This window comes from Helianthus annuus, chromosome 12 (genome assembly GCF_002127325.2).
Source record: "Helianthus annuus cultivar XRQ/B chromosome 12, HanXRQr2.0-SUNRISE, whole genome shotgun sequence".
NCBI classification, from domain to species: domain Eukaryota; kingdom Viridiplantae; phylum Streptophyta; class Magnoliopsida; order Asterales; family Asteraceae; genus Helianthus; species Helianthus annuus.
The window spans coordinates 122,976,765-123,048,853 of NC_035444.2; the positions used below are offsets into that span (position 1 = coordinate 122,976,765).

Here is a 72,089-nt window from a genome sequence, read left to right on the forward strand (position 1 = left end):
TAAGAGTAATAGTGCAAAAGCAGAAAGTGGTTGCCGAAATTGCATGAAAGAATGCAAAGTCTACAGCACACATGCGTATTTCACAAACAAAAGAATCCAAGAGCTGGTTGAAAAAGTCGATATGGTTGAAAACAAGTTTCAAATCGAGATAAATTGGTTAAGGCTTCAAATGAAAGAATAAAAGAATTAACCGAAAAGATTGAAAAAGATAAAAATGATGTTGAACATTTTAAGAAAGAAAATGAAAAGTTAACTCTTGAAAACAGAACAATTTCTGAAAATTTTGAGAAGTTGAAAAGAACATAAAAGGATTATGACGAACGAAATGGTAAAACTTACAAAGAAAACATCCATTTGTCTGGAGTTCTTCAGGCAAAAGAAAAACAAATCAATCAGCAATTGGATGAGATCGCAAGTCTTAAGCTTCAGTTCCAGGAAGCTAAGATTGAAAATGAAAGAATCAATCTGAAATTGACCAGTTACAACTCCGCAAGCTTTGTTCTTCAACACATCGTTCCCAAACCAATTGGGAAGAACAAAGCTGGTGAAGATGTCTACTCGAATGGAACGTCGGTGGGTTATCACCAAGTTCCACCACCTATGCTCAACAATTTCTCAAAGAAACAATCCGGGTTGGTTAATGAGTTTGAAACAAGTGAGAAAACAGATGCTGTAAAATTGCCAGAAACAATTGATGTCACATTCACTTCATCATTTGATGAAGATAGTATTCAATCCGAAGTGGTAAAGAATGTGGTTGAAAATGTATTAAAATCAGATAGTGATTCCACTGAAGATGAAGAATGTTTTCTGAACAACTACATTCCGAAACCAAAATCCAAGAACAACTCAAATTACAAACCTACTCTTGTCATGTACAAGATGTGTGGTTCTGATAAGTTGTACTCAGACAATGAGTTTCCAATTGAGAATGTGAATGTCGATAAGTTGAAGCAAGTTTTTAAACTTGTTGAAATTGAGGTTTCTGAGATTGAAGGGTTAAAGAGTTCCAAAAGATTGTTGAACTTTGAACGAGATAAATCTTACTATAAGAAATCTCTTGTACCACCACGTCTTAACAATAACAACCAAAACAGATGGTCGGGTGGTTATCAGGGTGGTAAGAACTATTCAAAAAGGAACTTTCAAAACAAAAAGTTTGTCGAAAAGAACGTGTTTGTTAAGAGCTCAAGCTCAATTTCCGAGCAAGAATCGAAAATCTTTTCGAAAATAAATGAAGAATTTTTTTCAACAGCCTTAGACTGAAGGTAAAAGTCGGGAAGTTGCACCCGCACTTGCTTCAAATGCAACGAAGTTGGACACATTGCACGAAAGTGCACCAACTCAAAACCTAAGTCTGTGGTTGTTGAGAATCCGAGAAAGAAAAATGATGTCAAAGGCAAAGCACCAATGTTTGTTGAGAAGAAGATTTTGAAAAATGAAAACATCAAAGTAAAAAACGAATATGTAAAACAGTCGGTAAAGAAAACTGATCAATTTTACAAACGGATCGCTTCTCCACAACAAACTTGGAAGCCTAAGTCTGAAGCTAAGACATCGAGTGTTCCAAAACAAAAGGTTTCTGATGCTGCAAAACAATCATCTTCAACCAAACCGGTTAAGATGAATGTACCTTTGTATTTTTACGAAAAATTTAAGAAACAAACTTCGACCCCTCCAGGGAAGAAGTATGTTCCAAAGAAGGATCAACCATCTGGTCAACCTCCGAAAAATGAATTCTTTTTGTATAAAGAGGTTGAGGTTGGATCCGAATAGAGTCTTAATCTGACATCTGTGTCTCTTCGACCATCAAACAAATACAAAATCAATGAAATATTGTGTTTCATACTTGGGATTTGTAAAAACATGTGTATCATTTGCACATATCAATTCTTGTTCGATTTCGAGCTTTAAATCGGTTTCTGGAAGGTTATACGCGAACTGATGCGTAAACGTAATCAGTTTAATGCGAAAAAACACTTCAGAATAGTGAAATAGGCTTAACATACCTTAAATAACCTTTACATAACTTAGAAATAAGTTTTGGAGGGTTTGGTGTGTCGAAATCAAGTTTATTCGATCGCAGGGACAATTTACGTCAAACCGTAAAAGTATACCGAATCGAATGATAACGGACATTCCAGAACTTGATCATAAGTTAAATATGCCCTAAATATCCTTTACATAGCTTAAAAATAGGCTTTGAGGTGTTTGGTGCACAAAAATAAACTTTTTGGTCAATAGGGACTAAAAGCGTCAAAAAGTGCATAAGTTTGCATTTTCACGCATATCTTACGTTCTGAATATATCCGGACATCCAAAAATTTATGTAATCATTAAAATATTTTATTTTAGTGATTGGCATGATAAAATTCCATTCATCTCGTAAATTGGATCGTTTTTTACATCCGTTCGTGTTTCGTCGTAATTAACCGAATATCGTGATCGTACGAATAAACGAACCGACATTCGTCATATTTTCAAGCATGTTTCATGTCCCCTATGCTTAGGCATCATTGTAGAGCCTTGATAATGGCTTAACGGGCCTTAAACGCATCGGAAATGGGCTTAAACACTTGTAGGGACCATTTCTGTAAATCTGAAACATTGTTTGCTGATCTGCCATTGGACGCGGGCCGCGTAAGCCAGCCCTGGCTCGTACGCGGGGTGCGATAGACCATCAGGTCTGCAGAAAGTTTTTTCCAGCCATTTCCAGCTACTCCCTTGGTTTGTAAATGGTTTCTATTAGTCCATGGGCTTGTTTTGGGGCACACATGGTATTACATATCAGTGGGTGCACTTGTACGGTCCAGATTGAAGCTCGTTTGTCAAGGAACGATCCTAACGGTTGTGGATTTCCTATAAATACCCAACCCCAATTCACTTGTTCTTCATAATTGATCTGAATTTTCTCTAAGTTGAGGTTCCAGAACTTCATACCTGAGAACATTTAGATCAATATCTTCATTGCTTGGACCCGTTGTAAGTTTCTTTCGTTCTTTTATTTGTTTTTAAGCATGAAAGTCAAACCGAGTTTGACTTTCTGCTTTGACCAGTCTTTGGTCAACACGAAGTTCGTTTGAACTTTGCAACGTGAGCGTAATCACGATGATTATAGTCCCTTGTGACTATACCTACTGATTACCACGTTGATTCGACATAGTGACGAGCCATAGTTTCGGTCAAAATGCGCGTTTATGCGTATTTTGCAACCAAACTATTTTTAGGTATCAAAACCCTTTGTTTTGATATCAACTTGTTTTCTAAACTTCGTTAAACATGTTTTAACATGTTTAACTCGTCACTTTTAGTTTAGTGCTTATATAGGGTCGCAAGATAAGCGGTCTAAACAACCGCTTAGACTTTCGAACCCGACCCGTTTGGTCGATCATTAGGATCCGATCAAGCATATTTTGTGACCATAGTTGTATAGGGAATGACCTTCCGAGGTTATACCTTATGGTCACTTCGTTTAGTTAGTTGTATGATTGGTAATTTATATGCCTTAGGTAAATGACCAAAATGCCCTTTTTATGCATAATTGGATTTTAAGCATATGTAACTTAAACTTTTGTCACTTAACTGATTACGCAACATATTTAAACATGTTAGGGCATATAATACTTGTCATAGGACTAGTTAGGCGTCTCAAACGCGCGTTTACGCGAACGACGCGTTAAAGTAGCGTAAGCTACCTAAACGAGTCGTAATGGGTCGGAAGCACTTAGGTTAGGTTTCGTTTTAGTATGTAGGCTTTATTAAACCATATCGTATGAGTTCCAATACTCAATCTGGTTTACGAAACCTCATACTATCTGATCTTCCGATTTAGGTTTATTAACATAGTTACCTATATTAGGTGTCGATTGATTGCGTGATCTTTCTAGCATTGCTTGGTTGTTATCCAAAGACCATTGAGAAATATCAAGTGAGTACATAGTCCCCTTTTTTACTGTTTTCATCTGTTTTGGGGTGAAACACATGTGCCTACTTGTTACTTTCGTGTGTTTCATGCTTTTATATCATATACTTGCTATGTTCATTAGTACGCATATAGTACATGATTTCATTATGTTTTGCTCTTTATGTTTACTTAGCATGCTAGCACATTGATTTTCATATATTACATTTTGTTGCATATGCTCATCCAACATATGGACATATTATTTTACATTTTGAACTGTTTGAACCGTTTGGAGCTGTTTGATCTATGTGAATTATTTGAACTGTTGGAACCGTTTGGAACTGTTTGATCCTTGTGAACTGTTTGGAACTGTTTGATTTATGTGAACCGTTTAGAATTGTTTAATCCTTGTGAACCGTTTGGAACTGTTTGATTTATGTGAACCGTTTGGAACTGATTGATTGATGTGAACAGTTTGGAATTGTTTGAACCGTCGGGTTAGGGAAGTGATTAGGTAACGGGGCGGGTGTAATGTGTTAAAAGCATGGTGGATACGCCGCTGGTACTTCCTATATATAGGTGCTTTTAACACATTATATATCGTTGCGTTATCTAGATCACTTGGGCAAATGTCTTCAAAACAAAGTTATATTACAAGGTTTGTCTAATAATATAAACCATTCTAGTTTTTAAAAACTGATTTACAAATCTGGGTTTACATAAACAAATGTTTTGAGTTAAGGTTCATGTCATCGAGGTTCTATAAAGCATAACAAATCTGTTTTGACTTGGTTATTTCAATTTACATTATAAACATTTTACAAAACTAGGTTTTCTAATATCAATTAATGAAGTTGTACAAGTTATTTCAAAATGTTAACGAGCCGTGAATCTGACACACACATAAAACCTATGTACTCGCCGGCATTTTTATGCTGACGTATTTTCACATATGTTTCAGGTACCATAGTTTATGATGTTTGATGATGATTTTGGTGCATGCTCACATAGGAATGGACGAGGCCTTAATGACTTAATAACAATGGAAGTTAATAAGTTCATGTTTTGTTTCTAATTTCAATACAATGTAATAAATTTAATTCAATAAAACAGAACTTTTATCCATGTGTTGTGAAACAATGATTTTTGTTACGACACTCCCTGACGTTTTCGTCGCGGTTTGTTGTTTTAACGCGATCGGGGTGTGACAGAAAAGTTGGTATCAGAGCTCATGGTTATAGGGAATTAGGTTATTAGTAATTCTTTGACCTAGTCTATAACCTTCCTAGGACCCTAACGCGAGTTTACTTGCGTTTAGTCATAAAAAAATACCGTCACCTATCTTTAGGCGACTACCACAACAAGAACACAAATTTCGAATCCGCTTTGAAAACTAATCATCTGTTCTAGGATGATTTATTATAAGGTTTTGAACCTTCAAAGTTTACAAAATCTCGTCAACGTTTGGGTCTTATTAATGTGAACACGTGCAATCTGGAAGGGTGGGTTCCTGTATCCTAAGTTTTCTGTCTAAGGCTAGAGTGTTCGTTCAAATCCACATAATCGGACCAGTCACTCTTACCTGGGAACTCTTGGGGTGAGTGTCCACTTATAGGCTAAAGCATGTCTTCACGATACATTATGAGGACCTATTTACTTTGATTCAGCTTTTGTGCATAGTTTGTTTGCATTCGTGGTTTGAACAAATGACCATCATCCATGCTTTTTGGTCGGTAATTGTAACATCCTTACCCAATTTTATTTCATTTGTTTCCTCTCATGATTCCTTTTTTTAGAATGCCTCCTCGACGTGACAATCAGATACCTAATGAAGAACTGGTAGCTATCATTACACAGCAAATGGCTGCTGCACTCCCAAACATCATTGCTCAATGTAACCAAGCCCTCAATAACAGCAATAATGCTCCATGTAACTTCAAGACATTCAACTCTGCCAAGCCATCAAAAATTTCTGGGTCTCAAGGAGCGACTGCACTTCCGCAATGGTTCGAGAGTCTAGAGAGCACCTTTAGACATGTTCAGTGTCCAAACGAGCGAAAGGTTGAATTCACATCTAGTGTCTTTGAGAAACGAGCTTTAACATGGTGGAATGGTGTGATGAGGGATAGGGGTGCCGATGTGGGACTGGCTCAAACATGGGAAGAGCTTCGAGCTCTAATGATGAGCGAATTCTGTCCTCGTCATGAGATTAGGGCATTGGAAAGGGAATTTGACGATCTTAAGCAAGATAGTGGTGAGCATCGAGCTTTCACGGACCATTATGAGGAGTTAAGTCTGTTATGCCCGAACATGGTTACGCCTTTGGATAAGGCAACGAAAAGTACATTGATGGCCTCCCTGACTCAGTACAAGACATTGTTGCTGGAAGCAACCCAACTACAGTTAGACAGGCCATTGAGCTATCCGCTACCTTGACTGAGTCTCAGATCAGGAAAGGTAAACTTTTCCGAAAGGGCGACAAGAAACCGACCGATGAATCGAAACTAAAGGATGAGCAGACCGAATCCTCCAAGAAGCGAAAGGCTTCTCAGAACTTCGCCATGGTTGCTCACAATGATCAAGCTGTCCCCAACCAAGCAGCTCAACCCCCTGCTAGGAAGCCATACAACGGAACTGCACCCTTGTGCAACCAATGTAACCTTCATCATCATGCTAATGTGAAGTGCCGCAAATGCCTAATTGGTGGACTTATAGGTCATACAGCAAGGGTTTGACCAGCTGCAGCTGCACCAAATCAAGCTGACAACAACCCTACTCAAGCTCGTTTTCTACCAGGTTCTTGCTACAACTGTGGCGAGATGGGCCATTTCCGAAAGAATTGCCCAAAACTTGCTAATGCAAATCCAGCGCAGGGATGAGCATCTGACCAACTGGAAGACAACGCTGTTTAGAAATAATCAAGGTTTATGTATTGTTTTCTTTTGTTGTCAAGGTCTATAACACAGTTGTTGTTGTTGTTTATAAATAAATGTTTTATTAACATTGCAATGTACTTATGTGGTTACATGTATAAACAACATATCCCCTACAATACCAACAACCAAGGAACCGTATTCCTTGTAGAATAACCGACTCCCAAAACTCTTCCAGTTTATGATCACTTGCGATCTCCACGAAAATCCTAAGTGACCGTTTCTTCCAAGAAGACAGGGTACAAGACGCAAGTTACCACCCTGGACGAATACCCAAAGTACCACTATAAATCCTTAATAGGGCACCTAAGGGTATTTCCATAAGTATTTAATTGTTGTCTACCTTAATTCGAATATTACGTTTCCTTGTAAACGAAATCGAATTTTTTGAAGATCATCCTATCTTTTCAGATAGATTCTTGAGGACGTTGAAGTCCATCGACTGGGTTCCTTGTGTACCTTGAATACCCATGTTCAAATCGACAACAAGTTAATAACAATTAATAACAAACTGATAACAAATTAATAACCAAGAAAACAATTATGTGCTTATGTGTTTATGTGTTAACCTAATCAAAGTTATCTCGACCTTGTTCAAATTCTATCCCCTTCACATTATAAAACAAACTGTGATTACTATGCAAGGAATTACGTAATTATGGATGCATACATAATTATGAAATTTAGTGCACAGAAACAACAAGTTTTGTCATGTGTCTAGAGTTAACCCTGTTCATTTCCATTTCTAATGAAAGAATATTCGTTGAGGGAAATGAATATCCTTTTTGTTTACCCCATCATTTCTAGAGTTAAACATACCCTAAATATCCTTTACATAGCTTAGAAATAAGCTTTGAGGGGTTCGGTGTGCTAAAATAAACTTTTTGGCCAATTAGGGACTAAAAGCGTCAAAAAGTGCATAAGTTTGCATTTTCGCGCATATCTTACGTTCTGAATATATCCGGACATCCAAAAATTTATGTAATCATTAAAATATTTTATTTTAGTGATTGGCATGCTAAAATTCCATTCGTCGCGTAATTTGGATCGTTGTTCGCGTCCGTTCGTGTTTCATCGTAATTAACCGAACAACGCAATCGTACGGCCAAATGAACCGACATCTGAGATGTTTTTAAGCATGTTCCATATACTTTAACTTCAGTATAGAGCCCTGAAATGAGGTTAACGGGGGCTTAAACGTGTCAAAAATGCATCGAAATCCAAGTTTTTCACATTCAGGGACCAAAGTTGACATTCTGCCATTTTGGTCTCTGGCGGGGCGCGACAGGCCTCCCGCGGGGCGCCAGAGACTGATCCGGGTAGATTGTTTGATTCAACAACTGGATCGAATTTCAGGGGTTATTTATGCAAAATTCTCAATACCATGAGCTGGTTTTGGACACCCATAATATTCCAAATCAGTGGGTACACATGGAGGGCCAAGATTGAAGCTCATTTATCGACGAACGATCCTAACGGTTTTGAGAAATCTATAAATCCCCACCTTGAATTCTTGCAATCCGCACATTTGTTCTCATTCTTTCTTTAAGTTGAAGCTCCCAAGCTTCATACCTGAGCAAATTGAGTTCAAATCTTCAAGCTTGGACCTTTTGTAAGTATTCTTTCATCTTGCGTTTTTAAGCACGAAAGTCAAATAGTGTTTGACTTTCTGCTTTGACCAGTCTTTGGTCAACATGAAGTTCGTTTAAACTTCGCAACGTGAGCGTAATCACGATGGTTATAGTCCCTTGTGACTATACCTACTGATTACCACGTTATTTAGGCATAGTGACGAGTCATAGTTTCGGTCAAAATACGCGTTTATGCGTATTAAGCATGTTTTAACATGTTTAACCTGTCACTTTTAGTTTAGTACTTATATAGGGTCGTTTGATAAGCGGTCTAAACAACCGCTTAGACTTTCGAACCCGACCCGTTTGGTCAATCATTAGGATCCGACCAAACACATTTTGTGACCATAGTTGTATAGGGAATAACCTTCTGAGGTTATATCTTATGGTCACTTCGTTTAAGTAGTTGAATGATAGGTAATTTATATGCCTTAGGAAAATGACCAAAATGCCCTTTTTACGCATAATTTCATTTTAAGCATATGTAACCTAAATTTTGACATCTAAACTGATTAGGCAATATTATTAGACATGTTAAGGCATATAATACTTGTCATAGGATTAGATAGGTGTTCCGAACGTGTTTTACGCGAACGACGCGTTAACGTAGCGTAAGCTACCTAAACGAGTCATAATGGGTCGTAAGCACTTAGGTTAGGTTTCGATTTAGTATGTAGGCTTTGTTAAACCATATCATATGAGTTCCAATACTCATTTAGTTCACTATAACCAATGGCTCTGATACCAATCTGTCACACCCCCAAAATCCACATGCGGAGTGCCACCGCCTGGGGGCGTGACTGACCAGGATCCAACCACCAATTATACTAAGCTATTTAATTAATATCATAAGTGTTATTCACCAACCACAGGGTTAGCAAATATCATAATTAAGTTCAAAAGTTTTAAGTTCCAAATAGTAATCATAAGTACCGGAAGCGTAGACAAAATAGTTTAAAACAAGGTTCTTAGTTCAAGTTTGTTTAGAACCCAACACACGGGTTAGACGACCACTACACATCCACAAGCTGCAAGCTCCTGAGTCACTGGGTACCTGCAAAGCATGCAGTAGGGTATCAACATAATGTTGGCGAGTCCACGAGGTGTCAAGTTTTAGTTTTTGAAAACGTAAGTTGTTTAGATAAAGCATTTATAATCACGTTATGGGGAGCTACCCCATCTGTAAGCTCACTAAACTGTAGATACCGAAACTGTTGACGGAAAGTGGTTGTGCCTCGAGCCAATGTCTATCGTCATTGACCAAGATGCAAGGTCTACTAGTTCACGCCCGATTCCCCCGGTCACGGTGTGAGGTTGTCAAACCTAATAGCACTATCAACTAATAACCCGTTCGCCCCCGGCGATTAATCGGTACTGTAAGCAGGGACTTAATGTGATAGAGTTTCGTTTAGCTTGGCTAGTTGTGATTTATAAATAGTATCCAAACGTATCTCCCCCGAAGATAGCAATTTAAAAAGTACCCATTCGTATTTCCCCTGGAAATAATAGTTCAAAAGTATTTTTCCCAAAGTTGGCAATTTGTCCGTGTCCCTCCCTGGGACGCATGCTTTTAGTGTGTGAACTCACCTTGGGTTGCTCGGCAGATTAGGTTACTTGGTCAAGCACGCTGGTCACCACGTCCTAGCATGGTTACCAGTATAGGTCAGGTTTGGGTGCAGAGATGTCACGTATAATTTTACACATAACTTAACACATAGCATGCATAACATACAATTATCATTTAAGTTATTGGGCCTGTTCCAATCCTTAAACATTCAATCAGCACATAGCACAGTAGCACAGATACAAGCCCAAAACATGTTGTCACATTTGGTGGCCCAATAACTGAGTCAGACAGCCCAAATCGAGACTAAGTGGTTGTTGGTGCAGTTGTCTGTCGACTACATCTTAGTTCGAGTCTTACGGCAGAGCAGATTGTATAGGAATAGGAAAGTGAGAAAGTTTGTATAGAATTAAAGTGGTTGGACCGCTTATTAGACCTATTAGAGATTAGGATCGCTCTTAAGGCATGATGATGGACCGCTTATGTGGTCATCATAGTGGACCGCTTATGTGGTAGTTATATAGATCGCTCATATGGACATGTCCATATGAGCGGCCCATAACTTCTATATATAGTAGATCCTAATGAGCGATCCATATAGTTCCAGATTACGTATGTGTGTGTGAAAAGGCGAAGCTCTGTCCGTTTGTCTCCACATTCTTGTAACTTGTTAGCGGATCAATAAAGGAGACAGTTAAATAGTGAAATCAAGCTTTACGAAGACTAATTCAATGAATTCCGCCTCTGAACTAGTCTAAGTGCTCTTCTGATCGACTCATCGGGTCAGCAAACGATCCTACATGTGGTATCAGAGCTCAGGAGGAAGAGTTCTTGCTGTTTAGCTCGATTTTCACTCGATATTCTCACTTCTACACCTTCTTATCTGATTCGAAGAGATTACACGGTCAAAAATCATTCAAAATCTCAGGGATTGTGCGCAATAGTACTGTGACAAACCCTGGAAAGTTTCAGATCAGAATTCCAAGCCGTTTGGAAGATATCAAGGTTTTTCGGTTCGAAATCGCGAAGGAATCTGGGCTGGTTCGCTGATGTGGATCGCTTTTGGGACAGACCGCTCGAACGGATCGCTTATTTGACACTTGTGAACCGCTCGTTCGGACATATTGGACCGCTTATTCGGACTAGCTCAATAGCCGGATCGCTTATCTGAACAATAGCCGGATCGCTCATCCGAACGGTTGGAACCGCTCGAACGGACAACTTGGAACCGCTCGAACGAATAACTTGGAACCGCTCGAACGAACCGTCTGGACCGCTCATCCGAACAACTTGGACCGCTAATTCAAACAGTTTGGACCGCTTATATGAACGGTTGAATTCGCTTATTTGGACACAACCGGGTCGCTTATCTGGACAGATCAGGCTCGTTCGAATTGACTATCTTGGAACGCTCATTCGGTTCGCTGATTTGAACATCCGGTTCGCTTGTTGATCAGATTGTTTGATTGCTTATTGGACATCCGTTTATCCGAACAGTATTTTTGAAAACATGAAAAGAATTCCGATATTTCCAGATCTCGGAAGTGATGTTGATACGGATGATGAGGAAGAGTATCTCAACAAATGCAGAAAAAGCACTGATCCTAACAGTTTTAATTTTTTCTATGCAGATAAAGTTGAGATGCTGAATCAAAAGAAGATTGCTCGGTTGCAGAGAGAGCTTGATGCAGCAAAGTCACTGGCTGATGAAAAGGTGAAAACTGAAGCTGTAGAAAAAGTAGTGGAGAAAATTGTTGAAGTCGAGAAACTAGTGGAAGTTGAAAAAATAGTTGAAAAAGTAATTGAAGTTGCTAAGCCTTGCGAGAAGTGCTCCGAATCTTGCAAAGAATGTGATGAGAAAGACAAAAGATTTGCTGAGTTAAAGAAAGCTGAAGGACAGAAAACAGAAAAAGAATCTGTGAAGAATGACTCTTCAAGTTCTGCCTCAATGTGTTTCAAATGTGACAACTTGAAGACCGACAATGACAAACTTGTCAAAGATGCGGAAAGTTTGGCACTGGAGATCGAGAAGTTGAGAAATGAGAAACAGACTGATGATAAACAGATTCGTATTCTGAAGGAAAATAGTGAGATGTTGAAAGCTGATAATGACAAACTGTTGGATGGTTTGAACAGTTTGACTTCAGAAAACAAAGTTTTGAAAGATAATATAAATAGTTTTGAAAACAAACAGAAATCATCGGAAAATGAAGATTTCTGGATAAAATTGGAAAACAAAAATCTGAAAACAAATGAATCAAAGCTTCAGGAACAGATAAAAGTTCTGACGAATGAAAAGTCTGTTCTTGAAATTTTGAAAAATGAAAATGAAAATTCAATCAAGTCTCATCTTGAGAGAATATCTAAGCTTGAGGAAGAAGCTAAGAATTCGAGGATCAAGATTGATGAACTTGAAAAGAAGTTGATCGGTTTTGTGAATTCATCTGACAAGCTGAATATTCCTTGTCCAAAACCAATCAACTCAGTTCCAATAAGTGACTGTGTCACAAACTTTGACTCTGTCAAAGTTGAAGATTGTGATGAAACACCTGATGATGAAAATATCAAAAAAGAAAAACAAAAATTGTTTTTAAATTTAAAAGAAAAATTTCAGAAAACTGTTCTACAATCGACTGAAAAAGGTGAATGTTCTAAACAGAAACCTTTGAAGAAGAAAGTGGAACAGAAACAAAAAGATAATAAAAGTTCATCGGGTTGATCATTCAATCAAAAGAAAAAATTACAAAAATTAAAGAATGAAAATTCTAAAATTGTTGGTAATAAGTGGTGCAGGTTGGACCACAGTGCGTCAAAGCCAAATCCAGCAAATTGGAGGAGAGAATATCACCAGGCCAAACAATGTTACGACTTAAATGTTTGGTACAACGATGGTGATAGGTACGATAACAGGGTATGCTACAGCTGCGGCTATCAGGGGCATATTGCTGTTAACTGCCAGTATTGGAGGTATGAGACCAGAAGGTGCTTTAATTGCAATATCAAAGGTCACATTGCCAGAGATTGCCCGAGGAGATCAAGTGAAAGATTGAGGGCTAAGTCTCAGAAATTGGCAAAAATTCCAGTCAAAGTCAAGCCCCAGGAACAGAAGGTTCTGAAACCTAAAGTTCAAGATAAGTCAAAGCAAGAAATGAAAGTCAAGCTTTCACAGGGGCAGAAAGACAGACTGAGGAAGAAAAGGAAGAAGGCGAGAGAGTATCTCGAGAAGATTTTGTCCTCAGGTTCTCGAGACACACAGAATAAAAGTTCTGATGAATCGAATCCCTCAGTTGCAAAGACAAGCAAAAAGAATTCATTAGATACAAATCTGGGGACAAAAGAGGAGAAGAAAAAGAAGAAAGTGAAGTTTTTACTTCCTGGCGATGAATCTGTTTCTTCGGAAACAAAGGAGCCAAATGTCGGCGATGAATCTGACAGGTCAAAGTCAGACAAGCCACACTCAGGCAATGATTCTGGTTCGACAAAACCAGAAGAGCCAGTGGTTGAGGTAAAAACTATCAAACCCAAGGCTGGTCAGGCTTGGGTGGATCTTTTCAAGTGAAAAATCCTGACTTGCCGGAGTTCCCAGGTTGGTAAGAGTGGAACATGAATCGGCATATTTCTTGAGAAATTTCACTCTGGTGATTTTTCGTCTTACATGTGGTAAATCAGGGACATTAAGTTGTACTTGATTTTCTACAAGTGATGTTTGAGATTAAAGGAAAACAATGTGATGAAACCCCGAGTTTATAAAATGTCACACAAAACTAATTTTCCGGAAAAACCATTATGATTAAAACAAACTTAAGTGTTTTGAAATCACAATGGGAAAATAGTTTGTTGTGAGGGGGAGTTCTGATTGTTTATGCCAGGTGGATAGAGAATTGAAGTGATTCTCATCAGGTTGTCAATTTTGTACAGTTTGTTTCAAATTTTCCCAGAAAATCAAAATTGAGACATATTTTGATTTTAGGGGGAGTAAAATTTTAAAAAAAATTAGAAAATTTGAAAATGTCAAAAACATTAAAAAATTGTAAAAATGTGTTTTGTTGCAAAAAAGGAGGAAATGATAGTAAATCAGTTGGACTATCACAGCACGCTAAAGAAATGTAATGCAAAAGGTGATAAACGATCTCACTAAAGATGTGATGATAGGCTCAGCTAGACTAGTAGATTTGCGATAACGATACAAACTTAAAATATAAAAGCCTAGTTCTAGTGGGAAACATGGTTGAAAGCATAGTACTTAGTTTTTGTCCTTCTTGATTGTGTGCCTACTCAGTAATCGCTGAATGCCAAAAAGCATAAAAACTGGTTAAGTTTGTGAATTTTCACTACTTTGCTGAAAAATCACTGTGATTGTGCATTTCATTTTGCAAAGATTTAAACTTGTTTGATTTCTTTATTTTGTTTAAGCATCGGACATCCTCTGCGTATACGGGAGTATCGACCTGGATGTTGTTGCCTAAACGTTCTGCTTTATTTTCTTTGGTGTTTCGTTTAAGCTTTGGACCTCCTCTGCGTATACGGAAGTATCGACCTGGTGGTTAAAGCCTAAACAACTTCAACTTGTTTTATTTTTCTTATTTTGTTTAAACATTGGACTTTCTCTGCGTATACGGAAGTATCGACCTGATTGTTAATGTTTAAACATTCTGCTTTGTTTTCGCACAAATCACAGTTGATGAAAGTTTAAAGGCATTACTTGAGTTAGTGTATTGCATGATGAGGGGATATGCTGAGATCGTGGGGTTCATAAGAATTTAGTGCATAATTAATATACCTTAACGTATCGGTAAGCATTTCGAAAGTTTTTAGATTGAGCTTAAGTGGACAACAATATCGTCAATCAACGTGAATCGTTTAGAACTTAAAACGATTAAAAGCTTAACGGTGCTTGTGTTATGTCTCAAAATCTGATATGATCCTCTTGCACAAACTCACAAAAATATGTTTGTCTTGCATTTAATTTTTTTGTTTTTGCATTTACGTTTCATATTTTGAAAAATCCAAAAAGATTTTCGACAATGATGGTGAAGAGCTGAGTTTCAAAATCTTAAAGGCTAAACTTGATGAACGTACAGGTTGGTTAATACGTTTGAAATGTTTAAAATGATTCATTAGGTTGAATCAGAAATTGAAATATTTCAAAATTGTGAATCAGTGTTTAATTTGAAAAAGCTATCAAATGATTAGTTGATTCATTAAGTTGAATCACAATTATTTTGGTTTGTGAGAAAGTGTTTTGAGTTTTGCAGGCTTCTGATCCTGTTGCTACAGAGAAAGCCAGGAGTTGATTTCAATGGTGATAACGATTTCCAGACAGAGATCCCAGCATGATGATAGGGGGAGTCTGATGAAAGTTAGAGCCAGAGAAAGTTCCAGGCATATGATTTCAGGTAGAAGTTTCTGTAGAAGATTTGATTCCAGGCTGAGTTCCTGAAGAAGACCGAACAAGAGTGAAGAGCTGGAAATGCTTGAAGACTCTCACTGAAGATTCCGTCAACATCCAAGGGGGAGTCTGTTGGTGCAGTTGTCTGTCGACTACATCTTAGTTCGAGTCTTACGGCAGAGCAGATTGTATAGGAATAGGAAAGTGAGAAAGTTTGTATAGAATTAAAGTGGTTGGACCGCTTATTAGACATATTAGAGATTAGGATCGCTCTTAAGGCATGATGATGGACCGCTTATGTGGTCATCATAGTGGACCGCTTATGTGGTAGTTATGTAGATCGCTCATATGGACATGTCCATATGAGCGGCCCATAACTTCTATATATAGTAGATCCTAATGAGCGATCCATATAGTTCCAGATTACGTATGTGTGTGTGAAAAGGCGAAGCTCTGTCCGTTTGTCTCCACATTCTTGTAACTTGTTAGCGGATCAATAAAGGAGACAGTTAAATAGTGAAATCAAGCTTTACGAAGACTAATTCAATGAATTCCGCCTCTGAACTAGTCTAAGTGCTCTTCTGATCGACTCATCGGGTCAGCAAATGATCCTACAGTGGTCTCGACTCGAGAACATGCGGTCTCGAGTCGCAACCAGGAGGTCTCGAGTCGCAACCAGGAGATCTCGAGTCATAGACTTCCGGTCTCGAGTAGTGCAGGCTTAAGTCGCAACCTTAGAGGTCTCGAGTCCAGTCTCGAGTTGTCACTATGTGGTCTCGAGTCGCAATCACCGCGGTCTCGAGTCGCAACTTAATGGTCTCGAGTCGAAACCAGAGGTCTCGACTCGTTTGCCTGCTGATTCTGATACATCTGCGAGACTTGTACTAACCAATAGAATTACAATTTCATGATCCTATGTACTATCCAATGACAATGCACAAACATGTTTCTTTGTCTAACCATTAACCAAATGGATCAAACATCAAGTTTTTCAAATATTCAAAGCACCTTCAACTCATATTCATGTTGTTCATCATATATTCAAACTATTCATCATGCATATTCATTCAAAACCGACCCGAAACATATTATCCTAGATCTATACTTGCAACTTTAAAAGTCTTTTCAGCCAACATTTACCATTACTATTATAAAAATCATGTTTACATCATATAACACCCTAGTCATGTATCAACCCCATTAAACAATCTTAACACATCATTTTACTATCATGCTTCTACCAAACCGCTCACATATCATCATGAAGGAACATTGTTAATCACTTAATTCAAGCAAAACACACTACTCACATCATCAAGTAAACACCTTCATCATGAATAAACAACAACTTTTATGTATTTTGTCAATAAACAACTAAAGGAGACACTAACCGACTAGATGCTCTAAGTGTGAGTGTAAAGAATGGATGAAAAAGCTTCCGAGTTCCAAGAGTCCTTGTGGTAGCCGGCTTGATCCGAGAGGGGAGAGGTTGTGTCTAAGGGTTTTAGGATTTTAGAGAGAGGATGAGGTGAGAGAGAGAGAGAGTAGAGGAGAGTGTGTGAGGGTTTTTGGCTTATATACTAGGTGGTGCACCCTAAGTGGGTTTCCGAGTGGGCTAAGGGAGTTTGCGGCCCAACCGGCCCAGCCATTTACTGTTTACTCGAGACCACTCGGTCTCGAGCTGGGTCCTTGTTTGGTTGGGCTGGGTATGTAGGTTGGCAGCCCATAATGTGTAAGTGAGTGGTCTCGACTCACTAATACATATTTACACATATATATATATATATACTACATATAGATAACTTAGTGCAAAGGTCACATCGAACATCAAGATAAAACACAACTTTCATTTAATAATATATACACACACATTGTCACTACAAGATATATGCTCGGGAAAACCCAGAGTATCACATTATCCCCAAGTTTTAAGAACTTTTGACCCGAAAGTTAAGGCAGCCATTGTCAAGCTAGTATGTGTGAGAGTGTTTCAACGGGGTGTCACATCATCCCCCCGTTAGTTTGGAATTTCGTCCCGAAATTCGGTTGTAGCTTCAGTGTTGGGGGTTTCATTTGGGAACAACTGGGGATACTTGCACTTCATCTGGTCTTCCCGCTCCCAGGTAAACTCTGGGCCACGTCGCGAGTTCCAACGAACTCGCACGAGAGGTATCTGGCTACGTTTGAGGGTTTTTGTGACATCTGTGCTTGTAATCATTGTAAACAGTTCAATTATCAATGAAATAAAGTTATTTGATCCCTGTGTTTGTTTGTTTATGTTTGATGTTTTTCATGTTTTGACTTTTATTCGATTTCAAACTCTATATTGCTTTCTAGAGAATTATACGCAAACTGGTGCGTAAACGCAAGCAGTTTAACACGACAAATACTCCGGAACATCAATTTATGCTTAACATACCTTAAATAACCTTTACATAACTTAGAAATAAGTTTTGAAGGCTTTGGTATGGCAAAATTAAGTCAATTCGCTTACAGGGACTAAAATTGACAAACTGCGAAAGTATGCCGATTTGAACTGTAACGAACGTTCCGGAACATGATCATAAGTTAAACACACCTTAAATATCCTTTACATAGCTTAGAAATAGTCTTTGAGGGGTTCGGTGTGCTAAATAAACTTTTGGGTCATTCAGGGACTAAAAGTGTCAAAAAGTGCATAAGTTTGCATTTTCGCGCATAACTTACGTTCTGAATACATCCGGACATCCAAAAATTTATGCAAGCATTAAAATTTTATGTTTTAGTGATTAGCTTGTCAAAAATCCATTCGTCGCGCAATTTGGACTGTTTTTGCATCCGTTACGACTTCCGTCGTAATTAACCAAACAACGCAATCGTACGGCCAAACGAACCGACATCCGGCATATTTTTGAGCATGTTTCATGTTCCCTATACTTTAACATCCTTGTAGAGCTCAAAAATGGGTTTGACGGGTGTTAGAAGTGCCAAAACACGACTATACGCGCACAGGGACCAAAACTGCCAAAATGCAAAATCTGCTGGTCTGCAGGGTCCTTACGGACCGTATGGGTATGCTTACGGTCCGTAAGCCATGCCCAGATCAGCAGAATTGCATTCCAGCCATTTCCAGCTGTTACCCACCCTTGCACATGGTTTTGTTGAGTCTATGGGCTGGTTTAGGGGCCCCCATGGTTTTCTAAAACTATGGGCTTGATGTGTACGGCTAGGATTGAATCTCGGATTACGAGGAACGATCTTAACGGCTCTACCAAATCTATAAATACCCCCCATGCCTCGCCCATTTCCCTCACACTTGATTCTGAGATTTTCTCTAAGTTGGAGTTATAAACACTTCATACCTGAGAAATACTCGGAAATCAATCTTGCGGGGACCTTCTGTAAGTATTCTTTCGCGTTTTTCGTTCGTTTTAGCGTTTAAGTCAAACTTTGTTTGACTTTCTGCATTGACCAGTTTATGGTCAACGCGAAGTTCATTTGAACTTCATAACGTGAGCGTAATCACGATGGTTATAGTCCCTAGTGACTATACCTACTGATTACCACGTTATCTAGGCTCAGTGACGAGTCGTAGTTTCGGCCAAAATGCGTTTTCTCGCGTATTTTGTAACCAAACTACTCTAGGGTATTAAAACCGTTTGTTTTAATACCAAAACTGTTTTCTAACTTCACTAAACATGTTCTAGCATGTTTAGCTCGTCGCTTCTAGTTTTGTGCTTGTCTAAGGGTCGTAAGGTAAGCGATCTAATCAATCGCTTATGCTTACGAACCCGACCCATTTGGTCAATCATTAGGATCCGACCAAACACTTTAGGTGACCATAGTTGTATAGGGAATAACCTTCCGAGGTTATACCTTATGGTCACATCGTTTAACTAGTTGTATGATAGGTAATGTATGTGCCTTAGGTAAATTACCAAAATACCCTTTTTACGCCAAAATTCATTTTAAGCCTATGTAACATAATTTTTGGTATCTAAACTGATTTAACAACAATATTGAACATGTTAAGGCATATCTTGTTTATCATAGGGCTAGTTAGGCATTCCAAACGCGTTCTACGCGAACGACGCGTTAAAGTAGCATAAGCTACCTAAGCGGGTCGTAACGGGTCAAGAGCACTTAGGATAGGTTTCGTTTTAGTACATAGGCTTGGTTAAACCATATTACATAAGTTCCCATACTTATTTGGTTTACGAACCCTTGTACTACCCGATCCTCCGATAGGTCCGTTTATTAATGTAGATACCTATATAGGTGCCGTTTGATTCCGTGATCTTCTAGCATTGCTTGGTGGTTATCCTACGACTTCTAAGCAATCTCAAGTGAGTACATAGACCCCTATTTTACTGTTTTCTAAACATTTTGGGGTGAAACACATGTGCCTACTTGTTACTTTCATGCTTTCATGTTTTTGCATTATATACTTGCTATGTTCATTAGTACATTGTTTTACATGACATTTTCATGCTATGTATGTTCATCATACTTAGTACACTTGTTTTACATGACATTTTCATGCTATGTATGTTCATCATACTTAGTACACTTGTTTTACATGACATTTTCATGCTATGTATGTTCATCATACTTAGTACACTTGTTTTACATGACATTTTCATGCTATGTATGTTCATCATACTTAGTACATTTGTTTTACATGATATTTCACGCTATGTGTGTACATTTGATTACATACTTAGTGCATTGTTTTCACATGTTTATATTTTGGGTATGACATTTGGTTTGTTTAAGTGGGACAATATACATTCATTAACTTTGATCACGCCGCTCGTTAGTAGGTAGTGGTACCATAGGAATTGACAACTCCCGTTCCTGACATCCTGGGTATGTTTGGATGAAAGGAATGACCGAATTCGATTTAAACATAAAAACCGATAGACCTTTAATTTGTTTAAAGGTTTATCACCACAGTCACAAGGCTTGAATGTATGCATTTTCACAATACCGCATAAATGTTTGTATTCAGTGTAGCATGCATCTCCACAAAACATAACGTTGATTTAAACTGAGTTTTACTTCAATACTTTGTTTTATGCATTTTCACCTATGGTTTAGTTGATACATATTTCACTTACCATACATGACATTTTGTTTACACATGACATGATTGACATTGACATAGACATTTTGACATTGTTACACACATTTCATGATTTACACTTGACGTTAGACATGGTTTTTCGCATAAACATTTTTATATTTGGTTAAACATAAACATGTTTACATTGGTGGTTTGTTTGGGTAAGTGATTTAAGTAACGAGGCGTGTGTAATATGATACAAACATGGTGGATACGCCGCTGGTACTTCCTATATATAAATGTTTGTATGATATTACGCATCGCAGCGTTGTTTAAATCATTTCAGTTTAGCTATATAACATATTTTTCACAATACATTGTTTTACAAACAACTTGTTTTATACAATTTATTTTACTTGTTTATTCATTTAACCATACATTATTCTTTCAAAAATACATATCTACCATCGTTTTTCAAATGACTTACAAACAATACAATCAACAAGGTTCATGACTACATTTCATTAAACATTTTTCTAAAACCTAAGTCATGGATCCTATTTTCACAAAACCTATGTATCTCACAGGCATTTTTATGCTGACGTACCTATTTTCACATGTGTTTCAGGAGCAAATGCATAGGATGATCGTGATACACTAGGATGGACTTGGGCCTTAGTGACGATAAAATGGATCTAGACTAGTTAAAACTTGTTATGTACTTTGTTTCTTTTTATTTTAAGACAATGTAACTTGTGGGTTCTCGTTTAAAAACAATGTATTCCACCCTTGGGTGATGAATAAAATATTATTTAAATTACCTTGGTTGTGGAACAATAATTCTGTTACAACACTCCCCGACGTTTCCGCCACGATTTGATGTTTTACGTGGTCGGGGTGTGACAGTTTTGATCTCTCGATCGGTGATCTCGACCGGTTCCTCAGTAAAGTGTAGCTGTTCGTCAATAGTGAATTCCTTGAAGGGGATTATGAGTGCCTCATCTGACAGACACTTCTTCAGATTAGACACGTGAAAGACGTTGTGTACCGCACTCAGTTCTTCAGGCAGATTCAACCTATAGGCCACCTTTCCAATCCTCTCGGTAATTTCGAATGGTCCGACATATCGCGGATTAAGCTTGCCCCGTTTACCAAAACGAACCACACCCTTCCAGGGTGAGACTTTAAGTAGAACCCGGTCCCCGACCTGGAATTCTAGCGGTTTCCTATGCTTATCAGCGTAACTTTTCTGACGGTCACGAGCTGCCGCCATGCGTTGTCTGATCTGGGCAATCTTCTCCGTTGTGTCCACCACCAGTTCTGGGCCTGTGTTCTGGCGGTCGCCAACTTCCGCCCAACAAAGAGGTGATCGGCATTTACGACCATACAATGCCTCAAAGGGTGCTGCCTGAATGCTAGTGTGGTAGTTGTTATTATACGAGAATTCCACTAGCGGTAGATGCTTCTCCCAATTCTTGCCAAAATCGATCACACATGCCCTAAGCATGTCTTCCAGGGTTTGGATGGTGCGTTCAGACTGCCCATCCGTTTGTGGATGATAAGCGGTGCTCATGTCTAAACGTGAGCCAAAGGATTTGTGCATAGCTTGCCACAACTCAGAAGTAAAACGTGCGTCTCGATCGGAAATAATGGAGGTTGGCACCCCGTGCCTCGAAACCACTTCCTTTAAGTAAACATCTGCCAAGGTAGAAAACTTGTCTGTTTCTTTAATAGCCAAAAAGTGTGCAGATTTAGTTAATCGGTCTACTATCACCCAGATAGTGTCGTTTCCGCGTTGGGATCTTGGTAGGCCCGTGACGAAATCCAAGGAAATTTGCTCCCATTTCCATTTCGGGATTTCTGGTTGTTGGAGTAGGCCCGCTGGTTTCTGGTACTCTGTCTTGACTCTTGCGCAAGTCAAACATTTGCTGACATATGTTGCTATGTGGGCTTTCATGCCAGGCCACTAATACGTAGTCCTTAAGTCGTGGTACATCTTATCCAAACCAGGATGTACTGAGTAACGGGACTTATGGGCTTCGTGCATCACAAGTTCACGTAGATCTCCATAGAGTGGAACCCAAATGCGCCCTGTCACATAGTAAGCGCCATCTTCTTTTTGTTCTAATCGCTGCCTCGATCCTCGCAGGGACTCAGTCCTGATGTTCTCTGGTTTCAGAGCTTCAACCTGAGCATTTCGAATCTGAGTAGGGAGGTTAGACTGGATAGTAAGTTGTAGCGCTCGCACGCGCTTGGGTGCAGTGTCTTTTCGGCTGAGGGCGTCTGCCACGACATTGGCCTTGCCCGAATGGTACTTGATTGCGCATTCGTAATCATTCAAGAGTTCGACCCATCGACATTGTCGCATGTTTAATTCCTTTTGCTTGAAGATATGCTCGAGACTCCTGTGATCGGTGTAAATAGTGCACTTGGTACCGTACAGGTAATGTCTCCATATCTTATGAGCAAAAACCACTGCTCCCAGTTCCAAGTCGTGCGTAGTGTAGTTCCTTTCGTGAGTCTTAAGTTGTCGAGAAGCGTAGGCAATAACCTTCTCGCGTTGCATCAACATGCAACCGAGCCCATGAATAGACGCATCGCAGTAGACCACAAAGTCGTCGGTACCTTCAGGTAACGAGAGAATAGGAGCACTACAGAGGTTATCCTTTAGCTTCTGAAATGTAGACTCCTGAGCTTCATTCCATTTGTAAGCAATACCCTTCTGAGTGAGAGTCGTGAGGGGCTGAGCAATCTTCAAAAATCCCTTGATAAATCTACGATAGTATCCTGCCAATCCCAAGAATTGGCGAACTTCGGTCGGAGTCTTAGGTGTAGGCCAATTCATTACAGAGTCGATCTTAGCTGGGTCGACGTGAATTGTGCTTATTGACCACGTGCCCAAGGAAATGGACTTCTCGAAGCCAGAAGACACATTTAGAGAACTTGGCGTACAGTTGTTCCTTGCGAAGGAGTTCAAGAATAAGACGCAGGTGTTGTTCATGCTCTTCTTGGCTTTTCGAGTAGATCAGGATGTTGTCGATAAACACAATTACGAATTTGTCGAGGTAAGGCTTGCACACTCGGTTCATGAGATCCATGAAAACCCCAGGCGCGTTAGTCATTCCAAAGGGCATTACAAGGAACTCGTAATGTCCATAACGAGTTCAGAACGCAGTTTTGGAGATGTCTTCATTACGGACTCTTAGCTGATGATAGCCTGATCGTAAGTGCACTGGTGCTCCCCAGGGTGACGAACTAGGGCGGATAAATCCTTTATCCAATAGTTCCTGTAGTTGCGTAGAGAGTTCCTCAGTTCTGCGGGGGCTAGTCGATAAGGCGCACGAGCTATAGGTGCTGCTCCGGGAGCTAGCTCGATTTGGAATTCGACCTGACGGTGGGGAGGGAGTCCAGGCAGTTCTTCAGGAAATACCTCGGGGTAGTCGCGTACTACTGGAAAATCTTCAATCCTCTTTTCCTTTTCCTGCGTGTTGGTGACAATTGCTAAGACAGCGGTGTGCCCCTTTCGTAAACACTTCTGGGCTTTTAAGAATGAGATGATGCCTGTGACTTCTCCGCCTTTGTCACCTTGTACGATGAGGGGTTTGCCAGAGCGGCAGGGGATGCGAACCATTTTCTCTTGGCAGAGGATTTCAGCGCGATGCTTGGATAACCAGTCCATACCGATGACGACGTCGAAGCTTCCAAGAACGATAGGGAAAAGATCGACGCTATAGGTCTGACCAGACAATACTAGTTTGCAGTCGTTGATAACATGTGAGGCCTCGATGTTTCTACCATTAGCTAACTCGACGATATGCTTAGAACTTAGTAATGTAGGCGGGTGCTTAAGCTTCTTACTAATACGTAGGGATACATAACTAGCATCGGCTCCAGAATCAAATAATATGGAAACATAACGATCATCGAGTAGGAACTTACCCGCCACGACGTTGGGGTCATTCCTTGCTTCTCCAGCTCCAATCACAAAAGCCCTTCCTCTTGCACCATTCCCAACATTGTTGTTGTTTTGATCGTTGTTCCCAGCTCCCTGATTGTTGTTGCGGTTCTGGTTCAGTTCAGGGCAATTCCTCTTAATGTGTCCTTCAGCTCCACACTGGAAACAACCCTTGACATTTCCATGATGTTGCTGCTGCTGTTGTTGGTTCTGCCCTGCAGGACGTGGACTCCTACAGTCCTTGGCCTCATGCCCCATCTTGTTACATCGTTGACACTGACCTTTTCCACAAGGCCCGCTGTGGTGCCGGTTGCACTTGTTGCACTTGTTGCACTTGGGGTGGTTCCCTCGATAGCCACCCTGTTGTTGAGGGCCCTTGTTGTTTTCAGTTTTCCTTTACTGGGTTGGGGCCTGAGTGGGGTTAGCATCCTTGCTTTGATTTCCTTCCCACTTACGCTTGTTATCACTAGAAGTTCCAGCAGTAGCACTGATCCTTTTGGGCAACTTGCCCTGTTCCACATCCTGATCAGTGAGTTTGTGAGCAAGACGAATGACCGGCTGAATGGTATTGAGGTTGGCTGCGGTCACATGGCTCCGGATTTCTGGGGCCAAACCCTTGATGTACAATTCGATCCTCCGATACATAGGTCGAGACATGTTTAGGCAAAGAGGAGCATGGTCGTTGGACTGTTTAGTGTATGCCTCGATCTCTGATCCAACCATCTTGAGCTCAAAGTACTCGTTTTCGAGCTTGTGGATGTCATCCCTGTGACAATACTCTTCCTTAATCATGTCCTTGAAATCTTCCCACGCGGTAGTATTAGCAGTTTCCAAACCAAACATCTGAATTTGCGCCTTCCACCAGGAAAGCGCGTTTCCTTCAAGCGTACCAGTAGCAAACTTCACCCAATTCGCAGGGGGACATTCACAGACAGCAAAGACGGCTTCGACTTTCTCAATCCAGTGTAGGAGACCTATGGCACCCTCAGTGCCATTGAAAGGGAGAGGCTTGCAATCCATGAAGGTTTTGAAGGTACAAACATGTGGTTGCGCAGGCGCATGCTGACCTAAACATCCTAAAATAACGAGTTTACCTCCAGGGTGAGCTGCGAAAGCTGCAGCCACCTTGTTAAGCAGGTTAGTGAATTGCGCCTGAGTCATGTTAATGTTTCCTCTTCCACGTCCACTCAATATCTTCATAATTAGAAAACATAGTATGAGTGTGATGTCGCAATGTAGCGAGAATGAGATAGAAGAGGGAGGTGTATCTATCTAACTAGGCACACTAGTACGTATAGCAGAACAGAAAGCATAAAGCAAGCAAGCAAGTAAACACTAGTCCGAGCTATGGGGTCTAATGTGTTGAGTCTTGCACTTGGAGTGTAGTGTTGTCACGAGTCACGGGTTATAGTCTGGTTTTTCTCAAAAAGATTTCCCCTTTTTAAAACCAAGTTCACTATAACCAATGGCTCTGATACCAATCTGTCACACCCCCAAAATCCACATGTGGAGTGCCACCGCCTGGGGGCGTGACTGACCAGGATCCAACCACCAATTATACTGAGCTATTTAATATCACAAGTGTTATTCACCGACCACAAGGTTAGCAAATATCATAATTAAGTTCAAAAGTTTTAAGTTCCAAATAATAATCATAAGTAGCGGAAGCATAGACAAAATAGTTTAAAACAAGGTTCTTAGTTCAAGTTTGTTTAGAACCCAACACACGGGTTAGACGACCACTACACATCCACAAGCTGCAAGCTCCTGAGTCACTGGGTACCTGCAAAGCATGCAGTAGGATATCAACATAATGTTGGCGAGTCCATGAGGTGTCAAGTTTTAGTTTTTGAAAACGTAAGTTGTTTAGATAAAGCATTTATAATCACGTTATGGGGAGCTACCCCATCTGTAAGCTCACTAAACTGTAGATACCGAAACTGTTGACGGAAAGTGGTTGTGCCCCGAGTCGATGTCTATCGTCATTGACCAAGATGCAAGGTCTACTAGTTCACGCCCGATCCCCCCGGTCACGGTGTGAGGTTGTCAAACCTAATAGCGCTATCAACTAATAACCCGTTCTCCCCCGGCGATTAATCGGTACTGTAAGCAGGGACTTAATGTGATAGAGTTTCGTTTAGCTTGGCTAGTTATGATTTATAAATAGTATCCAAACGTATCTCCCCCGGAGATAGTAATTTAAAAAGTACCCATTCGTATTTCCCCCGGAAATAATAGTTCAAAAGTATTTTTCCCAAAGTTGGCAGTTTGTCCATGTCCCTCCCTGGGACGCATGCTTTTAGTGTGTGAACTCACCTTGGGTTGCTCGGCAGATTAGGTTACTTCGTCAAGCACGCTGGTCACCACGTCCTAGCATGGTTACCAGTATAGGTCAGGTTTGGGTGCAGAGATGTCACGTATAATTTTACACATAACTTAACACATAGCATGCATAACATACAATTATCATTTAAGTTATTGGGCCTGTTCCAATCCTTAAACATTCAATCAGCACATAGCACAGTAGCACAGATACAAGCCCAAAACACGTTGTCACATTTGGTGGCCCAATAACTGAGTCAGACAGCCCAAATCGAGACTAAGTGGTCTCGACTCGAGAACATGCGGTCTCGAGTCGCAACCAGGAGGTCTCGAGTCGCAACCAGGAGGTCTCGAGTCGCAACCAGGAGGTCTCGAGTCATAGACTTCCGGTCTCGAGTAGTGAAGGCTTAAGTCGCAACCTTAGAGGTCTCGAGTCCAGTCTCGAGTTGTCACTATGTGGTCTCGAGTCGTAATCACCGCGGTCTCGAGTCGCAACTTAATGGTCTCGAGTCGAAACCAGAGGTCTCGACTCGTTTGCCTGCTGATTCTGATACATCTGCGAGACTTGTACTAACCAACAGAATTACAATTTCATGATCCTATGTACTATCCAATGACAATGCACAAACATGTTTCTTTGTCTAACCATTAACCAAATGGATCAAATATCATGTTTTTCAAATATTCAAAGCACCTTCAACTCATATTCATGTTGTTCATCATATATTCAAACTATTCATCATGCATATTCATTCAAAACCGACCCGAAACATATTATCCTAGATCTATACTTGCAACTTTAAAAGTCTTTTCAGCCAACATTTACCATTACTATTACAAAAATCATGTTTACATCATATAACACCCTAGTCATGTATCAAGCCCCATTAAACAATCTTAACACATCATTTTACTATCATGCTTCTACCAAACCGCTCACATATCATCATGAAGGAACATTGTTAATCACTTAATTCAAGCAAAACACACTACTCACATCATCAAGCAAACACTTCATCATGAATAAACAACAACTTTTATGTATTTTGTCAATAAACAACTAAAGGAGACACTAACCGACTAGATGCTCTAAGTGTGAGTGTAAAGAATGGATGAAAAAGCTTCCAAGTTCCAAGAATCCTTGTGGTAGCCGGCTTGATCCGAGAGGGGAGAGGTTGTGTCTAAGGGTTTTAGGATTTTAGAGAGAGGATGAGGTGAGAGAGAGAGAGAGTAGAGGAGAGTGTGTGAGGGTTTTAGGCTTATATACTAGGTGGTGCACCCTAAGTGGGTTTCCGAGTGGGCTAAGGGAGTTTGCGGCCCAACCGGCCCAGCCATTTACTGTTTACTCGAGACCACTCGGTCTCGAGCCGGGTCCTTGTTTGGTTGGGCTGGGTATGTAGGTTCGCAGCCCATAATGTGTAAGTAAGTGGTCTCGACTCACTAATACATATTTACACATATATATATACTACATATATATAACTTAGTGCAAGGGTCACATCGAACATCAAGATAAAACACAACTTTCATTTAATAATATATACACACACATTGTCACTACAAGATATATGCTCGGGAAAACCCAGAGTGTCACAGAGAACTCCGAAGGCTTCTCCAACTGTGACTGCACCTAAAGTGACACCGAAGATTGTTGTTAAGGGTAAAGTTGAAAGGGGGAGTCACAAGAAAAGTTAGAATATTAAATGTTATATTATGCTAATGAATGATCAATGTTTGTTTTGTAGGGACTTCAAAGAAATCTCCACCAAGACTTTTGGATGAACCACTACTTGATCCAGCATATGTTATTCAACAAGGCGTTGGTCTGATGAAGGAGTCACTGGAAAGCTTCTTAAAGAAGAATGAAGAAGCTACAGCTACAAGGCTCAAAGCTCAAGTGTTGAAAAGATTGTTGAATTTGCAAAGAATGTTCAATCAGAAAGTGCTAAAGAAAAGGATGCTGAAGGCGTTGCTCACACAGATTCAAGTGATGCTGATGATGAATCAACTGATACAGAGTCTGAGATTGATAAGTCAAAGATTAGTGTTGGAAAGATTACGTTGAAAAAGAAGCCTCAGAAGAAGAAGAAGAAGAAGAAGAAGAAGGGTTCTGATGAAGAGGATGAGACGTATATTCCTACACCACAAGCAGAGAAAAAGAAAGGTGTTCTGAAACGAAAAGCAAACCCTCAAGGTGTTATTTCTAGGAGGGTTAGAGCAAGAAAGGGATCTGCATCGGTTCCTAAGATTCAAAGTGGCAAAAGTGAGAAGCATGTTAAAACTTCAAAGGGTCCTCAAGCTGACAAAGATCAAAATGTTGAAGCTTCTGAAGTTCAACAAGTTCAAAATACTGCAGAGGTTCAAAGTGTTGAAAAGAATGTTGAAAAGAAAGCTGGTGATGATGATGAAGTTGTTATTACTGGTGAAAGAGTATCTACACCACCACCAGAAAATCCAACCATTCATATTCCAGATGATGCAGAGATGTCAAAACCAAAGAAAACTACTCCTCCTGGCTTATTTGAAGGTTTTCCTAATATTCATGGTGAATTCAAGGATGATATTCTTCCTGATGAAGACTACGACATGTTTCATGATGCAAAGATCAAAGATTTGTCAAAGAAAGTAAGTCTTCTGGAGAAAGAGAAAGCAAAAGCTGAAGCTGAGCATGACGAGTTGAAAAAGCAGCTTGAGAAGACTGTGGAAGTAAATGAAGAAATGAAGTCAGTCGTAAATGATCATGCTGAAAGAATTGATGCATTGACAGAAGATCTGGCTGATAATGCTAAACTCATTGATCAACTCACTACAGATCTTGCTGAAGTGAATGCAGAGTATGAGAACCTGAGAGAAACAAGCCAGACACTGCATCAAATGTTAGATGATCTTCATGAAGTGTCTTCCAATGAAAACAAAGTGTTAAAGCTGAAAATTGAAGCTTTGAGAGCAGACAAAGCTGTGAAAGACGAGCAGCTGAACATGTTATACACAGTAATGGAACATCATCTTGGTATCAATGTTTAAGCTGTATACAATGACTTAGAGATTCAAAGGGTTGAAGAAAGACGAGCTCAGTGGGAAAAAGAGTTGGCTGAGGCAGCAACTCAAAAGAAGAAAGACTTGATTATTGAAACTCAAGAAGCTGGAGGTTCTTCAAGTCAGCCTGCAAGTAATGATGTTGAAATGGTAGATGCCGAAGTAGATCCTCTACAAAGCTTTGTACTGGTTGGTGAAGCTCTCTCACGTCCATACAACTTGAATGATGTGATTCGTATGATAAAAGTTGAACAAAGAAAAGGAAATGTTAGAGCAGTTGATGTAAATCTTTTGTGTTATAAAGAAGATAAGGAGGTTAATGAAGAAGAGGAAGAAGAAAAAGATGAGGAGTTAGAGCGTATTCTTGAAGATATTGATAACTATCCTGAAGGTAATGATGATGATGAAGATCAAGGAGCAACAGGGTTGCTGATGGTAAAGCCTTCAGTCCAACAATCGTTGGATGATTTTCTTAATGATGAAAACAATGAGAGCAGGAGGATTGTAACACCTTGTAAAATCACGTCCAATGATGTGTTGACACGTGTACAATACTCTAATGAAGTCAAACGTTGACTATTAGGGACTAATTTTGCGAAAATCGAAAACTTTAAATGTGAAAGGACTAAAAGTGTTAACATGCTTAAACAAAGCCTCTGAATAACAGTACACGGAATTCATATTCACAAATGAGCCACTTGTTGGTCTAGAGGAGCCGTTTGCATAATTATTTGAAAGGTTGGGCGTCGAAGGGTTAAAAGCATCAACATGTTAATTCTTACCTCTGAGTGACCTTTTAACAAACCAGAAACATCGTGATGTTTGATAATACTCTCGAGAATGCCTAATATGGATAACATACGGCTTTGACGCGATAAAATGATAATGCGCGCAAATCTGCGCGTTAGAGGGACCAAAAGCGTCAACTTTTAAAACTACACCTTTAGGTGACCATTTAAGCGAACGGGAGTGTCGTAATATTTAAGCATACGCTCGAGAATGCCTGAAATGGGCCATGAAAGGCTTTAATATCATTGAACGATATTACGCACAACTTTGTGCGTTAAAATGACTAAATTTGTCAATATGTGAAACTACGCCTTTGAGAGGCCTTTTGAAAGAACCAGAAACTCCGCAATGTTCGTTCATACCATCGAGAGTATTTAATATTGGCCATGTAAGGATTCTATGCCGTTTCGCGATGATGCGCGCGAATTCGCGAATTAAGGGGTTAAAGGCATCAATGCGCGAAACTACACTTTAGGGTGATCTCTTGAACTCCGTGATGCTCGGTCATACTACTGGATGTGCCAAACGGGCCATTAGAAGTTCATTTACCTTATATTAACATATTAGGATGGATAACATAAGTTTTTGTGCCATATATGTCATTTTTGAAAGAATTAAAGCTGAACAAAAAGACAGGGATCAGAACTGTCAACCTGCATTTTTGTTGCCTGGACTGGACTAATTCACTGGCTGCGAGCCCATAGAGCCTGCCCTTCGCGTGCCGTTAGATAACAAACATCAACATCAGTAGATTCCTTGTTAAAACTAGTGTTAGTTTCACTTAAATAAACCATTAAAGCATTTAATTCATGACATGGACCAAAACTGTTAAACTGCCAAATATTTAAGCTGGGCCAGATGCCCTGGCGGACTGCAAAGCCCTCTTGGGCTGCCCTTACGTGGGTTGTGAACATGCAGCAGCAACAACAACATTTTATTATGAAACGAGAAAGTTATAGGCAGTTTATGTCTTTTATAAAAGCTAAGAATGAATAAAAGATAACAGGGGTCAAAGCTGCCAATGTAGCAAAGTTTGAGCTGGGCCGGACCAGAGTCGCAGGTCGCGACCGCCAGGCCTGCTGCCTATGCGGGCCGCCAGAGAACCAAACAGCAGCCAGCATGCTGATTTCTTGGTTTTGATGGTTTTTCTATTCTAGTTTCCCCACAAAACCATTTTTAATCAATCTATGGACATGTTAACTGAATTACAAACCTGGTATTACACCTGTTATGATCTTGTTATCCCTCTCAAACACTTGTCAACATCCTAGCAATCCTCAATCACTATATATAGAAGTGTTCATCCAACATTTTCATTAACACCATTTCTTGATTTCTTTCTATCTCTCTTATTTGAGCTCCTAAACATTAGGAGCACACCTCTGAGTTCTTTTCAGCCCCTAGGACCATTGTAAGTGTTCCTTTCGAGGCTAGTTATTTTATTTGGCTCTTAAAGCTGAGAAGTCAAGCGTTATCATAATAACGCTTTGACTTTTAGATAGACCTTAAACGGTCAAGCCATTGTTCGCAACGAACATGGCTACGTGATCGTAATTAGGTAGGTGTCAATCCCTCAAAAAGGCACCTCCTAATTACCACGGTTGCTTGGTCAATTGACGAGTCAACGTAATATTGTTTTAAAAAGTCAACGGGTCAGTTTTCGAAATAATTACGATATGAGTTTAGAAATGTTCTAAAATATGTTTTATCACTTAAACAACTTGGTAATAATTATTAGAACATTTGTAAACATGTTCGGCTCGTCAATTCCAGTTTTAGGGTCGGTTCGTAACCGAAAGTCGCGAAGTTTGACTTCTGCGTTGACTTTCGATTTTGAACCGAATTAGATTAGTTTGCTACTGATTTAAGGTCCCGTTATGATTGTAATTTAATGTAGCATAACCCTATAAGGTTATATTACACGATCATATTAGAAATCTGAGTTTTTGCACATGTTCCGTTATTATGCTTAACTTTGACTATATTGCCCTTATAATGTAAAAACGAGATTTTTGGATATATGAGTATACCAATAGCTTTGTTACTGATATATAAGCATGTCAAATTAATTTGACGTCATTTTCTGGTCTCAAACTAAAGTTATGCACGATATCGTAAAACTTAACTTTTTTTTAATTAAATTACGCTTTGGTGCATAAGTCATGTTTAAACCCAAATTTTGGCACCAAACTCATTTACCTACTGTCCTGATATAATTTTTAGGGATTTTTGGAATGTTGGGTCAGATTATATACTGACCATAACTATGAGTTCTTGTATAAATTCGATAATTGACGATAATGCCCTTTTTGTTAATAAAATGAGATTTACATATTATTAACATGCCAAACCTTTTCCCAGTTATTTTATATGAAAAATAAAATATTTTAAACATTCAAGGCTGATCAAAATCTCAGAATTTCATAAACATCGCAAATATCGTCAATTGGCGACTTTTACGCTAATTAGGTGCATAGTATGGTTTAAAACCATATTTAGCACCCAAGACTTGTTACCTACTGAATTTATAAATAATTTTTAATACTTTTATAGTAGTTATAAGTCATGAACTCAGACTTCCAATTTTGTCCTTAAAAACATATGTGAAATGACCAAAATGCCCCTACGTTGCATAGTTTGGTCATAAATGGTAAACCATACATATGTATGATATCTTATTATTATAACATCATAAAATAAATATATTTACATAATATTTTAGACTAGAACATCAGTTTACTTTAAAACCTCTTTTATAAATCCTAAAATGACCAAAATGCCCTTACGGGACTTAATTTGGTTTTAAAATCTTTTTGGGCATAATTGTTGATATCGTACTGATATCATAACATATTTAAATCATAATAACTTATGGAACTTGTACATGACTCATGTGACACCTGCGTCACTATGACCGTCAAACAAACACCAAACCAATGAAATTTTGTGTTCCATACTTGGGATTTGTGAAAATATGTGTATCATTTGTACACAACAATTCTTGTTCAATATCGGGCCTTAAATCGCTTTCTGGAAGGTTATACGCGATCCGATGCGTAAATATAACCAGTTTAATGCAACAAACACTCCGGAATAGTGACATAGGCTTAACATACCTTAAATAACCATTACATAACTTAGAAGTAAGTTTTGGATGGTTTGGTATGCCGAAATCAAGTTTATTCGCTTACAGGGACTATTTGCGTCAACTTGCAAAAGTCTGCCGTTTCGTAAGACAATGTATAGTCCGGGACTTGATCATAAGTTAAACATACCATATATAACCTAAACATGGCTTAGAAATAAGCTTTGATAGGTTCGGTGTGCAAAAACATGCTTACATGATCTTACAGGGACTAAAAGTGTCAAAAACGGCGTAAGTTTGCATTTTCGCGCATATCTTACGTTCTGACCACATCTGGACATCCAAAATTTTTGTACACACTAAAATATTTCTATTTTAGTGATCGGCATGCAAAAATTCAATTCGTCGCTTAATTTGGATCGTTTTCGCGTCCGTTTGAGTTTCGTCATAATTTAACGAACAACGCGACCGTACGACCAAACGAGCCGACATCCGAGACTTCTCTGAGCATATTTTGAGTTCTCTAAACTTTATTGACCTTGCAGAGCCTTGAAAATGGCTTAACGGGGGTTAAAAAGGACTGAAATGGACTCGAATGCATGCAGGGACTAAAACTGCCAAATTTGAAACTTTTGCTGATCTGAGGAGCTCAGGCGGGGCGCGTAAGCCCATGCCCATTTCTTACGCGGGGCACCTGAACAGCCCAGCGACCAGAAAGTTGATTTTCAGCATTCTGTTGCAAATTCAGGGGCTGTTTTGGTAATTTCTTGGTGTGATGAGCAAGTTAACACCTCTCCAAAGCTTTGTACCTGCTTATTACACTTGTGTGGCTAGGATTTTATGCTTGGGGACTACACAAACACTTGTTGTGATCCTATGAACTTCCCTCAAGTATAAATAGCCAACACTTTCATTGTTTCATTTGCTCATTCCTGTCTTCTCTTCTTTACATCTGCTTTGGAGCTCTCTCAACTGAGTTTGGGACTTGTCTTCTTTGTAGAAAAGATAGCAAGGACTTGGGTGAGCCTTCTTTCATTCTTTTATTTGCTTTCTAGTCTAAATAGTCAAACAAGTGTTTGACTATCAGTTTGATCAGCCTTTGGTCAACGCAAAGTTCGGTTGAACTTTGCAACGTGATTGTAATCACGTTGGTTATAATCCTTAGTAATTATACCCGCTGATTACCACGTTCGCTAGGTGTAGTGTCGAGTCAAAGTTTCGGTCAAAATGCGTTTTAGCACGCATTTTGCAACGGAACTACTTTAGTGTATCAAAACACTTTGTTTTGATACCAAATCAGTAGGTTAAACATGTTTTGACATGTTTAACTCGACACTATTAGTTTAGTGCTTGTTTAGGGTCGTAAGGTAAGCGGTCTAAACAACTGCTTAGACTTTCGAACCCGACCCGGTTGGTCGATCTTTAGGATCCGACCAAGCTTAGTTAGTGATCATAGTTGCTTAGGGAATAACTACTGAGGTTATACCTTATGATCACATAGGATTGGTTAGTCATTTGCTAGTTAGCTTGTATGCCCATAGGAAATGACCAAAATGCCCTTTTGTAGCTAAAATCAGTATTTTGCCTATGTGAACTTATTTTTGACATATAATCTGATTTAGTAACATGTTTAGGGATAATTGGGCATGTAAGACTTGGCATAGCACATAGTTAACCATCCGAACATAGTTTTACGCTAACGACGCCTTATAGTAGCTTATGTTACCATAATGTGTCGAAACGGGTCAAAATCACTTAGGTAGACTTTCCAATCAGAATGTAAGGTATATTAAATCATACCGTATGAGTTTAATTACTCGTTTGATTTATAGAACCTCATTCTATCCTATCTCCCGATTTAGGTCCGGTTATTTACATAGTTACCTATATAGGGTGCCGTTTCTTTCCCTGATCACTCTAGCTTTGGTTGGTTGTTGTTCAAGACTTCTAAGCACCCTCAGGTGAGTACATAGTCCCCTCTTTTACTGTTTTCAAACTGTTTTGGGGTGGAACACATGTGCCTACTTGATACTTTCATGTTTCCCATGTTTTTATATCATATACTTACTATGTTCAATAGTACACTATTAGTACATGATTTCATTATGTTTTGCTATGTATGTTCACTTAACATGCTAGCATATTGATTTCCGTATATTACATTTTGTCGCATATGCTCATCCAGCATATGGACACATTGTTTTATATTTTGAACCATTGTAACCGTTTAATCCTGTGAACCGTTGTAACCGTTTGATCCTGTGAACCGTTGTAACCGTTTGATCCTGTGAACCGTTTGTGATCACTTGACTATGTGAACCGTTTGTGACTACTTGACTATGTGAACCGTTTGTAACCGTTTGTGACTACTTGACTATGTGAACCGTTCGTAACCGTTGATTGACATGAACCGTTTGAAATCTGTTTGAACCGTTTGGTTAGGGAAGTGATTAAGTAACGGGGCGGGTGTAATGTGTTAAAAGCATGGTGGATACGCCGTTGGTACTTCCTATATATAAGTGCTTTTAACACATTATATATTGTTGCGTTATCTAGATCACTTGGGCAATGGTTAACAAAACAAAGTTATATTACAAGGTATTTTTCCCACGATATATATATGTACTTTTCGAGTTTTTATTCCAAAAACGATTTACAATCTGGACTTAATTAAACAAATGTTTTGAAGTTAAGAATCATGGCTACGGGATTTTATAAACTGTAACCAGTTTGATTTGAGTTGGTTAATTATGTCGCAATACTATACTTTTCAAAACAAGGTTTTTAAATAAGTATTGCAACATGTAAAACGGGCCATGAATCTGAAACTCATACAAAACCTATGTACTCGCTGGCATTTTTATGCTGATGTACCTATTTTCACATGTGTTTCAGGTACAATAGTTGATGATGCTTGATGATGATATTGGTGTATTCTCACATAGGAATGGACAAGGCCTTAGCGACTTTAAAACTTGGAGGATAATAGTTGTATTTATCTAATTTGTATCAAAACATTTAGTTCAATAATTCAATAAAATGAAACTATTTATTCCATGGTTGTGAAACAATGATTCTGTTACAACACTCCCCGACGTTTCCGCCACGTTTTGTTGTTTTACGTGGTCGGGGTGTGACAACTCACCCGGATACTCGTTAGGCATATATGCTTCCGGTACGGTTTATGTAACTAGTTTGCATAAATTAGCCGAAACGGGTCAAACCTTATCATTTTAACTTCAAAATCCAAAATGTATTTAGTTTGCCCTTTTTATACAAGTCTCCTTACTTGTTGGGTCTAAATCACATTACAATCCGGTCATCGCTTAATCTAGCGTTTTCGTACCATAAAACTTTTGTTAAACTAACCGGTCTAAGTTTACGACTTAAATAAAACCAGTTAGTAATCTAATAGGTTAATAAAACCTTCGTTCCAGATTAGGAGCCCCGGCAAAAGTTACTTGCACTAGTTTGAGTAGATTATACGGCTGAGTATACAAAATTTGCATTTTAAGCTCAGGTAAATACTTTTAACTTATTTTCTGTGACAACTCGAAATCTAGAACCTTTCGTTGTGTCGTGATGTGACTTGCTTGTACGTTACGTGATTAGTTAACCAATCGAACTTAATGATATACGTGAACTTTTATGTGTTTTGTATGTGTGCGTTGTATATATATTTATTTATTTATACGTGTTATATGCGAGCCGAGAACCCGACCGAGAACAAGGAACCCGACTCGAGACCATGAGGTCTCGAGTGTCTAGTAATCGGTTTTGGGCCTTGGGCCGAGAACCTTTGGCCGGTTGGGCCTTTGGGCCGTAAACCCACTCGAAACCCACTAAGGGTGCACACACTTGAACTAGCCTATATAAACCACCCTTAGTTATTTGTTACCACTTTGTTGAACATCACAACACACACACACTCTCCTACTTCTCTCTCACTTAAACTCTAGAACACAAATACTTCATCATTTTCGGACCTTTGAAGTTTGGATCGGCTCACACTCGAATCGGCTAGAAGCTTCACACACACCTCACCAAACCGGTTAGTATCCATGGTGTTTTGACTCATATTTGTTGTGTTTGTGCTTGAATGGATGTATGCATGAGATGATGCTTAGTGTTAGGATTTACATGATGATTCTTGATGTGTATGATGTTCTAATGTGTATAATGTTGATAATCGGCTAAAGGGTCTTGACTTCGGACATATATATAGCATGATGGATTTTGGTGTTTTGTGTTTGAATGAGGTTGAACTATTTATGTTGATGAACATGAAACCGAGTTACATATGTCATATATTCGGCCTAGTATAGAACCGAGCCTATAGTGTTATGTTAGAAGAATGAGATTGTTAACCATGATTATGCTTATGATTGATGCAAAATGTGTTAGAATAAGGTTGAATATGTGATGAATGTGTTTGAATATTTGAAGAACACTTTGAATGATAGTTGAAGATTGAAAACCCTTGTGATTTTGATCCATCTTTGACTAATAGCCTGATTAGGAAAACTGTTAGTGGAATGCTATTGGTTATTTCCTGATTTGGGCCTGATTATATTGTACAATTTGGCTGACCATATCTGCATCAACACGTGAACATGAAAACGACTGCTACCGACTCGCAATCACCCGGTTGCGACTCGCAACCACAGCGTGATGACTCGAGACCACGCGGTTGCGACTCGCAACCATAACAGGACAAGCCGAAACCACGGTTGCGAAACCGGTTGCGACTCGCAACCACCTGAGATCAACACACAGCATGACTCGAGACCATGCTTGCGAGTCCGGTTGCGACTCGAGACCACACTTTGGGCCTAAGTTAGTGGGCCGAATTTATGGACTTCTGTGCTACTGTTGATATGTTATTTGGGTCTGTTATCACGAGCCCAACTGTTTGGGCCTTACACTTAGACTTTGGGCTGTGTTTGAATGATAACTGTGAACTGTGTATGTTAAACGTGTTGCCATGATTATTACCCGTGTTTGCCATACGTGTTGCACATTTGTGCACTACTTGGTTCGAATCTGATTATACGTGATATCCGTGTTAGGACGTTATTGACTACTTGCGACTTGATTGACTTTCTGTGATTAACTGCCGAGCAAACCAAGGTGAGTTCACACCCTCTACAAAGCATGGGATTCCCTGGGTTGGGAACGGGGTTAAGGAACGTGGATTCCTCGTCCTCCTTGGGTAGGACGTCAGTGGTTCAGGAATGTGATTCCTCGTCCGGATGGACGGATAAACGTACTAGACTAAAACTCTATCACGAAGTCCCTCCTTTTTGTATCGACTAATCGCCGGGCCAATGGCGAGCGGGTCATTAGTTAGATAGCGCTATTTAGGTCTGACAAGCCTCACACCGTGCCGCAGAGGACGGGCGTGAACTAATGGATCTGGGGCACGTCAATGATGATAGACATTGATGTTTTCAGGGCACGTAAACATGACTACAGTCAGCAGTCGATATGGTAACGAGTCTAGTGTACGCATGGGGTAGCCCCCCACGGCCGAAATGCCTGATAACTAACATGGGGTAGCCCCCACGGCTGGTATGCCGGAGTAATTGGGAACGAACATGTCACGTTTTTAAACTATGGGGTAACCCCCACGGCAGGATGCCAGTTAAAGGAAACTGTTTTCGGAATAACTAAAACAAACGCCCACCCGTGAACTCACTCAACTAGTTGTTGACTCGTTACTACATGCTTTGCAGGACCATAGGTACTCAGCTGGAGCTTGCATGGAGGAGGATCGTTGTGGGACGGGGATTGCTACAAGACTATGTTAAACTTGAAACTTTTGGAACTTATGTTATAACTTTAAACTTATGCTTCCGCTTGCAACTTAACTTGTTTGTTTTGAAACACCAATCGTATTGGTTGAACTTTTATGATCATTATATGCTTGTTCAGTATGATTGGTGGCTGGATCCTGGTCAGTCACGCCTCCAAGCGGTAGTACTCCGCAGGTGGGTTTTTGGGGGTGTGACAGATTGGTATCAGAGCCATTGGTTATAGTGAACTTGGTTTTAATAAAGGAGAAACGTTTTTGTTAAAACCAGACTATAACCGGTTTAGTACTCAACGGTCCACAACGACACTTCGCTCCTCATGCAAGGCTCGACGTTCTAGGTAATATGGTGTATGTATATTGCCTACTTGTTAGTTACATAGTACATTGCTCGTGGTATGCTTGATTAGTATAACTACTGTTGTTTGAACACGTGTGTGCTTACTCTGTCCTACTATCATACTTTCGCGAACCTCTCTCACACGTATTACTCTTATTATGAAGAACCATGTCTGGACGCGTTAACATGACACAAGCCCAGTTGACGGCTTTGATCAACGAGCGAGTTGCCGCAGCGCTTGCAGCTGCACACGCGGGAGGTATATCCTGCAGTCCGAAATTGTTCTAGGATCATTTGGATCCTACTCTCGTGAACCAACCTTTGTGTTAAACTCTGTCCTTTCTTTCACCTACCTTAGGTCAATATGCTCAGGCACCGGTGTGCACATTTAAGACCTTTATGGACTGTCGACCCACAACTTTTAGCGGCACTGAAGGAGCAGTAGGTCTCCTACACTGGTTTGAGAAACTGGAATCTGTGTTCGAAATGTGTGAATGCCCTGAAGCGCGCAGGGTGAAGTATGCTACTGGTACTCTCGAGGGTTTGGCCCTCACGTGGTGGAATGCCCAAGTGCAAATGTTAGGGTTGGTTGCTGCCAACGCCACCCCATGGGAAACTTTCAAGGAAATGATCAGGGAGGAATACTGCAGTCGTGACGACATTCACAAACTGGAAGATGAGTTCTACAATCTCAAAATGTCGGGGTCAGAGATTGAAGCATACACTAAGAGATCGCATGAGCTTGCCTTGTTGTGTCCTACTATGGTGGACCCTCCATATAAGCGAATTGAACTCTATCTCAAGGGCTTGGTGCCAGAGATCCAAAGTCATGTGACTTCAGCGAACTTGACTACTATCCAACAGGTCGTACAGTTGGCTCACCGACTCACTGATCAGGCGGTGGAGCAGAACAAGTTACCGAAGCGAATAGGTGCTGCAACTACTTCTGGTACTTCTAGTGGGGATAAACGGAAATGGGATGGAACTTCAAGCAGGGGTTCAACTTCTGTGCAATCTCAGTCTCAGCAGAGAAAGACGGACGATCACAAGAGCCCCAGTCAGCAGTCGTCTGGTGGTCAAAGTCATGGTGGGTACAAAGGAAATCACCCCAAGTGCAATCGTTGCAACCTACATCACAGTGGGCCATGCACCAGGGGCAACTGTCATCGATGCAACAAGCCTGGCCATGTTGCAAAGGATTGCAGAAGCGCATACCCCGTCAATTAGAATCGTCAGCAACCTCAGCAGAACCAGCGACAGCAGCAGGGTAACAACAAAGGATGCTTTCAGTGTGGAGCTGAAGGTCACTTCAAGAAGGATTGTCCTCAACTGAATCAGAACAACAACAACAATCAGGGGAATGGTAACAATGGGAACAACAACAATGGTGCTAGGGGGCGTGTGTTTGTGATTGGTCAAGGTGAAGCAAGGAATGATCCCAACGTGGTGACGGGTAAGTTCCTTCTCGACGACTTTTATGTTACAGTCTTATTTGATTCGGGTGCCGATACTAGCTATGTGTCACTAGAAGTTAGTAAGATGCTTAAGCGTATACCTACACCCCTGAGCGACAAGCACACCGTAGAGCTAGCTAATGGTAAGAGTTTGGAAGCCTCACACGTAGTCAAGGGTTGCCAGCTTATTCTCGCTAACCAGACCTTCCCTATTGATCTTATTCCTATTGTCTTGGGTAGTTTCGACGTTGTCATTGGGATGGATTGGTTATCCCGACACCGAGCAGAGATTCTTTGCAACGAGAAGATCGTTCGTATTCCTGGATTAGGTAGTGAACCTCTCATGATTCGTGGCGATAAGAGAAGTGCTGTTGAGAACATCATCTCTCTTCTTAAGGCCCAGAAATGCTTACGAAAGGGCCACACTGCGATTTTGGCTCTAGTTACTGATACCACAGAAAAGGAGAAGAAGCTAGAAGATTTTCCCGTTGTACGCGACTATCCTGAGGTATTCCCTGAGGAATTACCTGGTCTTCCGCCCCATCGCCAAGTCGAGTTTCAGATTGATCTAGCTCCTGGAGCTGCGCCTGTAGCCCGTGCACCTTATCGTTTGGCACCATCAGAGTTGGAAGAACTCTCCACGCAACTACAAAGAGCTCTTGGATAAGGGTTTTATTCGTCCTAGCTCATCGCCTTGGGGAGCTCCAGTACTTTTTGTGAAGAAGAAGGATGGTACCTTCAGAATGTGTATCGACTATCGCGAACTCAACAAGGTGACTGTAAAGAATCGTTATCCTCTACCGCGTATTGACGACTTGTTCGACCAGTTGCAGGGGTCGAGCTACTATTCAAAGATTGATCTGAGATCGGGATATCACCAGTTGAGAGTCCGAGAAGAGGATGTCTCTAAGACAGCCTTTAGAACTCGTTATGGGCACTATGAGTTTCTGGTCATGCCGTTTGGGCTGACGAACGCACCGGCAGTTTTTATGGATTTGATGAATCGAGTGTGCAAGCCGTACCTGGATAAGTTTGTTATAGTCTTTATCGACGACATCCTGATCTATTCTAAGAGCAAAGAAGAGCACGAACAGCATCTACGACTTATCCTGGAACTCCTTCGGAAGGAACAACTTTACGCGAAATTCTCGAAATGCGACTTCTGGCTTCGTGAAGTCCATTTCCTAGGGCATGTGGTGAACAAGGATGGGATTCACGTTGATCCATCCAAAGTGGAATCTATTAAGAACTGGCCTGCGCCTCGCACACCAAAGGAAATTCGCCAATTCTTGGGATTGGCAGGTTACTACAGGAGATTCATCAAGGATTTTTCTAAGATCGCGCAGCCTCTCACCTTGCTAACGCAGAAAGGCGTTGTTTATCATTGGGGAAATGCACAAGAGTTGGCTTTTCAGCACCTAAAGGATAGACTTTGTAGTGCACCTATCCTTTCACTGCCAGAGGGCACAGAAGATTTTGTGGTTTACTGTGATGCATCAATTCAAGGTCTTGGTTGTGTATTGATGCAACGAGATAAAGTCATAGCTTACGCCTCACGACAACTCAAAGTTCACGAGAAGAACTACACGACACATGATTTAGAGCTGGGAGCTGTTGTTTTCGCACTTAAACTATGGCGGCATTACCTATACGGAACCAAGTGCGCCATCTACACCGACCACAGAAGTTTAGAACACATATTCAAGCAGAAGGAACTGAATATGCGACAGCGACGATGGGTCGAGTTGCTGAATGATTACGAGTGCTCTATCAGGTATCACCCGGGCAAGGCCAATGTTGTGGCAGACGCCCTCAGTCGGAAGGACACTACGCCTAAGCGCGTAAGAGCTCTACAACTCACGATCCATTCTAGTCTACCTTCGCAAATACGAGCTGCTCAGATAGAAGCACTGAAACCAGAGAACATTAGAGCCGAAGCCCTACGCGGGTCAAGGCAACGCTTAGAACAGAAGGAAGACGGTGCTTATTATGTAACAGGACGCATTTGGGTCCCGCACTATGGCGACTTACGAGAGCTTGTGATGGATGAAGCGCACAAATCTCGCTACTCGGTACACCCTGGTTCGGACAAGATGTACCACGATATTAAAACCACGTATTGGTGGCCTAGCATGAAGGCCCACATAGCAACGTATGTCAGCAAGTGTTTGACTTGTGCGCGAGTCAAGACGGAATATCAGAAACCCTCAGGCCTACTTCAGCAACCAGAGATACCACAATGGAAATGGGAGCAAATTTCCATGGATTTCGTTACTGGCCTACCTAGATCACAGCGCGGAAACGATACTATCTGGGTGATCGTGGATCGACTCACGAAATCCGCACACTTCTTGGCAATCAAAGAAACAGATAAATTCTCCACTCTGGCGGAGATATACCTCAAGGAAGTTGTTTCGAGGCACGGGGTGCCCACCTCTATCATCTCTGATCGAGATGCACGTTTTACTTCGGAACTGTGGCAGGCAATGCACAAGTCTTTTGGCTCACGTCTTGATATGAGCACAGCGTATCACCCACAGACGGACGGGCAGTCCGAGCGTACTATTCAGACCCTAGAAGACATGCTTCGCGCTTGTGTAATCGACTTTGGCAACAGCTGGGAAAGGCATCTGCCACTCGTGGAATTCTCGTATAATAACAGCTACCACACCAGCATTAAAGCTGCTCCGTTTGAGGCATTGTACGGACGTAAATGCCGGTCACCCCTCTGTTGGGCAGAGGTGGGGGATAGTCAAATCACTGGTCCAGAACATGTGGTAGACACTACTGAGCGGATTGCTCAAATACGACAACGCATGGCGGCCGCTCATGACCGTCAGAAAGCCTACGCCGATAAGGGCAGGAAACCACTTGAGCTCCAGGTTGGGGAGCGAGTATTACTCAAAGTTTCACCCTGGAAGGGCGTGGTTCGTTTTGGTAAACGCGGCAAACTCAACCCACGATACGTTGGACCTTTCGAAATCCTTGAGAAAATAGGCAAAGTGGCCTACAGACTGAAATTACCAGCAGAACTCGGTGCAGTTCACAACGTTTTCCATGTGTCAAATCTGAAGAAGTGTCTGTCAGATGAGACGCACGTGGTTCCTCTGAAGGAACTCACGATCGACGAACAGTTGAAATTCGTCGAAGAACCTGTCGAGATCACGGACCGGGATGTTAAGGTCCTCAAGAGCACTAGAATACCTCTTGTTCGAGTTCGTTGGAACTCACGTCGCGGCCCAGAGTTTACCTGGGAGCGCGAAGATCGGATGAAACAAAAGTATCCCCAACTGTTTGAGAACAGTACAAACGCTACTGAGGCTGAAGCTACGGAATTTCGGGACGAAATTCCAGATCAACGGGGGGTGGATGTGACACCACAGGATAACCGGGAAAACCACGCAACTTGACTAGCTTCCTCAGTGAGTGCCATCAAATTTCGGGACGAAATTTCTTTCAACTTGGGGATGATGTGACAACTCGAAATCTAGAACCTTTCGTTGTGTCGTGATGTGACTTGCTTGTACGTTACGTGATTAGTTAACCAATCGAACTTAATGATATACGTGAACTTTTATGTGTTTTGTATGTGTGCGTTGTATATATATTTATTTATACGTGTTATATGCGAGCCGAGAACCCGACCGAGAACAAGGAACCCGACTCGAGACCATGAGGTCTTGAGTGTCTAGTAATCGGTTTTGGGCCTTGGGCCGAGAACCTTTGGCCGGTTGGGCCTTTGGGCCGTAAACCCACTCGAAACCCACTAAGGGTGCACACACTTGAACTAGCCTATATAAACCACCCTTAGTTATTTGTTACCACTTTGTTGAACATCACAACACACACACTCTCCTACTTCTCTCTCACTTAAACTCTAGAACACAAACACTTCATCATTTTCGGACCTTTGAAGTTTGGATCGGCTCACACTCGAATCGGCTAGAAGCTTCACACACACCTCACCAAACCGGTTAGTATCCATGGTGTTTTGACTCATATTTGTTGTGTTTGTGCTTGAATGGATGTATGCATGAGATGATGCTTAGTGTTAGGATTTACATGATGATTCTTGATGTGTATGATGTTCTAATGTGTATAATGTTGATAATCGGCTAAAGGGTCTTGACTTCGGACATATATATAGCATGATGGATTTTGGTGTTTTGTGTTTGAATGAGGTTGAACTATTTATGTTGATGAACATGAAACCGAGTTACATATGTCATATATTCGGCCTAGTATAGAACCGAGCCTATAGTGTTATGTTAGAAGAATGAGATTGTTAACCATGATTATGCTTATGATTGATGCAAAATGTGTTAGAATAAGGTTGAATATGTGATGAATGTCTTTGAATATTTGAAGAACACTTTGAATGATAGTTGAAGATTGAAAACCCTTGTGATTTTGATCCATCTTTGACTAATAGCCTGATTAGGAAAACTGTTAGTGGAATGCTATTGGTTATTTCCTGATTTGGGCCTGATTATATTGTACAATTTGGCTGACCATATCTGCATCAACACGTGAACATGAAAACGACTGCTACCAACTCGCAATCACCCGGTTGCGACTCGCAACCACTGCGTGATGACTCGAGACCACGCGGTTGCGACTCGCAACCATAACAGGACAAGCCGAAACCACGGTTGCGACACCGGTTGCGACTCGCAACCACCTGAGATCAACACACAGCATGACTCGAGACCATGCTTGCGAGTCCGGTTGCGACTCGAGACCACACTTTGGGCCTAAGTTAGTGGGCCGAATTTATGGACTTCTGTGCTACTGTTGATATGTTATTTGGGTCTGTTATCACGAGCCCAACTGTTTGGGCCTTACACTTAGACTTTGGGCTGTGTTTGAATGATAACTGTGAACTGTGTATGTTAAACGTGTTGCCATGATTATTACCCGTGTTTGCCATACGTGTTGCACATTTGTGCACTACTTGGTTCGAATCTGATTATACGTGATATCCGTGTTAGGACGTTATTGACTACTTGCGACTTGATTGACTTTCTGTGATTAACTGCCGAGCAAACCAAGGTGAGTTCACACCCTCTACAAAGCATGGGATTCCCTGGGTTGGGAACGGGGTTAAGGAACGTGGATTCCTCGTCCTCCTTGGGTAGGACGTCAGTGGTTCAGGAATGTGATTCCTCGTCCGGATGGACGGATAAACGTACTAGACTAAAACTCTATCACGAAGTCCCTCCTTTTTGTATCGACTAATCGCCGGGCCAATGGCGAGCGGGTCATTAGTTAGATAGCGCTATTTAGGTCTGACAAGCCTCACACCGTGCCGCAGAGGACGGGCGTGAACTAATGGATCTGGGGCACGTCAATGATGATAGACATTGATGTTTTCAGGGCACGTAAACATGACTACAGTCAGCAGTCGATATGGTAACGAGTCTAGTGTACGCATGGGGTAGCCCCCCACGGCCGAAATGCCTGATAACTAACATGGGGTAGCCCCCACGGCTGGTATGCCGGAGTAATTGGGAACGAACATGTCACGTTTTTAAACTATGGGGTAACCCCCACGGCAGGATGCCAGTTAAAGGAAACTGTTTTCGGAATAACTAAAACAAACGCCCACCCGTGAACTCACTCAACTAGTTGTTGACTCGTTACTACATGCTTTGCAGGACCATAGGTACTCAGCTGGAGCTTGCATGGAGGAGGATCGTTGTGGGACGGGGATTGCTACAAGACTATGTTAAACTTGAAACTTTTGGAACTTATGTTATAACTTTAAACTTATGCTTCCGCTTGCAACTTAACTTGTTTGTTTTGAAACACCAATCGTATTGGTTGAACTTTTATGATCATTATATGCTTGTTCAGTATGATTGGTGGCTGGATCCTGGTCAGTCACGCCTCCAAGCGGTAGTACTCCGCAGGTGGGTTTTTGGGGGTGTGACATTTTCCCTTATACGGGCTTGGGATACGGTAAATTATTACCGCTTGGTCGGGTATTGAATATTTAATCGATTAGAGGTTAAATCATTGAGATAACTCATTTTAATCTGTTTTGTTTGATATATATAAGCATTTGGGGGTTAACGACTGTGTCCTGGATATCCTTGGCTTCATTTAAATGCAAATGGCCACGACCTAAGCACGGGGTGTAGGCATACACCTGACAGTTGCGGTATGGTTTCTTTTCCCCAAAAAGGGAATTAAGATATAAGATATAACCACATGTGAGGATAACTCCTTGTGGGACTATATTAGTGGTGTGTCTATTAATCATGACTCGACTTTTATCCCGGGCCCTGAACGTACGACAAACATGTAAATCTGTATACAAGATTATTTTTATATAATTGTCCCAAGTTATAAGAGAATATTTGTGCCTTGTGCATTTAAAGTTATTTTATAAATGTTTTTCGAATAAGTCGATTAATTGTATTTACCAGTGTAAACTGACGTATCTTCAAAAGACTAAGTGACAAGTACTACTCGTAATTGGCTGGGAGCTGCTTGGTGTCAATAATGGATCTTGCAAATCCTTAGGATGCACTAAAGTCTGCTAAACTTCGTTTTTACATTCTGTAACGATCCGCCTGTGGATTTAATATTGCAAGCTCGTATGTAATTATCTTTTCAGTATTTTCTGACAATTGGGTTTGTAATAATATTTTATATTCCAAGACTTCCGTTGTGCTATTCTGTGTATGTTTGACTATGACGATATCAATCTTACGTCACGATACTCCCCACCGGGCTGAGCTGTAAATATCGGGGTGTGACAGGTTGGTATCAGAGCCAACGTTTGAGTGAATTAAACACTAGCCTTTAGTGTTTAATCTCGAATGACACAGTAGCATATTCCTTAGACCTTCCGAGTCTAGACTTAACAGAAGAATGCTCTCATCCCTATTAAGTAAACATTGTTTTTCGATTTGATATGTTTCGAATATGTCGCTAAACAAAGAAGCCGTTGATGGAAATTCTCCACATCCGAAGCCTAGAAATGCGAAGCTTCGTACCACGGCTAGGATAAGCGTGCAACCAGTTATAGGAAAGACCTTTATGGACCTATTCCCAAAATCAAACCTATTTAAAACTCTTAACTAGACTTCAGAGTCCATACCAGAAGGTCCCTGAGGCTCCCATATTAAAGACATGTGGATGCTATTAGTCCCTATTTCCTATCTCCGAGTTTTGGAATTCCAAACTTGGACTATACCAGTCAAAACCCAATCCGTGAACCATGCCATTTCTTTAACCATTGAATCCTTGGATTCTATTCCTATAATGGATTCTGATTTGAAATGTTTACTTTATTCACTAAGATCTTCAGAGTCGCTACTACGTACGATGAATAAAGAAGAAGAAACAATCAGAATAAAGCAAGGAAGACATTAGAAAACCCTTCTTCCATCATACTTAAATTTTTACCTTTAAGTCCCTGTATGGGCATTTGATTACTAAAGTCCTTTGTGGACATATTATTTCATCATAGTCCTTGTGGACCTACGTCTCCTGATAAGACCCTGTATATATACGTATGTTTTTCATAGTCCCTTCGAGGACATTATATTTCAAAATAGTCCCTTCGTGGACATTATATTACAATAAAATCCCTTAGTGGACGCCATATTTCTATATAGTTCTTTCGTGGACAACATACTTCAAAATAGTCATTCACGGACTTTATACTCCATTATAGTCCTTACATGGACGTGTGATTTCAATAAAATCTTTTTGTAAACATGTTATTTCATTAAAGATCTTTTGTAGACATGTTATGTCATCAAAGTTCCCTGGCAAATATAATAATTCATCATAGTCCTCTCGAGGACATATCGTTTCACTATAGTCCTAGTGTTGACATATCTTATATTCCCTATATGGACTTATATTTTCATTTCAGTTCCCACATGGACTAGTATCGCTTCAAAGTCCCTGTTAGGACCTATCTTTTCTGTATAGTCCTTGAGCGGACGTTGGTTTATTATAATTGCCTAATGAACATATTTTAAATTTAAGTCCCTGTCAGGGCATCTATTCAGCAAAGTCCTTTGTGCGCATGTTGTATCAATATAGTCCTTTTTATGGACACATTATTTCATTAAAATCCCTTTGGGGATATGTTATTTCTAAATAGTCCTTTCGTGGACACGAGATTTCATTATAGTCCCTTAGTGGACATGATATTTCATTATAACCCCTTGTAGACCTGATATTTCATTATAGTCCCTTCATGGGCAAACTGTTTCAATATAGTCCCTATATGGACTTATAATATTTTATAGTCCTTATACAGACTTATATTTTCCTTTTAGTCCTCTATGGACAAATAAAATACTGAAAGTCCTGATAAAGGCACTATTGTAGATTTCTTAATGATTTATGGAAAGTTTTGAAAATTTTATATAGGTATTCATTTCGTCCTTTATCAAGCAATAGTATCAATTTTATTCAAATTTTATTCAAATTTTATCGATCTGCTAAATAATTTCAAAATATCTTCTTAATGGTATAACCTAGCCAATATGTCAATACAGACATGCTATGATGGTAAAACACTCTTAAGACAATTAATCCTTGTTAACATCTAAGAACATGTTAACACTCCTGGCAGTGTGACTTGAGAAACCACACCAGCCGTCAAGGTATTTGGACTATGTCCAAGCCTTAAAGCTTATATGATCGAGTTAGATCATGGCAAGTATCATCAATGTGATGATCATAATATAAACATCCGTTAAGTGATGAAGTGCCTACGGGCTAAACTTGTTTTTCAAAAAGACAACGACAGTTGTGGTCTACGACCCCCTGTCTAAAAATGTTGGACTATATCCAAGCCTCGTAGTCTAAAAGATCACTATGATCATGAAAAATATCATCTAATACGATGATCACATTATTTAACATCCCTTAGTGATGTTTCGCCTACGGGCTATATAGCATATTGTCCAATAGTGACATTGACAAATGTAACCGTTATGGTTTACCGTCCAAGGTGATGGGCGATGCCTAAGCCTTACAGTCTATAAGATCGATAAGATCATGACTAATATCCTAAATATGATAATTATATAAATATATATGTATAAACATCCATTAGTGATGTCCATTGGATTGGCCTATGTGGCAAAATAATTTGTCTTTCAAGCAATGATAGAGGTAGTCTATGACTCTCTGCCCAAAGGTAAAGAACTATGTTCAAACCTTAAAATCCCTGACCAAATAAGATTTGCGGCTTATATATTAATGTCCTTTGTGACAAGCCTATGTACTACATTTATATGTCCTTCATGACGACATTATGTTTCATATTTTAAAAGTCCTTGTGGCGAGCCGCAGAGCTATACAAGATTGTCAATAGGACAAGTACAGTTTAAACATTGATCCTTGTCAAAAAGGTAATGGACTCAGTCAAAACCCTAAATGCCACTAATGGTCCTTTTGTGGCCTAGGCTAAATTTGATTGATATACATTCAAATAACAATCATTGAAATGTTTATACCCTATTAGCCTATATGGTTTAATGATACCATGATTAATGTATGTTAGGTCGTCAGGATGATGACTAGCTGTTGGAATGCAACTAAGTAATTGTTTAATTTGGTGTTTAGGACCAAGTCTCGAGTATGGTAAACTCGGATAAGATAACCAACAGTCGCGATATTGATGATGCGACACATGCTAATGATGCTACAATTGTGAACCTCAATATTAACAGAGATGATCTCCAAGCTTTGATTGACGCAGCTGTTGGAAAAGCTATGAGACAGGTCATGAAAAAGTTCAAGGAGCCCAATGCTACTTGCTCCAAATCCCATTTAAAACGATACTCCTTGCTCATGAGAAGAATTTTGTTCATGCCTCGAATGCGAAGGATGGACTGAAAAGGGAAGGGGATAACACCCAGAAATCTAGGAAAGAAAGGAAAGTCTGTACTCGATACGGATCAACAAAAGTCCAATAAAAAGCCTGTATGCAAGACATGCTATAAAAGACACTGGGGACAGTGTCGATTGGAACAAAGGCTTAAGTGGTGTGGCGTCTGTAAGAGAACTGGTCATAAGTCCCACGAATGTATGGACATAAAGAATGCAGTCTGTTTCGGCTGTAGCGAGAAGGGCCACATCAGGACTAGATGCCCTAAGACTGTCAAGGGAGGTATAGCTAAGTATAGAGAGACTAAGAATGGAGACGCCTAAACCCTCCTAGTGAATGCGAGAGGCAGTTCATATCAATAATGACACCAGGTACATCCTTTATTGTGAATCAATGATATCATTGCCAAGAATTATCTTTTGATTCAGGTGCTACTAAGTCTTTCATATATCATAAGCTTAGCAAACTTTTAGAATTTCTCCCATAAGAACTCTGGATATTAAGTATAAGGTAAAGCTTACCGACAAAAATCATAGGAACCATTTCTTCTATTCTTGTCAGAAATCTTCATTCGTAAAATCTAGAGTACTCTCTCTCCAGATGGAGTACGACAATATATGTTATTTTATTTTATTATCTCATTGATTTCTATCAACTGTGAATACCAGACTGTATGATAAAAGTGCCATATGAGGATTGGTGTATCTTAATGTGTTCCATAGATTGCTTCCATGCCTGATCAGTATGGAGGTTTAATGCATGGAATCCCTGAGATATCCCAATGGTCATATTGTACTAAAGTCAGCTATGTGACAACCCAGATTTCAAGGTCTTGTTGTTATTGTGTAGTGTTTAGATGTAGCATAGCATCACACTTGATTCACGAAAACCCAAGTTGACAAAGGATAGGAGTTCGTCGACATCATTCCTTGACGAAGGTTAGGAGTTCGTCAAGTAGATAGTTCGCCAAAAAGGGTCCTTCGTCTCAGGCACAAGTCGACGAACCACCAAGGTTCGTCGCCCACCAAGGTTCGTCGCCGGCCCAGTTATTCCTCGAAGCCCAAATCAAGGCCCAGTCATCTCTAGTTAACATCGCAATGATACATGAGGGTTTCCAGAATTCCAAAACACACATGCGGCCTCTAACCCTAACATCCCCCTCCTGATGATCGACGGCAGGTTACCCCCCCCCCTCGAAGCACACCTTCCCTCTCGGATTAGTCTCTCTTGTCTAGCAACACTAGATCTCTTGGCTAGTGTAATCACTCTTGATCTAACTTCTTGTGATTGTTTTCGGCTATGTATAACATGTTGTAGAATTGTAATGTTGAGCATGAATTCTTATGAAGGATGCTAAATAACTAGGGTCGCATAATAGTATAGGACTTGATGAATTGCTTGTGATAGTTAGACTTCTAATATAAATCTGAAACCATCCATGATGTTAGGCAACGGTTCAATATGTTATGCGTGCTAGTATGTTAGTTAGATCATAATAATGTGCAAGTCTGTATTGATAGTAAAGATTGTATGATGATATACAAGCCAAACCAGTAGATCAGGGAATGAATAATCCGTGGGAATGTTGAATAAAATTCCTAAACCTTGTTGATGTTCATACAGAATAAACTGTGAGTGCATGTTCATGATAACAAATATTTTATGAATTTTTTATCTAAGAAGTTATGTCCATGATTGTGAATTATGGAAGTTGTTGTGAGTGTGGTAATTGAGGAATTGATTAAGTGCACATGGAGATGTAACTGTCAACTGATGATTAGGGTTTGCAGAAATCATGAAACTGAATGTGATGCGACGAAGATTCTTCTCCCCCATGAAGTGTCCATGTCGACGAAGAACTGATTCTTCATCGACAAGCCCATGACGAACATTTAGAATGCTTCATCACAATTACTCTTGACGAAGTTTGATTCTTCGTCAAGAGGGATTCTTCGCCATTATGAATCTTCACCCTGAAAGCATCCCACGAAGAATTGATTCTTCGTGGAGATGCTGTTAGTGAACAAGCAGAACTGTGACTTATGATGTGTATGTTGATGAATGCGTATGTTGGATAAATCCCTTCTGATGCATGTTAATAATACTAAATAAGAATAAGAAACCTGATTTGGCTCTTGTAAGTAGCAAACTCACCTGTTAATTGTTGATACGTGACATGCATATGAGATATGGACTTGTATGAGATTTGAGTAATTGCTATGTGATATGCGGTCATCCTTGCGGCTAGTACACTCTGTGAAAATACGTGAGTCATGTGTATACGAAACTGATTTGTCATTGGTAACTACATTAGGATTTGGTTGATTAAGTTGGAACAAGTAACGTTACATACCGAGCAATCAAAGGTGAGTTCACTTCTCTCAAAACAAGCATGCGTCCGATGGGGACAAACAAACAAACAAACAAATAAATGGGTTTTCGTAAACCCACATCCTTGTAGGGGATGTGAGGCGGATTTCACAAACCGATATCCTTGCAGGGGATATGAATAAGTTTTCAGTAAATGTTGATGTTGGATAATACACTCACTTTCTATCACTTAAGTCCCATCATACTACCGGGTTAGTTGCTTGTAGGTCAACGGGGTTATTAGTTGATAGCGCTATTAGGTTTGGCTCCCTCACGACGTCCCTGGATTGGACGGGCGTGAACTAATAACTTTAAAGTCATGACCAATGTTTGATAGAGCATTGGAGAAGGGCAAAAAAGAGTCGTCTGCGGTATCGAGTTATTATCAACATAACATAAATCAGTAATTGGTAACGAACAGTTTAACAAATTAGTGAACTCACCAGCATTGTCTGATACACTTTTCTGCATGCCTGCAGGTCTATAGGTATATATCATTGAAACTTGCTGTCTGGGAGGCTGGAGTGGTCATGGGTCGACATACATGGAATCGCGAGACAAGTCTAATGGTTTTTGTACATATGGTTTATGAAACACTTAACTAACGATTTATGCTTCCGCTGAATACCATGATTTACATTTAATGTTTGTAACACTCTATGTTAATGAATGAAAGTTTTTATTTGAAATCTTGTTATGAGTTCAATGTGATTGGTGGCTAGATCCTAGTACGTCACACGCCTCGCGGGTGTTTCCGCATGTGGTATTTTGGGGGTGTGACAGATTGGTATCAGAGCCACTGGTTATAGTGAACTTGGTTTTAAAAATGTTTTCATAAAACCAGACTATTACCGAAAAGTGCTGAATACGTGAATGCGACCATGACACTCAGCTCCAGATTGCAAGGTTCGTTTTTTTTCACCTGCTGCAGACATTACATGACTAGTACACATTTGTTTATGATGTAGCGTACGAACACACACTCATCACTATAGCATGATTACATGAATTGCTTTCTTACATTATGATGTGTTGATTGTATGTCATAGTCTTTGGATTTCTGTGAGCTTATCATTTTGACATCTGAGTTTGAGGAATCATTTGACATGAGTTAGGAGGAGCTAAGATGAGCATGCAAATCACAATATTATTATGGGTACACACATTATAATAATGTGGGCTGCATGTGAGCCCCAGTGAGGCTTAACAAGTGAAAAAGGAGTCCTGTTATGTTATTCGATCAATGAGAAACATAACAAATCTATAGGAGTCATAGCAGTGATTGTCTCCTACTTGAACGTGATCTTTTCACTCCAGTTTGAATCCTTACGAATCTCGATGCTATCGAGTATTACCTGAACACTCATCTGAATGTCTAGCGAACTGTGTAGAATATTAGGTGCTTGCATGAACGTCCCTGAGTTGGATGTCGCAGCGTCGAATGATTGGGCTATACCTTTCTCGCTTCTCTTCGTTTGCTGGAACTTAACATATTGACGCCTTAGATCCCGAAGTGCGATCACTTCTGCAATACTCTCGCAACATACCATGTATTACTCAATCAACTTGCAAGATCGATGGACAAAAGGATGAGCGTAGTACCTTACCGACCTCAGTATTAGGACGACCCTGATTACCGGCAACGAACACCAGCAAATTGACTTCAATCGAATCCTTAACCCTAGTTAGCGACTCATGGGAGTCAACTCTTACGAATCAATCAGGGCATAAACGATGACAATTGACTATAGGATGGAATGTGTAACTGCCCACACAAGGAGTGGTGCCTTAGGACGTGACACGACCATGAAAAGATGGACCCTGTTGGTGAAAGATCGCTGGGCTCCGTTACAAGCAATAACATTAGAGGCAACAGTCACGACGACATCAAGGTCCTCGTAATCGTAGCCTACAATGTGGAAACGAAGGTAACTTCAACAAGGATTGACTGCTGTTAAGTCAAGATGTCAACAACCAAGGGAACAATGACAGTATCGGGGATCCTCGTGACCGTAACAACAAAACTGGTAGTGGTGCTCGTGGAAGGGCATTTAAGATTGGCGTAGGCGACGCCAGGCATAATAGCAACATGGTAGCTTGTATGGGTAGATAATCAATTCGTTTCAGTTCTGTTTAACCCTGATGTTTCTTGAAACTTAACCTGTTGTGGAATCGGCTGATGGCAAGTCAATTGAAATCTCATATGTTCGTTGGGATGCAAACTCGACCTTCTGTTATCCTTGATAGTTTCGATGCAGTAGTTAGTGTGGATTGGTTATCAAGATATTGCGCATATATACCCTGTGAGGAGAAAATTTTGCGTATCCCTCTCCCTAGTGGAGAATCGTCGTCTGTCCTAAAGTGTCAGAGTGGTGTAAAGGTTAGCATCATTTCAGCAAGGTAAATCCAGAAGTGTCTACGGAGGGATTACCCCGCTATGTTGGCCACCGTTACTAATGTTAAGGCTAAGGAAAAGGGGATCGAGGATCCACCAATTGTTCGTGATTCCTCTCAGTGTGCTACCCGATGAACTTTCAGGTTTACTTCCACAACTGATTAGGTAGAATCTCAGTTTGATCTCACGTCAGAGACAACCTTGATTACTCGTACTCCTTACCGTCTTGGACCAGGAGGGTTGCCAGAACTATCCAATAAACTTCAGGAACTACCAGATGGGAGTTTTATCGATCTAGCTTCTTGTCCTGGGAAGCTCTATTGTGGAAATGAAGGACGAATCCTTTCGTGCGTGTACAGACTACCCCAAGGTGGTGATGCGCGTGTGGTGTTATAAGTTTTTTTATGTATATTTTTAGCCCTTTTTAACCACTTTAGTCAAGTTTTAAATTTATAAAACATGATATTTACTAACACTAAACACACATATGGGCAAGTGCACCCATCGTGAGCGTAGTATAGTGTTGGTAAGATACCGAGGTCATCCAAGGACACAAGAGCTTTTAATACCGGTTTATCCTCAACGTCTAATCAAATCAAAAATTTAGGAAAAAGGTTTTAACTAGAAAATAAAAACTAAAATGCTGAAAATAAAAATAAAAATAAAAACAGATAGACAAGATGAATCACTTGGATCTGACCTTTGATTATTTCCGCACTTTTGCACTTTTTAAGAGATTATCTTAGTTATTGTAGTAGGCCCCTCTTTTGAAGGTGACGTTACCCTCAACCCAGTAGTTTGAGTCAGCAAGGATACAATCCTAAAGGGTCGGATTATTGAAAGATAATTAATTAAGTTATTAATGCATATTGTGGTAGGCCCCTCTTTTGAAGGTGACGTTACCCTCGGCTAAGTAGTCTGAGTCAGTAGGGATACAGTCCTAAGTAGCCGGGTTAAAGTTTTAATAGTAGTTTATGTTAGTGCATACATCTGTCGACTTCGTCTTGTATCGAGTCTTAGACTTAGAATGTTAGATCAGGGCATGTTGTACGAGAAATTACGTGGGTTTAGGTTGTTAAAGTTCTGATTTCGCTCCTAGAGCTGATTCCGCCTGAAAGTAACATGTGCACTTTGGAGCGAAATCAGATCATAGTGATTTCGCTCCTAATGTCTTGTGACCTCTCGAGCGAAATCCCGACCCTATATATAGGTCCCTTCGAGCGAAATCAAACACGACACTCTTGTTTCCGGTACCGAACTGCTGCCGAAGTGTCGCTTGACTGCAATCAGTGTGAAATCATCAATACAAGGCAGAATTAAGTATATCAAGCTGTTTTTCAAGTCCGTTTCTTATTTTCCGCATCTGGAAGGATTAGAGCTCTTCCGATAGACTCATTTGGGTCCGCACGCGATCCTACAAGTGGTATCAGAGCTCAGGACGAGGAGTTCTTGCCAAAACATCCTCATTTTCTGTATTCTACACCTTCTTTTTAAATCTGAACAAGATTTCACGGTTAAAATCAGACCAAATTTTCACAAACTGTGTAAAATTACATAATAACAAACCCTTGAAAGAACCAGAACAAAATTCAGACTTAAAAATGGGAAAAATAGACTCGAGAAGTGATTTCGCTCGAGAATACAGATCCTGATTTCGCTCGAGATAATTGTCTGATTTCGCTCCAGATTGCTTGATTTCGCCTGAAATTTTTTATTTCGCTCCAAAGTTCTGGTTAATTTCGCTCCAAACTGCAAATCTGAGGTTGATTTCTGATTCCGCTCCAAATTTTATGGTGATTTCGCTCCAAAAGGCTATCTGATTCCGCTCCTAGATACAATCTGATTTCGCTCCAGACATAATTCTGATTTCGCTCCAGGCAAACAAAACCAGATTTCGCACGTAACAGTAGTTGAGATTTCGCTCCAAGTTAAATCTGTGATTTCGCTCATAGCTAATATCTGATTTCGCTCCTAGAAACTTGTTATTTCGCTCGAAATAGTCTGTTTGCGAAAAACATTTTACCGAATCTTGGCTGAAGAGTTTTACAGTGCATTCACGACACCCGTTGCACCTGTGACTGCTGCTGAAACATTATATAGTGAGAATGAGACAGGAACTCATCAGAAACCACCGAAACTCATGTACATTGAAGATTTTCAGGGTTGGAAAAATCGATTTGAGAAATGGGTTCAAGCATACAAATTTGATGCATGGTGTTCGTTGTTGAAATGAGAATCCTAAGAATGAACGGGGTATTGAAAAGGCTTTTAGTGATTATACAGAGAGTGACAAATTGCAGTTTACAAGTGAAAAAATGATGATAAGTATTCTTCAACAAGCGATTAAACAAGATATCTTTATTTTGCTTCAACATAATGGGACCGCTAGATCAATTTGGGAGGCTTTGATTCAGAAATTCAGAGGGAGTGCTGATATGATCAAAAACAAAAAGGCGTTATTGAAGAAATCATTCGATATGTTTACAGCTTTCGATCATGAAACTACAAAACAGACCATTGATAGATATTGTCATCTGGTATTGGAAATGGGTAGGTTGGACATCAAGAAAGAGGACGATGAATGGGTCGATAAACTAGCAGAGGCGTTACCACAACATAAGTGGGGAACATATTTGACGGTTGTGAAACTCATGAGGAAGTCCGAGAGTATGAATTTGGCCCAATTCATCCAGAAGATTGAAGAACAGGAGCTGGATATTCAAAAGACAGCTATCATGACAAATCCAAATGCAAAACAGGATGTCAGTTTGTACTATCGAGGGAACAAGTTTGAGGCCACTCCCAGTCAAACTCCAAAGACTAGTACTGCATTCAGTGCTGATGGTTCTGCAAGTCTAAATGCTAGCACTACAACTCAAAGTGGTGGATACACTTCATCATTCTCAAGCTTTGATCCAAACAGCAACACATCTAGCCCTTAGAAGCAAAATTCTACAAATCTGCAGTGCAATGTGACATTAAACATTCAGAATGGTCAAAATATATCTCCTGAAATGGCTAAGCATCACATGGCATCTCTTGTAGCCATGTTAGAGTCATATGAAAGCTTGATTGCAGGAAGAATTGGTAATCCGATGCTTACGAAAGAAGATTACGACCAAATCGATGCAGAAGAGCTTGAGCTGATGGATGTAAAGTGGTGTCTGGCTAGTGCATGCAGGAGAGCTGAAAAGTTTCAACAAATTACTGGTAGAGATGAGTTTCGAGGAATGGCTACCTCTCCACTTGGTTTTGACAAGTCAAAGGTTACATGTTTCTGATGTAAAGGAAAAGATCATTTTAAACGGGAGTGTAAAAACCAAGAATCAACTGGAAGTCAAGATAAGAGCAGTTATTATCAGAAATCAATCTTTCATCAGATCGATCAACAACCTCAGCAAAAAGATCAGAAAACTGCTCATGGGAAAATGATCGAAGAAGCAAATAAGAAAGCTTATTTTGGGATAATAGATCAAGGTGATGAGTTTGTTGTAGAGGGATTCAGCTGGGACAATTACATACTGGGTGTGACTAGATCTGATGTGGCTCTTGTTACAAGAATTTTGGGTGAAAGTGAAGATTGTCAGAAAAGGATTCCGATTTTTCCAGATCTTGGAAGTGATGTTGATACTGATGATGAGGAAGAGTATCTAAACAAATGTAGAAAAAGCATTGATCCTGATAGTTTTAATTTTTTTCTATGCAGATAAAGTTGAGATGCTGAATCAGAAGAAGATTGCTCGTTTGAAGAGAGAGCTAGAAGCAGCAAAGTTACTCGCTGATGAAAAGGCAAAGACAGAAGATGGAAAAACAAAAGATGAAGCAGTGACTGAGAATGCAATAGAAAAAGTTGTTGAAGTGGAGGAAGTAGTAGAGAAAATTGTTGAAGTTGAGAAAATTGTTGAAAAGATTGTTGAAATAGAAAAGATTGTTGAAGTCGAGAAACTTGTTGAAGTTGAAAAGACTATTGAAGTTGAAAAGACTATCGAAGTTGAAAAGATAGTTGAAAAGGTGATTGAGGTCACTAAGCCTTGTGAGAAATGTTCAGAATCTTGCAAAGATTATGAAGAGAAAGACAAAAAGATTGCCGAGTTAGAGAAAATAAAGGAAGATTTACTGTCTGATGTGAAGTATGTGAAGGAGTCGTACGATGTGCTGAACAGGACAGTTGATAGTCTGAAAAGGACAAATGCAGAAATAGAAAAAGCAAATGACAAAATGAGTGCAACTTTAATGACAAAGCAAAGCGTCATCAATGATTATATTGAAGACTGTGCTAATTTGAAGAAGGAGTTGGAACTCGAGAGAATTGAGAGTGAAAGGATTAACCGATTACTTTTGAGTTATACTACTTGCGATTATCTGATTGATCGTGTTTATCCTACTGTTGCAGGTCTTGAAGTGTTCAAGAAGAAAGAAAAAGAAGAGGATGCTGGTAAGACACAAAGTGTCAAGTATAACAAGTGTCCGCCCCCAATCTTTGAAACTTATTCTCCCAGAAAACCAAATAAGGAACGAGTAGACAAGGCTCTAAACATCAAGTTAAAGTCTGAAATCATTGATGAATTACCAGACAATATTGATGTAATATTCACAGCGTCTGACACTGATCATGAGTCTGAATTAATTAAGAAAGTTGTCGATCAGGTGTTGGATATGGATGAAGGGTCAAAGTCGGAGTCTAAGTCAGAAAGTTCGAGTTCGTCTGAGAAGAGTCCAAGTTCGCCGGTCAAGAGGGTTTACAATAAAGAATTCTTGTTATCAAAATCTAATTTGAATGACGAATCAGTCAAAGTAGCATATACGTTGAATGATTCAGACAAATTATATTCTGATGAGGAATTCCCAATAAGAAGTGTTAAAACTGAAATGATCAAAAAGGTTTTCAAATTAACAGAAATTAATATTTCTGAAATAAAAGATTTAAATATTTCTGCAAAACCTAAACCTTACACTTCAAGAATTCAACAAAGAATAAACAAGAAATGGGTTATGGTTGTGGTTATGGTTTTCAAAAGAAACCAAACCATAATGGTAATCTCAAAAAGAAAGGTCTTGGTTTCATTTCATCAGAAAATTATAAAAATCAGAAAACTTATAAACCAAAAACAAAATTTGTTTCAGGAGGAAATTCAGAGGATGAACAGAAGAAACCGTTCTGGAAGCAGTCAAACCAGGAGTTTCTTGCTGAAGTGAAGAAGAATGTGAGAAAGTTTGCTCAAAGAGTTGACAGAAGAACCTGTTTCAAATGCCAGGAAGTTGGACACATAGCTTGGAATTGCCCCAAGACCAACTACCAAAAACAGGGAGTTTCTTCTAACTCTGTTTTGAGAAAGACCTCTGTTGATAAGAAAGAATAACCTGTGAAAAATGTTAAAAAGTTTGAAAATTCTACTTCCGAGGAAGGAGAAAGTTCAAAAAGGTTTTACAAAAGAAGAGGTTATTTGAGTAAACAAAAGTGGGTTGTTAAAACAGATAGCTGTTCTGACAATGAATCTGATTCCATAAAATCAGAGGAGTCATTGGTTGAGAAAACGATTGTGAGTTCCGTTCCAGAAGTGAACGATGAGAATTTTCCTCAATTGTCAAAGGAAAATCTGATGTCAAAAGTGGGAAAGGTAGAGATCTTAAATCAATTCTTCGCTGATAAGGGAGAATTTGATGTTGAGAAGGCTTGCAACGGGAAAGCCAAACATATTTTCGGTAAGATGGTTGACAGGAAGGTAAAGGGTGCCAAAGAATTTTACAAATCAAAATGTTGGTGGGATAGATGTGTTCTAAAATCACCCAAGGCTGGTCAGGCTTGGGTGGACATTATGTTTGATTAAACACCTGACTTACCGGAGCTCCTAGGTTGGTAAGAGTGGAGCAGGAATCGGCATCATTCTTGAAATGTTTGTTTGGTAAATCTACAGGTGATATCTTTAAATTGTTATATTTTGATTTACAAGTGATTATGGTTAGTGAGTGAACCTGTAAGTGGTTAAAAGAGGTTTTCATTGACAAGTGGTTAATCAAGGTCATTAAGTTGAACTTGATTGGACCATACTTACAAGTGGTATTTTGGAGAACAAATGATGAGTTTATCCCCTAACCTACAAGTGGTTTGAAAATCAACAAAACTAATTTTCCGAAAAAACCATTTGATTAAAACAAACTTAAGTGTTTTGAAATCACAATGGGAAAATAGTTTGTTGTGAGGGGGAGTTCTGATTGTTTATGCCGAGTGGATGGCGTTTTTGTCACACCCCGACCACGTGGAACAACAAAACGTGGCAGAAACGTCGGGGAGTGTTGGGACAGAATCTTTGTTTCATAACACATGGAAATTGAAATATTGTTTTATTGATTAAATGGACTCATTGTTCTAATACAATCAAATAAGTACAACTATGATCTTCCAAGTTTTAAAGTTTCTAAGGCACGAGTCCATCCTAAATGTAGCATATATCAACAATCATCTCAAGACGGCACCTGAAACATGTGTAAAAATAGGTACGTCAGCATAAAAATGCCTGTGAGATACATAGGTTTTGTGAAAGTGGGATTCATGACTTGAGTTTAAAGAAAACGTTTAATAACAGTCAGTCATGAACCTTGTAATTTGCTTTGTCTTGTAAATCATTTGAAAAACGATAAAATCAGATGATATGTAAAAATAAGAGAACACTGTGTGGTTAAATGGATAACCATGTAAAATGAGTTTGTATAAGATAAGTCGTTTGTAAATCATTGTCTTGTGGAAAGTGTGTTATTTGTATAAAATGTTATATGACCTAAATTGAAATGATTCAAATAACGCTACGATATGTGATACCATACAAACACTTATATATAGGAAGTACCAGCGGCGTATCCACCATGCTTGTATCATATTACACCCGCCTCGTTACTTAAGTCACTTACGCAAACCAAACCACCAATATAGAATGTTCATGTTTAAACCAATAGTCCAAGGTTATTGTATAACTCAAGTTAAATGTAAACCATGTAACGTATAAACAAAAGTTATGTATGGTAAGTGAAATGAGATTTCTTAAACCACAAGTAAAAATTGTACAAAACAAGGTGTTTGAATAAATCAAAAGTTATGCTTTGTAAAATAATGTAAGGTTAAACGAATAACCTTATAGTAGCATATTAACAGTATACTTTGGGTTTGTAAATAACATATTAAAAATATGTTTTGGTTTGTTGATAAAATGCATTGGTTGGTTCTGTACAATACCACACATGAGAGTATATCAAACTATACTTTTTGGGAGTATATCAAAATATACTTTAAAGGTGCGATTTAAGAATTCATTCAGACCTAGTGCATCAAACTACACCTTTGAGACTATAAGGATACCACAAAGGAAATCCCTATTTGGATGGAGAAACAAATTGGTTTCAGACATTCCATGACAACACGAATGGGGTGTCTAGTCCTATAGCGCTATATCATAATACCAATCGGTCTGGTGAACAAAATAAGTACTATTCCAACAATTACTTTTGTAATCTTTGAGAAATCAGTGTTTAAACCATAGATAGTCATTTAGTTTGTCAAAAGATAAATACTAACATGTATAATCAATTATACTTTGAAATCATGAAAATAACAGATAGGTACACATGCTTCACCCCAAAACAGTTGAAAACAGTAAAAGAGGGGAACTATGTACTCACTTGAGATTGCTTAGAAGTTCTTGTATGATAACCAAACAATGCTAGAGATTACGGAATATCAGACGACACCTAATAGGTAGCTATGTTAATATACCGGACCAAATCGGAAGGATCGGATAGTATGCGGGTTCGTAAACCAAACGAGTATGGAGACTCGTGTAATATGGTTTAACAAAGCCTACATACTAAAATGAAACCTAACCTAAGTGCTTGCGACCCATCACGACCCGTTTAGGTAGCTTATGCTACCTTACGCGTCGTTCGCGTAGAACGCGTCTGGAACGCCTAACATCGTGACCACAAGGTATAACCTCGGAAGGTTATAGCTATGGTCACCTAATGTGTTTGGTCAGATCTTAATGATCGACCAAATGGCTCGGGTTCGAAAGTATAAGCGATGGTTTAGATCGTTTACCTTACGACCCTATATAAGCACTAAACTAAAAGTGACGAGCTAAGCATGTTAGAACATGCTTAACTAAGATTAGAAAATAGGTTTGGCATCAAAACAAACGGCTTTGATGCTCACGAGTAGTTTGGTTACAAAATATGCAAGAATGCACATTTTGGCCGAAACTACGACTCGTCACTGAGCCTAGATAACGTGGTAATCAGTAGGTATAGTCACTATGGACTATAACCATCGTGATCACACTCAAGTTATGAAGTTCCATGAACTTCGGGTTGACCATAGGCTGGTCAATGCAGAAAGTTAACAAAACGTTGACTTTCGGACTCGAAAAGCGAATAAAAGAGCGAAAGAATACTTACGGAGGGTCCCCGAATGCTAATCTAGATCAAAGAGCTCAGGTATGAAGCAAAGGCATCAACTTAGAGCATTTTGATCAGATTGTGTGGGTTTTTGGCAACAAGGGGGGGGTATTTATAGAAAAGTAGAACCATTAGGATCGTTTATCGAATATCATGCAATGATCTTGCCCGTACACTTGTCAAAATGTTGTGGTTACTGACAATGGCCCTTGGCTCTTGATTGGGTGAAAGGGCATTGCCCCTTGAACGAACGAAAGGCCAACTGCAAGTGGATTCAATGAATCTGCTGTACTGGGGACTCCTTATGGACCGTATGGGTTTTGGCTTACGGTCCGTAAGCCCTTAGTTTGGCAGATTTACAGTTTTGGTCCCTGCAGCTCCAAAACTTGGTATTTGATGCATTTTTGACACGTTTAAGCCCCGTTAAATCCATTTCAAAGCTCTAAAATGATGTTAAAGTATAGGGAACTTAAAATGTGCTCAAAAATATCTCGGATGTCGGTTCGTTTGGCCGTACGGTCGCGATGTTCGGTTAATTACGACGGAATGAACATAAGCGCGAAAGACGATCCAAATTGCGCGACGAATGGATTTTTCTCATGCCATACACTAAGGCATAATATAAGGATGCTTACATAAATTTTTGGATGTCCGGATGTATTCAGAACGTAAGTTATGCGCAAAAGTGCAAACTTGTGCACTTTTTGACACTTTTAGCCCCTGAATGATCCAAAAGTTTGTTTTAGCATACCAAACACCTCAAAGCCTATTTCTAAGCTATGTAAAGGATATTTATGGTATGTTTAACTTATGGACATGTTCCGGAATGTTCGTTACAGTTCAAGTTGGCATACTTTCGCACTTTGTCAAGTTTGGTCCCTGTAAGCGAATTAACTTGTTTTTGCCACACCAAAGCCTTCAAAACTTATTTCTAAGTTATGTAAAAGTTATTTAAGGTATGTTAATCCTATGTCACTATTCTGGAGTGTTCGTTGGATTAAACTGGTTATTTTTACGCATCAGAGCGCATATAACTCTCCAAAAAGCGAATTAAAGCTTAAAATCGAACAAGAGTTGATATGTGCCAATGATACACATATTTTTACAAATCTCAAGTATGAATATACAATATTTCATTGGTTTGGCATTTTTTTGATGGTGGAAGTGACACAGGTGTCACAGTCTCCCCTACTTTAGGAAATTTCGTCCCGAAATTTAATTCTAGAGGAAACTTGTGAGGACAGCTGTGACTGTTTCGCCTTCTAATAGATCCCTTGAACCGTTAAGTAAAACTCGGGGCCATGTTAGGACTCTTAGCGAATTTGTTAACCCTCAAAGTGAATTCCTTGTAATAATAAAACATGGAATTTTGAACTACGGACAGAAGAACGTTTCTTATGAAGACTTGTCATAGGAAACTTGGTGTGTGATTGAGATCAGAATTGGGGGAGTGTGAGAATAAATGACATTGGTCGAGGTCCAAGACTTCTCCCGTATCATTATTCTTGTCACTAGGTCTTAACACATGATGAAGCTTCCAGTGGCTCCTGTGCACTGAATTCCATAATTATGTAGGCCTCTATAATTACGTAATTCCTTGCACAGTCCGCACAGTCCATTTCATAATGCGTAGGAAATATTACTCTAATAAACATGAAGCGATTCGACTAGACCATCAAAGGGTCCTTTTAATTAGATCAACGAACGATATTTTTAACTAGATCAACACATGATCTTCTTAACTAGACCGTCGCACGATCTCTTTAAATAGACCACTTAAGGGATCACTTTTTAGTTACATCACCACATGATATTTCTAATCAGATTTTTAAAATCAATCTGTTTAACCAGACCATTCAAGAGGTCCAATTATAGAATAATACTTTATAACCAGAGGGACTTAACTACAATGTTGAAATCCATTAAGGGTTTAAGATAGTATCTCTGGATATCCTATTATGAATCTCTCGTATGAGATATGAAAGATTCTATGAGGATTTGGATGGATCATATACAACCACAAAACATGTAAGAAAGCACATAAGCACAAATTTAGTTAACTTGATTCTTTATTTTGTTACCTTTAGGTATGGATATTCAAAGCACACTAGGAACCCAATCCATGGATTTCATTTGGTACTTTAATGATTTTTAAGGATCTGTCTATAAAGATAGAGGGATTCTCAATAAGAGTTTGACTTTGTTTCTTAAAAGAAACGAGAGTTTAAGGTTCTTGGGGAGATCACAAGTGATCATAATATTGTGACAACCCTCACAAAACCAGGTATCCGTACGACTTAATTAACTATTAATTGTTGCCTAATTACTGTGCTTAACTGAGATTTCTGATAAACTGCTACTTGACTGTTGATACATGTACATATCTGCATCATACTTTGATTTCTGTCACTACATTATTTGCTTACTGAACTCTAGTGACAAACATGATGCACAAAAGCACAGTAGCATTTGAACGGATAACCTATTGAACATGCTGATATAGCCAGCATCAGGCACACACTGCCTCTAAAGGCCTGAATGAGCCAGAAATATTTTACTACACCCATAGTGTGTGTAGGGATACAAGGGTTGTTAAACTGCGTCTCTAGGAATAAGATACAAAGATTGGATGTGCCTAAAACGTACTCTAAGCACAAAACACAGCACTTTTATCAACATACTAGCTTCTAGCTAATTAATAAAGTGCCAAAACATGGGGAATTATTCCTGACACTTTGCAGAATAAATTGTGTCGTTAAAAATATTAATTACGACGCTTAAAGGATTACTTAAGCACTTTAACGGATTACTATCCAACCGAACAACCAGACTATACCCGGGACATAAAAATATTGCCAGAAATATTATTAGTCTTTTTCTGAGCCAGTTAGGGTCCCTGATTACCCTAACACCCGCTTTATAACGCGTCACGCAACTAACGGGGTTAATCTCTAAAGTAACCAACTTAATGTAACTGAACTCTAACTAAACAATCGAGATCCAATCGGATACCCCCCCCCCCTAATGGGATCGGCCAACATGATGTGACAAGAGGGTACAACTTTTGATTTTTATATTACATATGTCGGATATCTAGAAGACATGGAAACCGTTGGACGAAAGGACTTGAATTTCTCTATAAATACCCCCCCATGACATTAGAGAATTCTCACACTTGATCACCAACTCACTCCACTCCCTCTCCCTCTCTTGGTTCTCGGCCGTAACCCCCCTCCACCAACCATCCATTTTCGAGTTCTTGTCTAGCCATTCCAAGCTTATACAAGGTGTTCGGGTCACGAATAAGGAAGCTTTAAGCAAGCGGAAGTTGAAGGACCTCATCCATTTGCTTTTATCCACGCCATTTTCGCCAAAGATCTTCCCTAGCCCCGAGCTAGAGGTATAACGTTTAAAACTCGCTCTTGATCGTATTTAAAGTGGTTAATATGATTTTTAACGGTAAAAAGTGGGAATCATGCGTTTTGAATCTTTAAAGGCTACTAAAACTCGAATATTGTTGGTTAAAAGCTCATAACATGTGTAAAAGTCGTAGTATTCGAATATGTTGATTATTGAGGCCCGATCTACGATGTGGTGGCTCTTATCATCGTTTAACCCGACTTTGTTAAGATCACGAATCTTGACATACGCTTGTTTCTATTGGTACAAGGGTTAAAAGGTGAAACTCCACCACACGAGAAACATGAACTTGTGTAAAAGTATTTTGACTTGTAAAATAGTATTTAAAACGAGCCGATCTACGTATGTACAAGTGGTATATTCGTAGAACCAAGTGTCAAGAAAATCATGTTTTATAAAAGTTGGATGACATGTTAACAAATATGATTTTTACAAACTACAAGTGTATAAACACTTGTGAAACGAAAGATCCGACAAAATAACAATTTTTACAAAAGTTGTCGGGAAGTTGTAAAGGATGATTTGTTCTAAAAACGGGGTTTTTACAAGACTAAACTATTTTATACATAGATCCACTAAATATAAGGTGATCTACACTATGACTTTCGGAAAAACTACAAATTCATGTAATAATGCGATTTTACATACTAGTCTACAAAATCGATGTGTTAAAACTGGTTTGAAGTATCGGAAATTGATTGGTTGATTAAAGAAATTGTTGAAATGATTTTGTAAAAGAAAATGATACGCTTGAAAGCGTGGCCACCTCCAGTTACAGGGGAAACTCTGGCGAAATTTTTCTAAAATCTAACACTTAGAATTAGTTACAAGTGTTAGACTATTTTTGATACATTTTCAAATATATTTCGCCATGACTTTAATTATTAAATAATCGGAGGTGGGATTTTTCACAAAACTAAACGTGGTAAATATTTATTCGATAAATATATTTTTCACCACACTGTTTATGATTATTTTGTGAAAATATATAAATATTATTTTTAGAGTAAAATAATATTAACAAACTTTGTCGAACCCAAAATAATACCAACGCCTACACGACAACCATATAAGTTACAACGGTAATTACTATTACCACTTAATCGCCAAAACGTAACTTACGCTTTATACGGAAATATTCATAAATGCGTATTTTGTCAACGTATTATTTTGGAAAGTGTTATGTAAAAAGAAAATATATTATTTTTGAGAAAAATAATTATATTTTGGGATGAGAAATAAAATATATTAAGTGAGACTTAATATCATAAACGCGCATGTATTAATTCCCCCATGCTTGGGAAGGAAATTAACTACCAATTAGGTACAAGGAACAGTTGTCTAACTGTTTCCCGAAAATTAAACTATAAAGCTAAAGCACGGCCATCCGTCTAATAGAATTAGCACATGTAGGTCGTTGCACAGCTTTCGGACATTTGGAGTACTCTATTTAGCGACGCACTGACTGTGAGTTCATGTCCCCCTTTCCTCTTAACTGTTTTCAGTTTTCTAAACTGCGGGGGTGAAATACATGTTACAATGATTATGAATATGTTTATACATGGTATGATTAGCGTAAGGAGGTTTGTTACTTAGATCATGTGAGTGGGTAGGCGGAAACTTGAGGCCATTAATCCTCATAGTAGGACCGAGGGACAGGAGCGGTAGATCTATCTGGGTGTAGCGAGCCCAGCCCCAGGTCCAACTGAACGGACCTCGGGGTGACTTAGTGCCCGACGCATAAATCCGCTAGGTTTGAGTCTTCCTACTTGCACTTCACACATATCAATGGCCTTGCAAACCATTGGTGATCTCTTTTTTCCTTATTTGCTACATACCAGGTTTTTGATAAAGATAAAGGTTTATTTACTCACTATCGCATGAACTCGCTCAACATTATTGTTGATTTTTCAACTTACATGTATTTCAGGAAACTAACGATCTGGCGCGGTATGGCTTGTTTTCCGCTGCATTAGGCCCGAGGTCATCCAGGGTTCGAGACTTGTGACTCTTTCCTGGACAAGTCATAGTCCCTGAACCATGTTTACTTTAAGTTTGCATTTGTAATGTTTAGACAAGTTATGATTGTTGGGTGTTAACCCGTTAAGACAATGTTTTGATTTTTATGGATGATCTTGCATATTTTTAATTCATATAGCTTGTTATGATTAAGCTATGGTATTAAGAAGTCACACCAAATTACCCACGCTTCCGCAAAGCCAGGGTGTGACAGCTTGGTATCAGAGCTCTGATCATAGCGAACTAGGATTCCTTCTCGAGTCTAGACTATGATCACTAGGGCTCTCACGAAAACATTTTTACTGCATGCCACTTAAGTCCAGATCCAAAACGTTTTTATAAACAAATGTTGAGCATATTTTACTTATTATTTCTAGGCTCAGTCTGGGAGGCTGAGGCTCGGTCTGGGAGACTGAGGCTCGGTCTGGGAGGCCGAGGCTCGATCTAATGGATCGAGGTAGTTGTCTAGTGGGACTAGGGAGTCAGTCTGGGAGGCTGGGATAGTTTGCTAGTGGGACTAGGGAGTCAGTCTAGGAGGCTGGGAAAGTTGGCTAGTGGGACTAGGAAGGACAGTCTGGGAGGCTGGGAGGCTAGTGGGACTAGGAGGATTATGTGAATATTACTTGGTAACTTGTGTGATTACCTGATTTACTGATTTTTGTGCATATTTTGTGTTTATGTTACAGACCCATGGACTCACCAGCCACGGGTGATTCAGATACCACCGGACCTTTACCCGTAGTATCGGACGACATTGTGTCTTCAGAGCACGAGGTGCATACCTCCGATTTCACCAGCACCGATGATGATGACTTCCAGCCCTTCGCTCTGCCCGACGGCGCTGATGAGCATATCGATGACCCACCTGCTGAGTATCTTCCCCTGGTAGCGATTCCAGCTCCCATACCCCTTGCTTCGTATCCAGCATACGACTTGCTACCCGACGCCGAGGCTGACGGCGACATTGATCTCTTTGAGGACAAGCCTTACGAGGATGAGATTCCTGATGCAGCCCCTCTTCCCGCTGGCGATCTTTTGATGATCGCTGGTGCTCCCGTTGAGGACTCGCCCGCCCATTCGCCAGTCCCAGACTCCTTTGAGTCTGTGGCATCTGTACCGTCTCACGAGGTGAGCACGCAGCATTTTGTACATGACTCGGACCCCGATCAGGCATCTTCTGCCGCACCCATCCCGAGCTTAGTGTTCGAGCACGACGACATTGAGGATTCTGATCCCGTTTTTCCTCCAGGATTTGATCCTGACCGCGATATTGAGTATATTCCTATGGACCAGCATATGGAGGACCCTGTTGATCCCGTTGATCCTATCGATCCCTTTGATCCAGAGTTTGATTTCGATATGGCTTTTGATGACCCAGAGCCTGCCTTGGCCCCAGAGCAGGCAGTTGCTCTAGATCCTGTGCATGAGCATGACTTGGTACATGCTGACGTTCCTGTTGAGCCCGTTTTGGCTGACCCACCTGTTGGTGACGTTCCTTTGATAGCTGATGATCCTGTTATTGATCCACCTTTTGTTGATCCTCCTTTGATTGCTGATATCCCTGTTGACCACCCAGTTGAGCATGTTGCACCCGTTGATCCTGTCATTGCTCTGTTTGATCCTGTACCCCTCGAGCCTGAGCACGCTCTGTTTGCTGAGCATATGGATCCACCCGATGAGGAGGCTCAGCACGGTTGGATACCTGCTGACGAGGATGTTCCACCGTTTCCACCACATCACACTGATGCACATCATACTGATTTTTCATTTCAGATCCCACCGTTTGTACCTCCAGCGGGGCCTGGAGAGGGCTCTTCAGCCCACCCTTTTGGGCACATACCGATGCCTATGCCTTTCATGCCCCAGATGACATCTATTCCATCTTCTGTTTCACCTGTTCATGTAGCACCATTCGATCCCACCAGCACGCCACTGCTTTGGTCATCTTCCTCTCCGATGCCACCCACTGATCCATATCATCCATTCCATATGGGGCATACCATAGAGGACGTCTTGATGTCCTTTGTCCATCAGCATGAGTCCCATACACAGCGACTCCAGGAGCTCGAGAGAGCTCAGCTATCACTAGGTCCATATCATGGTCAGACATCCTCACCTTTTCAGCCGTTTCGATCATTACCCCCGGACTTTGCTGCCCGACTTTCGACTTTGGAGCAGCAGATCGCTTCTGTTATTCACACTCAGCAGGCGATGGAGGAGGACTGGCTTCATCTACGCCGCTTACTCTACACTCACTTCCCCCCTCCTCCACCCCCATCCGCATAGAGCTCATCGGTGCTATAGTGGTAGACGTTGGTGA

General features: G+C 40.0%; 1 protein-coding gene across 1 annotated transcript; it reads left to right on the forward strand.

Annotated features, from left to right (window-relative positions):
• Positions 1-28,156: 28,156 nt before the first annotated feature.
• Positions 28,157-51,131, forward strand: LOC110893454 (eukaryotic translation initiation factor 5B-like). The gene is made up of 5 exons (XM_022140561.1): positions 28,157-28,160; positions 28,488-28,565; positions 28,682-29,733; positions 29,788-30,282; positions 50,859-51,131. Exons 1-5 carry the CDS (start codon positions 28,157-28,159, stop codon positions 51,129-51,131), a joined length of 1,902 nt encoding a protein of 633 aa, XP_021996253.1.
• Positions 51,132-72,089: the final 20,958 nt, after the last annotated feature.

Excerpts from the sequence above, each read along its gene's own strand:
- LOC110893454 (XM_022140561.1), top strand. Across the intron at positions 29,734-29,787 it reads AGCTGAACATGTTATACACA|ATTCAAAGGGTTGAAGAAAG; the intron begins GTAATGGAACAT and ends AATGACTTAGAG. Across the intron at positions 30,283-50,858 it reads ACAATGAGAGCAGGAGGATT|GACCAAGTCTCGAGTATGGT; the intron begins GTAACACCTTGT and ends TTTGGTGTTTAG.